At 52.1% G+C, this 63,357-nt stretch overlaps 3 protein-coding genes and 1 long non-coding RNA gene across 7 annotated transcripts; 2 read left to right on the top strand and 2 right to left on the bottom strand.

Annotated features, from left to right (window-relative positions):
- Positions 1-3,330: 3,330 nt before the first annotated feature.
- NPHS1 (NPHS1 adhesion molecule, nephrin) lies at positions 3,331-29,591 on the bottom strand. Its single transcript, XM_032249485.1, has 29 exons — positions 29,269-29,591; positions 28,946-29,161; positions 28,751-28,873; positions 28,452-28,580; positions 27,857-27,938; positions 26,477-26,580; positions 26,160-26,287; positions 25,900-26,071; positions 25,559-25,716; positions 25,163-25,307; positions 24,952-25,076; positions 22,904-23,108; positions 22,520-22,649; positions 22,198-22,370; positions 21,130-21,270; positions 20,914-21,054; positions 20,264-20,385; positions 19,189-19,360; positions 18,935-19,091; positions 18,514-18,665; positions 16,612-16,723; positions 16,341-16,522; positions 12,808-12,864; positions 9,559-9,678; positions 9,390-9,414; positions 9,203-9,278; positions 8,960-9,053; positions 8,751-8,863; positions 3,331-4,293 (listed from the first exon to the last, which is right to left on the bottom strand). The coding sequence occupies exons 1-29, from the start codon at positions 29,324-29,326 to the stop codon at positions 4,162-4,164; spliced, it is 3,744 nt and encodes a 1,247-aa protein (XP_032105376.1). The 5' UTR covers positions 29,327-29,591; the 3' UTR covers positions 3,331-4,161.
- Positions 29,592-33,024: 3,433 nt separating this feature from the next.
- On the top strand, positions 33,025-43,544 carry KIRREL2 (kirre like nephrin family adhesion molecule 2). Of its 3 annotated transcripts, none has more exons than XM_032249487.1 (16): positions 33,025-33,207; positions 34,182-34,428; positions 34,593-34,742; positions 35,793-35,942; positions 36,088-36,248; positions 36,850-37,000; positions 37,669-37,774; positions 37,888-38,036; positions 38,275-38,402; positions 38,488-38,620; positions 38,892-38,992; positions 39,161-39,380; positions 39,847-39,951; positions 40,283-40,392; positions 41,626-41,691; positions 43,092-43,544. In XM_032249487.1, the coding sequence occupies exons 2-16, from the start codon at positions 34,377-34,379 to the stop codon at positions 43,425-43,427; spliced, it is 2,118 nt and encodes a 705-aa protein (XP_032105378.1). In that variant the 5' UTR covers positions 33,025-33,207; positions 34,182-34,376; the 3' UTR covers positions 43,428-43,544. The 3 variants fall into 3 exon arrangements, with proteins under 3 accessions (XP_032105378.1, XP_032105380.1, XP_032105377.1); XM_032249489.1 differs by having other exon boundaries at positions 34,173-34,428; XM_032249486.1 differs by lacking the exon at positions 33,025-33,207 and having other exon boundaries at positions 33,559-34,428.
- LOC116530957 lies at positions 35,132-40,248 on the bottom strand. Its single transcript, XR_004260182.1, has 3 exons — positions 40,031-40,248; positions 35,687-35,863; positions 35,132-35,302 (listed from the first exon to the last, which is right to left on the bottom strand). It is a non-coding gene; the product is annotated as an uncharacterized LOC116530957 (long non-coding RNA).
- Positions 43,545-45,846: 2,302 nt separating the features above from the next.
- Positions 45,847-56,826, top strand: APLP1 (amyloid beta precursor like protein 1). Of its 2 annotated transcripts, none has more exons than XM_032249501.1 (17): positions 45,847-46,197; positions 47,082-47,225; positions 48,313-48,445; positions 48,667-48,779; positions 49,045-49,178; positions 49,291-49,475; positions 49,901-50,031; positions 50,730-50,804; positions 51,588-51,746; positions 51,825-51,953; positions 53,506-53,605; positions 54,759-54,866; positions 55,125-55,148; positions 55,624-55,694; positions 55,937-55,999; positions 56,119-56,262; positions 56,383-56,826. In XM_032249501.1, exons 1-17 carry the CDS (start codon positions 46,039-46,041, stop codon positions 56,479-56,481), a joined length of 1,971 nt encoding a protein of 656 aa, XP_032105392.1. In that variant the 5' UTR covers positions 45,847-46,038; the 3' UTR covers positions 56,482-56,826. The 2 variants fall into 2 exon arrangements, with proteins under 2 accessions (XP_032105392.1, XP_032105391.1); XM_032249500.1 differs by having other exon boundaries at positions 45,852-46,197; positions 55,122-55,148.
- The last annotated feature ends 6,531 nt before the right edge of the window (positions 56,827-63,357 follow it).

The following is a 63,357-nucleotide window of genomic DNA, read 5'->3' as shown; positions in this document are numbered from 1 at the left end:
TGCAGTAGTGCCAACTTGACTCACTGCAACCTCCACTTACCCGGTTCAAGTGATTTTCCTGCCTCAGCCAGCATAGTAGCTGTGATTACAGACCTGTGCCACCAAGCCCGGCTAATTTTTTTAATTTTTAGTAGAGACAGGGTTTCACCATGTTGGCCAGGCTGGTCTCAAACTCCTGACTTCAAGTGATCTTCCCGCCTTGGCCTCACAAAATGCTGGATTACAGGTGTAAGCCACCATGCCCAGCTTCTGTAAATAAAGTGAAGATTATGTACTTTTTTGTTCAGAATGTTACCAATGGTCGTACACCATATCAGAAAATCACAATTCCAACCGCAATGCCACCTATGAGATGTAATGTAAAATTCTGAATGAAGTATAACACACATAAAGAAATGCACCCATATCACATGTTCAGTATGAATTTTCAGAGGGTGAGCACAAAGTAAATATGACGGAAGTGACACTTGAATAACTAACACCCAAGTTGAGCAAACAGCTTCGTAATCCCAGCACTTTGGGAGGCCAAGGCAGGAGGATCACTTGGGCTCAGGCATTTGAGACCAGCCTGGGCAACATAGTGAAACTCTGTCTCTACAAATAAAAAAAAAATTAGGCTGGGCATGGTGGCTCACATCTGTAATCCCAGCACTTTGGGAGGCCAACACGGGTGGATCACTGAGGTCAGGAGTTCAAGACCAGCCTGGCCAAAGCGGCAAAATACCATCTCTACTAAAAATACACAAAGGTGTATTTGTGGTGTGGTGGCAAGTGCCTGTAATCCCAGCTACTCAGGATGTTGAGGCAGGAGAATTGCTTGAACCTGGGAAGCAGAGGTTCAGTGAGCTGAGATTGTGCCACAGCACTCCAGCCTGGGCAACAAGAGTGAAACTCCATCTCAAAAAGAAAAATTAGCCATGTGTGGTGGTGCACACCTGTAGTCTCAGCTACTCAGGAGACTGAGGTGGGAGGATCGCTTGAGCCCAAGAGTTGGAGGCTGCAGTGAGCCATCATCACGCCACTGCACTCCAGCCTGGGAGGCAGAGTGAGACACCATATCAAAAAATAAGAAAAGAAAACATTATGAGCATTCTCACCCCAAGCCTTCCTGGTGCCAGTTTTAATCACTATCCTCCTGTCTCCCAGGCTGGAGTGCAGTGGTGTGATGATGGCTTATTGCAGCCTTGAATTCCTGAGCTCAAGTGATCCTCCTGCCTCAACCTCCTGAGTAGTTGAGACTACAGGTGCATACCACCATGTTCAGCTAATTTTTGTATTATTTTGTAGAGACGGAGTGTCACCATTTTGCCCAGCTGGTCTCAAACTTCTGGTCTCAAGCAATCTACACATCTTGGCCTCCGAAAGTGCTAGGATTACAGGCATGAGCCGCCACACCTGGCTCAGGTTATGCACTTTATAGTCAGTAGTATTAGTACATGTGGTTGTATCCTTCTCGGTTTTTGTTGTTGTTGTTTGAGACAGAGTTTCGCTCTGTTGCCAGTGCACTGGCAAAGTCTCGGCTCACTTCAGCCTCCACCTCCCAGATTCAAACAATTCTCCCGCCTCAGCCTCTCAGGGAGCTGGGATTACAGGCACCCGGCCAATGTTTGCATTTTTAGTAGAGATGGGATTTCGCCATGTTGGTCAGGCTGGTCTCAAACTCCTGACCTCAGGTGATCCACCCACCTCGGTCTCCCAGAGTGCTAGAATTACAGGCGTGAGCCACCACACCTGGCCCTTTCTCAGTATTTTGTATCGGGGGTCTCTTGGGTCAGTTTGTCCCATGACTGGTAGCATTAACTTTGATCATCTGGTGAAAGTGACATCTGTCAGGTTTTATCCCTTAGTAACTAATGCAACAAAAGCTTTTAAGCTCTACTGAGTTTCTGCCCCTTGAAAATTATTTATTTTCTCCTCAGTTAACTAAAGGCCCCATTCAAACTGGTTTAAGAGTGAGGGACATTTATGGTTACAACTAACTGAAAATGACATTCACCTAAGTGGGAAGGGGAATTGGTCGTCTAGAAGTAGCTCTGACGTCAGGTGTGGCTGGATCTAGTGGCTTGGTACGATTAGGCACTTGTCTGGTTCATCAGTGTCTGTATAGATTAAGGGGGACTAGATCCTTGGAAGATAGAAGCAATCGATGTTTGCTACACTGGATTGGAAAAAGGAAAGAAGGAAGTAGGAAGTGCCTGAAGAGATCCAGCCATAGCCTGGGGTTACTTTGGAGAGCTTCATCCACGTGGTTCATGGTGCTGAGCAACCCAGGACCTGGCTTATCAGCATATTCCTCAGCCACATTGGTTGGTTCCAGGCTAGGCACAAGACCCAGGCTGGGCTGATAAAAGCCCCAGAATTTTCCAGAACTATTGGCAAAAAGAGGCACTTTGGCTGCTGAGCTCATGGGATACCAGGTGGTCTTCTCTGTTTCCCAAATAGAGTCTACCTAGAATGAAGCCAACACAGAGGAGAGCCGAGAGATACAGACAGCTAGACTTTGCATGGCTGTGTTTCAATACTAGAGCTGGCAGTGTCTGAAGCCAATGCTACCCCCTGCAATTCTCAGCTGCAAGAGCCAATAAATTACCTTTCCTACTTAAACCAATGTGGAACAGAATAAGTTTTGCGGGGCACAGTGACTCATGCCTGTAATCCCAGCACTTTGGGAGGCTGAGGCAGGCAGATCTCTTGAGGCCAGGAGTTTGAGACCAGCCTGGCTAACATGGTGAAACCCCATCTCTACTAAAAATACAAAAAATTAGCCGGGTGTGGTGGCAGACACTTGTAATCCCAGCTACTTGGGAGGCTGAGGCAAGAGACTCACCTGAACCTGGGAGGCGGAGGTTGCGGTGAGTTGAGATTGTGCCACTGCACTCCAGCTTGGGTGACACAGTGAGACTCAAAAAGAAGGAGAGAAACAGAGAGAGAGGAGAGAGAGAGAAAGAGCGAGGAGAGAGGGAGAGAGAGAGAAAGGAAAGGAGGAAGGAAAGAAGGAAGGAAGAGAGGAAAAAATGAATCAATCCTCTTACTGGCTGCTTTATTTTGAAGCCTGTTTTTAAAATCACTTTTATTGAGATATCATTTATGTACAATAAAAATGCGCCCATCTTAAGTGCACAGTTCAATGAGTTTTGACACATCTGTGTACCCCTGCCGCCACCACCACAGTTGTGATACAGAATATTTCCATCACCTCAGAAAGTTCTCTCATGCCTTTTTGCAGTCAACCCTCCTCTCATGGCCCCAGGAAACCTCTGCTGTGTTCTCTGCCACCATTGATTAGTTTTGCCTGTTCTAGAGTTTTTATAAAGGAAAGCACACAGTATGTATTCTTTTCCTCTAGTTTCTTTTGATTGTCTGTTTAATGCTTATAGAGCATACTTATGTTTACACATGTCATAGTTTATGCCTCCTGTGGTAGACAACCATGGGAAATAATAAAAGAATAGGTATAATACAGCATGGGTTCATAAATTCCACTTATTATTAGCTATTTCAGATGTCATGGAATGCAGAATGAACAGAGTCTTTTCCCACTTCTGAAAACTACTTCATGAAGCACTTAGGGACTCTCAGAATAGCATTTTATTATTTATTTATTTATTGAGACTGAATCTCACTCTGTTGTCCAGGCTGGATTGCAGTGGCATGATCTCTGCTCACTGCAACCTCTGCCTCCCAGGTTCAAGCGATTCTCGTGCCCCAGCCGCACAAGTAGCTTGGACTATAGGCGTGCACCACTACCTCTTGCTGATTTTTTATATTTTTAGTAGAGACGGGATTTTGCCATGTTGGCCAGGTTGGTCTCAAACTCCTGACCCCAGGTGATCTGCCCGCCTCGGCCTCCCAAAGTGCTGGGATTGTAGGAGTAAGCCACCACACCTGGCAGCATTTCATTTTTGAGAAGTCATTTACGATCTGCCCTGTCCTTTTGGAGAAGTTTATTTCCTAAAGCCAACCCCAGGATGCACCTTGTTTCTACTCTGGTACCAGCTGAACCATCTTCTGTCACTCAACCCCCTCCATGTCTTCTCCTGACAAAGCTGAGACCCTTTGGGTTTTATGGAGCTCACCTCACAAGCTCGGCCCAAGCTGCAATAAGAGGGACCAGTGGAGTATAAATTCCTGCAGGTGCGGGACACGGAGGTCGAGAGGCTCTCACACCAGGTGTCCCCTCAGCTCAAAGGGCAGAGAATCGAGTTCCAGAGTGTCCGAGTCTCCTGCCACCTGATCATAGATTCCTCTTGGATCCTGATATGTGTCTTCAGGCCAGAAGAGGTCCCAGGGGCCCTGAGGGGCAAAAAGTGGAGTTAGAACCATGGAGAGATGCCCTGTAGGTCTTCAACGAAGATCTGAGGGATACACACCCCTGCTGAACTTCCCAGGAAAAAATGTTTTAGTCTTTTTTTCTCAGTGAAAATCCCACACAATATTTTAGCTTTTACTAAAACCCCAACATATACAAAAAGGAATGTGATGATAATGAATGCTCATCACGAACCCCACGTGCTTATTACCTAACTTCAACAATATCAGGCTGGGAACCGTGGCTCATGACTTTAATTCCAGCACTTTGAGAGGCTGAAGCAGGAGGATTGCTTGAGGCCAGGGGTTCAAGCCAAGCCTGGGCAACATAGTGAGACCCTATATCTACAAAAAATATTTTTTTTTTCTTAGACAGGATCTGGCTCTGTTACCCAGGCTGGAGTGCAATGGCACAATCTCGGCTCCCTGCAACTTCCACCTCCTGGGCTCGATCTGTCCTCCTGCTTCAGCCTCCTAAGTAGCTGGGACTACAGGCACGAGCCACCACACCCAGCTAATTTTTTTTTTTTTTTAAGAGATAAGGTTTCCATTGTTGTCCAGGCTGGTCTTGAACTCCTGAGCTCAATTGATCCACCTGTCTCAGCCTCCCAAAATTCTGGGATTACAAGTGTGAACCACTGCACCCAGCGTACAAAAATATTTTTTAAAAATAGCTGGGTGGCTGAGCACAGTGGCTCATGCCTGTAATCCCAGCGTTTTGAGAGGCCAGAGCAGGTGGATCACCTGAGTTCAGAAGTTCGAGACCAGCCTGGCCAACATGGGGAAACCCTGTCTCTACTAAAAAGGCAAAAATTAACCATTGTGGTGACGCACACCTGTAATCCCAGCTACCAAGGAGGCTGAGGCAGGAGAATCACTGGAACCTCACCTGCAGTGAGCCAAGATTGCGCCACTGCACTCCAGCCTGGACGACAGAGCAAGACTCCATCTCAAAAAAAAGAAAAATTAGCTAGGTGTGGTGGTGAGTGCCTGTAGTCCTAGCTACTCAGGAAGTTGAGGTAAGAGGATTACTTGAGCCTAGGCGGTCAAGGCTGCAATAAGCCATGATCATGCCACTGCACTCCAGCCTGGGTAATAGAGTGAGACTCTGTCTCAAAAAGAGAAAAAAAAAATCAATATCAACCCTTGGTCAATTGATTATCTATATTTCTATTTTATTCTCCTCCCTCACTAACTGGATTATTTTGAAGCAAGCCCAAGATATCCAATGATTTCATGTTAGAAAAATAATGTAAATATCAGAAACATAAAACCTTTAGGCTGGGCATGGTGACTCATGCGTGTAATCCCAGCACTTTGGGAGGCTGAGGCAAGTGGATCACTTAAGGTCAGGAGTTAGAGACCTGCCTGGGCAAAAGGCTAAACCCCATCTCTACTAAAAATACAAAAATTAGCTGGACATGGGGGTACATGCCTGTAATCCCAGCTACTCGGGAGGCTGAGGCAGGAGAATCACTTGAACCTGGGAGGTGGAAGTTGCAATGAGCTGAGATCGTGCCATTGCACTCCAGCCTGGGTGACAGCTGAGACTCCATCTCAAAAATAAATAAATAAATAAAAATTTAAAAATGAAAACTTTAAAAGTCCATGTTATCAGCTATGGCAATTGTGGAATGTAAGTTATGATTCTATTGTCCTGTGAATTTCCAAAATAGTTCCCTCATCATAATAGAAGAGAGAGAAGAAAAAAAAGACCACGAAGGGTGGCCCTTACTGGGGATGTGTTTTGTTCTAGAGCTGGGAGAAAATTATTGTTTTAGTTCAGCAAGCTTTAGAGCAGATTGGCCTGTGTTCTAAATATGGCCTGCAGCCTGCATTTTTTTTACTGCCCAAGAGCTAAGAATGGTTTGTCACTTTTTAACTGTTGGGGGTAAAATGAAAAAAGATAACATTTGTGACACGGAAAAATTTTATGAAGTTCGAATTACAGTGTGCAAAAATAAAGCTTTTTGGAACATAGCCACACTCATTCATTTATGCATTGTCTGTGGCTGCTTTTACTTTACAGTGGCAGATTTTGCGTAGAGTTTTGAGGAGGCCCGTATGTCCCACACAGCCCAAAGCATTTACTATCTGGCCCTTTTCAGAAAAAGCCTGCAGCCTCCATCTGCGCTTTGGAGGGCGCATATGGTCCAGCACCATGGACAGCGCTTTGCGCCACGCTGATGCGGAGTTAGGATCTGACAACAGTGCCGGGTTTGGGAGGTTGTTCACAGAGATAGAGGGAAATCCTTCGCCCAGAGGTGCCAAGGCCACACAGGAAATGAGGAGCTCTATCCCATCTCCCTGACTGTGCAGCAATGGGTGGGGGTTGGTTGGTGGTCAAAGTGCCCGTCTTGTTTTTGCCTGCACAGCTACCATCTTCACTTCCCTCTGGGTTCTCTGTCCCCCTCCCATTCTCAGCCCAGTGAACCGAGTGGGGCTGGTTCCTACTCCCTGATCCCTTGGTTAACTGACCCAGGCCTCTCCTGTTAGCATAATCTATCCTCTGACTCAGGGATGGGTTCAGCGATGAGAATGTGACACCAGTTAGACCAATAAGTGTCAGCGTTGGGCATTTGGGGCCACTGGAAAAATTACAAATCTTTCTTTGAAGATTTCTAATCTTGTAGGATACAAATCTATATTTTCTAGGGACATTTTTTCCCTTTCTTTTTTGAAACATGGTCTTTCAGGCTGGAGTGCAGTGGCACAATCAGGGGTCACGGCACCCTCAACTTCCCTGGCTCAGGAGTTTCTACCTCAGCCTTCTGAGTAGCTGGGACCACAGGCGTGTGCCACCACGCCCAGCTAATTTTTTTAACTTTTTTTTTTTTTTTGAGATATAGTCTCGCTCTGTTGCCTGAGTGCAGTGGCGTGATCTCAGCTCACTGCAACCTCCGCCTCCCAGGTTCAAGTGATTCTCCTGCCTCAGCCTCCCAAGTAGCTAGGATTACAGGTATATGCCACCACACATGGCTAATTTTTGCATTTTTAGTAGAAACGGGGTTTCAGCATGTTGGCCAGACTGGTCTTGAACTCCTGATCTCAGGTGATCCACCCACCTCACCCTCCCAAAGTGCTGGGATTACAGGCATGAGCCACCATGCCCGGCTTAACTTTGGTTTTTGTTTTTGTTTTCTGAGATGGAGTCTCCCTCTGTCACCAGGATGGAGTGTAGTGGCATCATTTTGGCTCACTGCATCCTCCAACTCCCTAGTTCAAGTGATTCTCCTACCTTAGCCTCTCAAGTAGCTGGGATTACAGGCGTGCACCACTGTGCCCAGGCAATTTTTGTGCTTTTTAAAGTAGAGACAGAGTTTCACCATGTTGGCCAGGATGGTCCCAAACTCCCAACCTCAGGTGATCTGCCCACCTCAATCTCCCAAAGTGCTGGGATTACAGGTGTGAGCCACCACGCCTGGCCTAACTTTTATTTTTTTAAGAGATGGGGTCTTATTATGTTGCCCAGGCTGGTCTCCAACACCTGGGCTCAAGTAATCCATCTACCTCATTCAGCCTGCTGAGATTGAAGATGTGAGCTGTGACCACACCTAGCCATAGAAACATTTTTTAGGGAGAAAATTCTGGGTCCAGCTCGGCCTAAGGACAATTCTATGCCTTGCTTTTTCAGTTGAATGGGCTTCCAAATTCTCTCATTCTCTCTCTTTAACCAGTGGAGTAGATATGGCTAATTATCTTTAAAAATGCATGTCTATTGCCTTCCACAGTAGCAGAATTATAGCAAGGCATATGGCTGCCAAGCAAGACCACATTTCACAGCCTCCTTTGCAGTCAGGTGTGACCATGTGACCCTATTCTTGCCAGGGGAGTGAGGGCAGACTGGTGTGCACCATGTCTGGGCCTGGGCCACAAGGCAGGGTTGTGCCTCCTCCACATTCTTTCACCTTTTCCCATGGGTTGAACCCCTAGTGAACAGGCTCATTTTTGTAGACTCGGATGACTTGAGCAGGGCCACTCACATCTGACTGTGAAAAGGAAATAGACTGCCTTCTTTTTTTTCAGAGACAGGGTCCTGCCCTATTGTCCAGGCTGGAGTGCAGTGGCTCCATCATGGTCCGCTGCAGCCTCCAACTCCTGAGCTCAAGGGATCCTCCTGACTCAGCCTCCTGAGTAACTGGGACTATAGGTCTGCACCTCCATGCCTGGCTTATTTTTAATTTTTTTGTAGAGACAAGTCACTATATTGTTCAGGCTCATCTCAAACTCATGGGCTCAAGCAGTCCTCTTGCCTTGGCCTCCAAAAGTGTTGGGATTACAGATGTGAGCCATCATGCCCAGCCAACTGTCTTCTTTAAGCCACTGGATCACAGTCAGGCCTCTTTGTCACAGCAGCTAGCTGAGCCTAACTAATACAAGCAGTAGGAGGTGGGATCCCAGCACTAGCCAGGAAGGATGGCTGCTGATACAAAGCTCCTCACCATCTGCACTTCATCATAGAGAGGTCTGCAGGCTCCAGATGGGGGGTATGTTCTTTCTACCTCATCATACAAGTGCCCAGGAAAGGCCATATCCTCATCTTCACCTGTGAAACCTGGAGTTGGAGTGGAAGGGAGATGTGAGCAAGGCACCTAGTCCAGGTGTCAGGGGTACCTCCGAGTGGGGGAGTCCTTATGTGATCCTAACTCACCTCGGGAATAAGACACCTCCTCTTGCGTTGGGGGCAGCTGGGGGCTGAAGTCCCTCAGGGAGCGGTAATACGGCTCTGCCTCCATAGTGCTGATCTGTTCCCCACATGCAAAACAGACAAAGCCCTTTCCATCCTCTGGCCCCATGGTCCCGGGAAGGGCCATGATCAACCTGATGCTAACAGCAGGGTTTCAGTCCCTGTTGGTGCCCTGACTGTGGGGTCACCCAGGCCTCCTGCACTCACTGTAGAGCTCTGAGTGTCCCGCTCTCCCGTCCACTGGCTCTCCTCATATTCGTTCTTGACTCGGTCCTCCTCCGACCTTCCAGGATGCAGGTGTCGGGGGGGGCAGTTGAGTGCTGGCCCTCCCCCACCCATCACCCCCAAACCTCCTCCCTCAGAGCCTTCTTTACAGAAAAATATCCCCACTTACCCTGCCTCTGTCTTCTCTGAGATGCCTGAAGGAAACAGGAATAAGGGGCTCAGGGACCCCCATACAACCCCCCCAACCCCGGCCCCGGGAAGACCTTCAATATGCAGCAACCCTAGGGTTCCCCATCACCTTCAGGTCTCCACCCTGGCAGGGAAGGGTCTCTTCTTACCCTCAGCAAGACGCCTGAGTCTCCGCTGCCAGAGAAGCCCCCCGACACAGGAGGCATTGGAGAGCAGCAGAAGCCCCACAGCAGCCAACAGCACAGGCAGCAGGGGCAGCTCCGAGGGTCCTAGGGATGGAAGATACCCCTCAGTGAGCTCCAGACAACAGGCTCTAGGCCAGGAGTGGGGCTCCTCAAGAAAGCCTGGCTCTGACCAAGTCCCTTCCCCAGGGTCGGAGAAAGAGATGGGCAGGAGTCTCTGTGCCCGCCCCTTCTGCCGCCCAAGTGCAGGTGGCGTCTTTCTCAAGTCAAGCCATTAGTAAAACATCCTCCCTTTACCTGAACGCTGCCCAGGGACTCAGGAGGGAGCTTTAGCTCCTTAGCTGGGCACTGAAGACTTTCTGTGATCCGGTCGCTTCCCACGCCTCCAGCCATGACCACCAAACTTTTTTTTTTTTTTTTTTTTTTTTTTAGACAGAGTCTGGATCTGCCTCCCAGGTTGGAGTGCAGTGGCATGATCTCAGCTCACTGCAACCTCTGCCTCTTGGGTTCAAGTGATTCTCCCGCCTCAGCCTCCCTAGTAGCTGGGATTAGAGGCACCTGCTACCACGCCCAGATAATTTTTGTATTTTTAGTAGAGACAGGGTTTCGCCATGTTGGCCAGGCTGGTTTCAAACTCTTGACCTCAGGCGATCTGCCCACCTCAGCCTCCCAAAGTGCCGGGATTATAGGTGTGAGCCACTGCACCTGGCCCCTCTTTTTTTTCTTTAATTAAGATGGAGTCTCACTCTGTGTCCCAGGCTGGAGTGCAGTGGGACAATCTCGGCTCACTGCAACCTCCACCTCCCGGGTTCTAGTGATTCTTCCTCAGCCTCCAAGTAGCTGGGACTACAGGCACATGCCACTGTGTCCAAATATATATATATAGTATTTTTAGTAGATACAGGGTTTTGCCATTTGGCCAGGCAGGTCTCAATCTCCTAGCCTCAAGTGATCCACCCACCTCAGCCTCCCAAAGTGCTGGGACTACAGGCAGGAAACCAGGGTGCCCGGCCTCAAATGACTTCTTTTAACCAACTTCCATTCCAGCCAATATCAGGCTAACCTGGCTGCTGTGTCCCTGAGGACAAGGCTGAAACCCTCTGTGCAGGCATCTGCTGGGTGGCCATTTCCCCGGTCTTCTACTATCGACACTTTATTTTCCCAGGGAAACAGCTACTCCCCACTCCCAGTCTTGGGCTCAGGCAGGACTCCATGGTGGGCACATGACCCAGCCTGGCCAATAAGAGTCTCCATTTTCCTCTCCGCAGTGATTATTTAGACACAGCATTTGACCAAACGTGTCTTTTAAACAAAACATTTAGGACAATTGTACTAGCTGTGAAGAAGATGGAGGTGGGGGAGGGCTTCTCTGCCCCCTGATTGAAGAAACTCAGAAAGAAGCCACCACAGATGAAGGAAAGTAAAGTTGAGAGAGGGTGAGAAACAGATCGCTGGTGAGATTCTTGAGCACCTGAAACCGGTCACACTTGGAGTTTTTGATTTCATGTACCAAGCTTTTTTTTCTGAGACAGGGTCTCACTCTGTTGCCCAGGCTGGAGTGCAGTGGCACAAGCTCAGCTCATTGAAGTCTCAACCTCCTGCTCTCAAGTAATCCTCCCACATCAGCCTCCTGAGTAGCTGGGACTACAGGCATGCACCACAATGCCTGGCTAATTTTTTGTTGTTTTTATAGAAATGGGGTTTCACCATGTTGTTCAGGCTGGTCTCCAACTCCTGGGCTCAAGTGATCTACCTGCCTCAGCCTCCCAAAGTGCCGGGATTATAGGCATGAGCCACCGTGCCCAGCCACGCTATTCTTTTCAGTGTTGACAAAACAGCTGCATTTCTGTCACTTGCAACCTTTTTCTCAGGCTCTGGAGGGGACTGTTTGCCAAATGGTTGTAATCCTCTCCTGGTATTCACATCCTTGAGTGCAGGGCCTTTCCACACTGACGCTGAGTTGAGCCATGTGACTTGCTTTGGCCAATGAAACAATAGCAACTGTGACAAAATCAGCTAGTAAATGAGCATGTACTTCCTCTTGCTGCTTTCGACCACTGTGACCACCTCCATGGAAGAAGCCAAGGAGGGACATGTGCCCAGTCATCCCCATTGTTCTAACCAAGAGCAGGACAACTGTCAAGACGTGTGGGAAGGGGGCCATCCTAGACCACCCAGTCGGGTGGAGCTGCCAGCTGACTGCAGAGATGATTCAAGCCAGCCCAGACCAGCACTGTTCCGCCAGCCTCTTAGTATCAGGAGAAAGAATGTTGCTATAAGCACCCGTGTTTGGGGTGGTTCGTTATACAGTAAAAGCTAACTGATGCAGGTTTCTTACAGGACAAGGAGTCAGTTAGCTCTTTTGGAATTCAACTAAATTTGGAAGACAGGAAGATTTATCACTCCAGGCAAAAGGAAGATCTAAGAAAAAAAATTACTGGACGCGGTGGCTCTTTGGGAATCCCAGCACTTTGTGAAGCTGAGGTGGGTGGATCGCTTGAGGTCAGGAGCTCGAGACCAACCTGGGCAACATGGTGAAACCCTGTCTCTACTAAAAAAGTATAAAAATTAGCCAGGTGTGGTGGTGGGTGGCTGTAATTCCAGCAACTCGGGAGGCTGAGGCAAAAGAATCACTTGAACTCAGGAGGTGGAGGTTTCAGTGAGCCAAGATTTTGCCACTGCACCCCAGCCTGGGCAACAGAGCGAGACTCCACCTCAATTAAAAAAAAAAAAGAAATAAAGAAAAAAAAAGAAAGGAAGGAAGATCTAAGGAGTCTGCAAGTCTGCAGGGACAAAACTAAGTCTTTTTTTTAATTTGCTTTTTTTTTTTTTTTTGAGATAGGGTCTCTCTCTGTTGCCCAGGCTGGAGGGCAGTGGCTCAATCACAGCTCACTGCAACCTCCAACTCCCGGGCTTAACGAAATCTTCCCACCTCAGCCTTCTGAGTAGTTGGGACTACTGGCACATGCCACCACACCCAGCTATTTTTTATTTTTAATTTTCTAAAGATGGAGGCTTGCTAGATTTCCCAGGCTGGTCTCAAACTCCAGGGCTCAGATGATCGCATGCCTTGGCCTCCCAAAGTGTTGGGATTACAGGCGTGAGCCACTGAACTCGGCTGGAACTAAGCCATGAAGGGGCAGAGGAGGTAGGGTCAGAGACCAGGAGGTTCCATTCTCAGGGGAAATAGGAGGGATCAGGGGACAGAGGACTTGCCTGCAGTCGGCTCTGTGGGTAGCTGGTCTTCAGGTTCTCCAGAAGGCTGGTCCAGGCCTGGTGGGTAGATATAGAGACTGTGACTTAACATTAAGAATCTGAGATAAACTTTACATGTTTCTCAGCCTCTTCTTAAGCTTATTAGACTCATGGGAACTGGTATATGGCTGCTTATGAATACTTCAAAGAGAGCCAGAAATTACGGATAATGACAAAATATTAATAGCAATTCTAACAGTGGTGCTAATGCTAATAATGATTTTTTTCTTTTTTTCTTTTTTTAGACTGAGTCTCACTCTATTGCCCAGGCTGGAGTGCAGTGGTGCAATGTCAGCTCACAGCAACCTCTGCCTGGCTTCAAGCATTTCTCGGGCTTCAGCCTCCCCAGTAGCTGAGATTACAAGCACACACCACCACACCCAGCTAATTTTTGTATTTTCAGTAGAGACAGGGTTTCACCATGTTGGCCAGGCTGGTCTCAAACTCCTGACCTCAAGTGGTCTGCCTACCTCAGCCTCCCAAAGTGCTGGGATTATAGGTGTGAACCACTGCACCTGGACAATTTTTCTTTTTAAGAGACAGGGTCTCGCTCTGTCACCCAAGCTGGAGTACAGTAGCATGATCACAGCTCACTGCAGACTCGAACTCCTGGGTTCAAGCTATCCTCCCGCCTCAGACTCCTGAGTAGCTGGGACTACAGGTATGCACCACAATACCTGGCCAAAAAATTAATTGTTGATGAGCACCTTAGCTGTGCAAGGTCCTTTTCACCTGAATGATTAATTTGTTGAGTTAACTAAAAAAGACTCTGGGCTCTCAATCCCTTAATAGAGGTATAAGTTCTAGAGCAAAAGAGGTAAGTATCATACTTCACGTTTTAGTGTTCAAAGGGAAGACTGGAATGGGGTCGGGGGAAGAGCAGAGAAGATTGTAGGAATGAGAAAGCGTCCTTACTTCCACAGAGAAAAAACTGCTCTGTCAGGAAGAGGAAAACAGAAAGAAGAAGCTTGCATGGGGTAAAATAAACAGAAGGTAGGGAGTATTTCTTTAAACTAGCATTTAGATAGCTCTTACTTTGCACTGGGCCCTATTTAAGCACTTTAGATATATTAACTCATTTAATCCTCACAGCTTCCTACGATAGACCTTATTTTCAGAAACTGAGCTAGCCAGGCATAATGGCTCACGCTTGTAATTCCAGCACCACTTTGCAAGACTGAGGCAGGTGGATCACTTGAGGTCAGAGTTCCAGACTAGCCTGGCTAACACGGTGAAACCCCATCTCTACTAAAAATACAAAAATTAGCCAGGCATGGTGGCATGCACCTGTAATCCAAGCTACTTGGAAGACTAAGGCAGGAGAATTGCCTGAACCAAGGAGGCAGAGGTTGCAGTGAGCTGAAAGCGTGCCACTATACTCCAGCCTGGGTGACAGAGCAAGACTTCATCACAAAAAAAAAAGAAGAAGAAGAAGAAGAAGGAAGAAAGGAAAAGAAAAAAGAAACAGAGCCACAAAGACCTGTGCTATACCTTATTTTTTATTTATTTTATTTTATCTTATTTTGAGATGGAGTCTACTCTGTTGCCCAGGCTGGAGTTCAGTGGCACAATCTCGGCTCACTTCAACCTCTGCCTCCCAGTTCAAGCAATTCTCCTTCCTCAGCCTCCCGAGTAGCTTGGACTCCACGTGTGTGCCACTACGCCCAGCTAATTTTTGTATTTTTTAGTAGAAACAGAGTTTCACCATATTCAACAGGCTGGTCTCGAACTCCTGACCTGTGATCGGCCTGCCCTGGCTTCCCAAAGTGCTGGGATTACAAGTGTGAACCGCCGCACCTGGCCAAACCTTATTTTTAGAAACTAAGACACTTGCCTAAGGTCACACATCTCAGAGACAGCAAAGAGGGGATTTGAACCCAGACTTCTCTGAACCAGGCTCCGTGGGATTAACCACTACAATACTGTGCCTATCAGAATCATAACATATTCATCATATTGAAAGAATCTGTTCTCCTCATCCAAGTTGCTGAATTTATTGGAATAAAGTTATTCATAATATTCTCTAATTATCCTCTTAATGTCTGTGGGATCTGTGGTAACATCCCTTCTTTCATTCCTGTCATTGGTAACTTGTGTCTTCTCTCTTTTTTTTTGTCATAATCAGCTTTATAAATGTTACTGATTTTTTTCAAAGCACCAGTTTCTGGTTTCATTGACTTTTCTCGATTGCTTTTCTGTTTTCTAATTCATTTACTTATGTTCTTACCTTTATTATTTTCTTCGTTCTGTTTTCTTTTTTTTTTTTTTGAGACGGAGTTTCACTCTTGTTACCCAGGCTGGAGTGCAATGGCGCGATCTTGGCTCACCGCAACCTCCGCCTCCTGGGTTCAGGCAATTCTCCTGCCTCAGCCTCCTGAGTAGCTGGGATTACAGGCACGCACCACCATGCCCAGCTAATTTTTTGTATTTTTAGTAGAGACAGGGTTTCACCATGTTGACCAGGATGGTCTCGATCTCTTGACCTCGTGATCCACCTGCCTCGGCCTCCCAAAGTGCTGGGATTACAGGCTTGAACCACCACGCCCGGCCCTTCGTTCTGTTTTCTTTGGAAACTTAGCATATGCCTTTGAGGTCATTCTCTCTCTTTTTTTTTTTTTTTTTTTTTTTTTTTTTGAGATGGAGTCTCGCTCTGTTGCCCAGGCTGGAGTGCAGTAACATAATCTCGACCCACTGCAACCTCCACCTCCCAGGTTCAAGCAATCCTCCTGCCTCAGCCCCCTAGTAGCTGGGATTACAGGCAAGTGCCACGACGCCCAGCTAATTTTTGTATTTTTAGTAAAGACAGGGTTTCGCCATATTGGCCAGGCTGGTCTCAAACTCTGACCTCAAGGGATCCACCCACCTTGGCCTCCCAAAGTGCTGGGATTATAGGCATGAGCCACCACACTTGGCCGGTCATTCTCTCTTTTAAAAAAAATCTAGGCCAGGCACAGATTTTTGTAATCTGTGCTCACACCTGTAATCCCAGCACTTTAGGAGGATGAGGCCAGTGGATCACCTGAGGTTAGGAGTTTGAGACCAGCCTGGCCAACATGGTGAAACTCCATCTCTATTAAAAATACAAAAAAATTTGCCAGGTGTGGTGGCACACAAGAACAAAACTCCATCTCAAAAAAAAAAAAAAAATCGAATATAAGCACTTAATGCTATAAATTTTCCTCTAAGTACTACTTTAACTGCAGCCTGAAATTGTTATATGTTTTCATTTTCATTTAATTCAAACTATTTTCTAATTTCCCTTTGTCATTAAACATAGTCAGACAGTATGGGTTGTGGTTAACGCTAGTCTCAAGTTCATCTGCCTGAGTTTCAATTTCATCTCTATCTGTTACTAGCTGTGTGATCTTGGACAATTTGCTTAACAGCTCTGGGCCTCTGTATCTCATCATAAAAGGGGAATAGTATCGACTTCACTACACTACACTACGCATCCTCTGAGGAACACTCCAATCTGCCCAAGGCTCCCTTCCCACCTGGGGTAGTAATGGGAAGCTGGGTCCCCTTGTCAGCCAGTCCACTGTCCCCCAGGGCATTGCTGGCCAGCAGCCAGACCCTGTATCGTGTAGAAGGCTGCAGACCAGTCAGTGTGAAGGTGGTGGCCTGGGGTGGTAGGACATCCACATAGTGGAACCCTGGAGTTTCCAGGGCCTCATACCTGCAGGACAGGGAGGACAGTAAGTTTAGGGAAGTGCCCCAGCCCATATTGGCTGCCACCCCTTCCTTCCTGCCTCGACAAAGACTCACCTGATGCGGAACCTCTGTGGCAGGCCCCCATCAAAACCAGGCTTCCACTCCAGCCCCACGGAGTGCGGTGTCAGACTCACAACCTTTAATCCTGATGGAGGGTCAGGGCGGCCTATGAAGGGAAAGATGGGGAAGTAGTGAGAGGACACAAAAGAATTCCAGAAGATTCCATCCAGGTTTTCCCTGGGAATGATTTTAAATATAGAATCGCTTCTGATTCTTCACAGTGTTGTCATGTTCTATAAGGTCACTGTGGACACTGCTCTGACAAACACCAAACTGTTCCTGTGATCCCAGCACTTTGTGAGACCAAGGTTGGAGGATCACTTGAGCCCAGGAGTTCAAGACCAGCCTGGACAACACAGCGAGACCCTGTCTCAAATTAAACATTAAAAATTAAAATTAGCCAGGCGCAGTGGCTCACGCCTGTAATCCCAGCACTTTGGGAGGCCGAGGCAGGTGGATCACGAGGTCAAGAGATCGAGACCATCCTGGTCAACATGGTGAAACCCCGTCTCTACTGAAAATACAAAAAATTAGCTGGGCATGGTGGCGCGTGCCTGTAATCCCAGCTACTGAGGAGGCTGAGGCAGGAGAATTGCCTGAACCCAGGAGACGGAGGTTGCGGTGAGCCGAGATCGCGCCATTGCACTCCAGCCTGGGTAACATGAGTGAAACTCCGTCTCAAAAAAAAAAAAAAAAAGAAGTAAGTGAAAACAAAACCAAAAGAAACAGAAAAAAAAAAAAAAAAAAAACAAACATCCAAAACCAAACGGTTGCTTCTTTGGGAAATGCAGGGTTAGGTTTCTTTAAAGGTCTCATCATAGCATTTGCATCAAGCAACTGATACATGATGTTGTTTTTTTGTTTTTCTGAGACGGAGTCTTGCTTTGCCACCCAGGCTGGAGTGCAGTGGTGTGATCTCAGATCATTGCAACCTCCACTTCCCAGGTTCAAGCAATTCTCCTGCCTCAGCCTCCCAAGTAGCTGGAATATTACAGACATGCGCCACCATGCCTAGCTATTTATTTATTTGTTTGTTTGTTTAGTAGAGATGAGTTTCACCATATTGATTGATTGCCCAGTTTAGTCTGAGATGCCTGACCTCATGGTCTGTCAGCCTCAGCCTCCCAAAGTGCTGGGATTACAGGCAAGAACCACTGTGTCCGGCTAATCCTAGTATTTTTGTATCACTGTTAGGAAGAGAAAGGATTCTGTTTCCTCCGGAAATTCTAACAGATTCACTATGAGGGGCATTAGAATAAAGTCAATACAAAGAAATGCAGATTTAAGAATAAAGAGGGCTAGGTGTGATGACTCACACCTGTAATCCCACCACTTTGGGAGGCCAAAGTGGGCGGATCACCTGAGGTCAGGAGTTCGAGACCAGTTTGGCCAACATGGTGAAACCCCGTCTCTACTAAAAATACAAAAATTTGCCAGGTGTAGTGGTGGGTGCCTGTAATCCCAGCTACTCTGGAGGCTGAGGTGAGAGAATTGCTTGAATCCAGGAGGCAGAGGTTGCAGTGAGTGAGCCAAGATTCCGCCATCACATTCCAGCCTGGGTGACAGTGAAACTCTTTCAAAAAAAAAAAAAAAAAGAAATGGAAAGTTGATGACAGCTGAACCTAGATCCAGCAACCCCTGAAAATCTACTTTTCAGTTACTTGAGCCAATAAGTACCCCCTCTCCATCTTTTTTCTTTTCTTTTTCCTTTGTCTTTTTGCCAGTTTCCCTGAAGATTCAGTCTCCATTAGGATTTTCAGGGCAAGCAAAAACTCCATCCTCACACATACACAGGTTTTCCAGTTTCAGGAATATGGGCAGACCAGGGCCAACAAGGGACATGGGAATCGATCCAGGGAGCATCCCCTCCCCAACACCCTCACAGCCTCTCCATACTGATGCTGACGAGTTGAATGTTAGTGTGGTCCGAGCCGAGGGGGTTGGTGGCTGTGCATGTGAAGAGGGCGTAATCCTGGGCTGCAGACACGTTGGCAATGGTCAGGAGGCTGCTGTGGACACCACCCTGGTGGTAAGTGTGCTCCGTGTACCTAGAGAGAAGGTAGGGCACCACTCACCCATCCATTCACCCAACCACTTAGGCTTGGAACCATCTATCCATCCATCTATGCATTTAGCCATCTGCCCATCAATCCATTCATCCATTTATCTTTCCACCCACTCCTCCATTCACTCACTCATTCCTCCACCCATTTGTTTTCCTTCTCTGCACCCTTCTCTGCAGGGACTCAGGGAAGGGAAGTGGTGCTGGAGGTCCAGACCTGGGGCTGGAGTGCTGCCTGGCTGGGCCTGGGCTCACCTGGGATCCTGGAGATCCAGAGCGTCCCCGTTTTTGGTCCAAGTGAAGACGATATTGGGGACACCTCGGGCACGGCAGTGGAGGGTGGCAGAACTGGTGCTATCTCCAGCTGCAGCCACTTTAGTTAGGGGGGTGGGGTGCTCCACCTGGGGGGCAACTGGAAGGGGATGGGGAGTCAACATGGGCTATGTGGAAGACATGAGGCTGTGGGACCAGTGGCAGGTCTTGAAGTCAGGTGTTTTGGTGTTACCCACATCTGACAACAAGACGGACCAGCCCTCGTGCTGGAGGCAGCACCCCGTTGTCCACGATGCACTGGTAAGCGCCAGCCTGGGCCAGTTTGGCATGGTGAATCCGCAGGCGCCCCGTGGGTCCCTTGGATATCTTCTCCATGTCATCCAGGCTCTGGTCCTCCTCATCTTCTCCCTGGAGGCCCAAGACTCAAGAGTTGGCCTCCCATTCTAGCCCCAGATCCGTCACCACCCAAATTGCCCCTTCTGTAGCCTCATTCTCCCAGCCACAATCACCCTCCACAGAGGTATTGAAGCAAAAAGGTGGATTTACCCAATCCATCTTTTCATCCACCAATCCAGGCAACCACTCACCCAACCACTTATGCTTGGAACCATCTATCCATCCATCCATTCATTTATCCATCTGCCTATCTATCCATTTATCCATTAATCCTTCCATCCACTCATCCGTTCACTCACTCATTCCCCCACCCATTTGTCTTCCTTCTCTGCACCCATGTATCCACCCTTGTAGCTCTCCACCCATTCACACAAATATTCCTTCATGCTTGCACACCCATAAATACATACATCTGTTCAGCCATTTACCCATCTACCTATTTATCCATCTCTCCATTGATCTATCCACCCATCAATTTATCCATCATCTTTCCATAGATATCTTTCCTCTGACGGATGGTAGATCCACCCATCTACCCTTTATCCACTAATTTTTCTCATTCAATCATCTTGCCACCCAACCACTCACCCATTTATCCATCCGTTCACTTGTCCATATGTTCTTCCATCCACTCACTCATTCATCCACCTGTTCATCCACTTACCTATCTATTGACCCATCTATCCAAAATGAATGGATGGATGAGTGGCTAGACACTCACTCACCTGGCTGTCTAGCCATCCATCCATCCATTCATTTTGCCATTAACAGTTATTCGGTCTGGGAGCATGCCCTGATGAGCATATAGTTACACAGGGTCACACACATGTGGTCCCCACTCCCAAGGAGCTCACAGTCAAGACGCCACAACCTCTTGACCCAATGACCTCCATTCACCAAAGGCTGAATCCTCACCAGTCTCTCCCAGCTGAACATGTCCGGGATGATGGGATTGGCATCAACGGTGCAGACTATGTCCACAGAACCCCCGACGTTCACCTCAGTGGGGTCCTGGAGGACACGGATGGTGGGAGCATCTGGTGGGAGACAGAAGTTTGGGGAAGGCGATTGGGCCCCAGGTGGGAGGGATGTCTTAGGGGTTCCAGGAAAGTAATGGGTGTGGACACAATCTGCCCTTGATACCAAGGAGTTGGAGGAGAGTTCTCAGGGTTAGTGAGGTTGTCTCCACCCTCCACCATGCCTCTGTGATAGAGTGGGTTGGGTGGGCTTCCAGAATTGTGTGTGTGGGATGCTTCTACAGTGGGTTCCCATCCCTTATGGGAGCAGCTTCCATGTGTAGGTGGGCCCCGCTCTCTGGGCAGAGATTCCACACTGGGTCTCTCTAGTGGGAGAGGTTCCGGGGTGAGCATGGTTACACCTCGGCTGGGACTATTTCCAGAGGGGAGGGTTCCAGGATGGATGGCTATCCCTGGGTGGGCGGAGCTCCCACAATGAGGAGATTCCACGTTGGGGAAGGTTCCTTGGGTGGGTGTAGTTTCCGTGGTGGGCGGGGCTCCCAGGGCTACCCCGGTTCCCAGAGTGATGCAGAGGGAGGTGGGGCTCACAGTGTACATCCAGCCGCACCAGCGCTTCCGCGGTTCCCTCGGAGTTCTGGCAGTGCAGCTGATAGAGGCCGTCGTCCGCGCGGGTCACATTCCACAGCTGCAGAGCCCCGCTGGACAGGATGCGATGCCGGGGGCCGCCCGCTGGGGAAGGTCAGAATAAGGGAGCTGGCAGGCCCTCCCATCCCCGGGACTCCTCCCCATGCCCACTTCCCGCACCTGGACTGAGGCGATAGCCGCGGAAGGTCCAGTTGAAGGCCTCGGGGGCGGGGTTAGCAGACACGGACACGGGCAGCAGCGCCTCGCCTTGCTCCACCGCGGTCACCACCAGCACCTGCTCCCCTAGGAACTCTGGACGGTCTTCAGAGGGGGTAACACAGGGAGTCAAGATTGTTGTTAAGGTCAGGGTCAAGGACAGATTGGAGATCAGGCACAGGTTCAAGGGTTAAAGTTGGGGTCACGACCGGGTTTAAGGTTGTGGACAAGGTAACAAGTTCAGAGCTGAGCTCAGGGGTAAAGTTTGGGATAGATTAGAATACAGTTTAGGAAAAGAGTAGAAGTCAGAGTCAGGTTGAAGGAATTGTAAGAGGGGTCATGATACGGATCGTGGTTAGGAAAGAGAACAAAGGCAAGATGGCAGTGGGCAGGATAGGACTTGGCCAGCACCACGGGTCAGGATGAAGGTCGGGAGTTTCAAGTTTCAGGATGGGGTTAATGATAGAATGATAGTGTCAAAGTGAAGACCTGGGCCAGGCGCAGTGGCTCATGCCTGTAATCCTAGCACTTTGGGAGGCCGAGGCAGGAAAATCACTTGAGCCAAGGTATTCAAGACCAGCCTGGGCAACATAGAGTCAGCCATCTCTATTTAAAATTAGAACTACAAAAAAAATTAGCCTAGTGGTATGTGCCTGTAATCCCAGCACTTTGGGAGGCCAGGGCAGGAGGACTGCTTGAGCCCAGGAGTTCAAGAGCAGCCTGGGCAACATAGCGACCCCCCTGCCCCCCCCCCACATTGCTACAGATTGCTACAAAATATAGAAATAAACTAGCCAGATGTGGTGGCACACAGCTGTAGTCTCAGCGACTCAGGAGGCTGAGGCGTGAGGATCACTTGAGCCCAGGAGTTGGAGGCTGAGGTGAGCTGTGATTGTGCCACTGCACTGCAGCCTGGGCACAGAGGGAGACTCCGTCGAAAAAAAAAGGAAAAAATAGAAAAAAAGTGAAGACCCAAGGAGTAGTTTAGGGTCAGGAAGGCATCAAGAGGGACTTTCTGGCCGGGGCACATACACAGCACGTTGAGGCGATAGAAGGAGCTCACGGTTTCGCGGAGCTCGGCGCTGTGGGCGCGGCAGGTCACGCGATGGCCATGGTCGCGGGATGACACTAGCAGAAGGACGCTCCTGGCTGCGGCAGAGCCTCTGAACGGCGCGCTCCGGGGCGAGGCGGCCACACCCTCCAGCCTGTGGACCCGTCCGTGGGTGGTGGAATCAGGCCAGGGCTGGGAGCAGAGCCAGAGGCTGGAGAGAGGCTGGAGAGGGGCTGGAGGGGGGCAGGACACGCGTGGAGGGGGCGAGGCCAGACCAGAGAAGGGGATCCCTCGAACTCCCACCTCTCCCCTTCTTTGTCCCAGGACAAATTGACTGGCGGGTTGCTGCTGATGCTGATACAAGTCAAGTTTAAGGCGTCCCCCGGGCGCAGGGCAGATGCGTTGGCCAGGATCGTCACGTTCGTTGGGGGAACTGGGAGAGGGTGTTGGAGGAGCGAGACTCAGAGGTTCGGGGCGGCCTGGTCTGCATCCACCCCGCCTGCACCTCCAGGCTCCGCCCAGTCTCGGGTCCCCCACAAGGCCCAGGCCCGCACCCCTCGGGTCCAGGCTTCTTCGCTGGGTCCCTACCCCACCTGGCTCTGGTTCTGTTCCCCTCCCCCACCCGTAACGCCGAGCCCGCCCCTGTCGAGTCCGCCCCGGGCCTCAGCTGTGCGCGCCCTCCCTCACACTGCACCGCCAGCTTCGTGGACGCGCTGAGCTGTCCCGCCTTGCACGTGAACTTGGCCTGGTTGTCCGACGGCCCTGTGACCAGCACCAGCTCGCGGGAGAAGGTGCTCCCAGATTTCTCCACGCTGCTGAGCTGCACGCGCCGTGGCTCCTGAGGCAGCTGCGACTCCTGTGGCTGCCGCGACTCCGTCACGGTGCGCGAATCCTGCGGGCCGGGAGTGACTGGGGGCCGCGGGTAGCCCTGCCGCTTCCACCGACCCCCGACCCCCACCACCCCGCCCACTGGGTTGGTGCCGCCAGCCCAGACAAAGCCTTTCTGTGATAAGGAAAAGCACCCCCATCAGTGCCACCCGCCTAGGTCAAAGCGGTGGGGAGTGGAACTGAGCGACCCCCGCCCTGGAATCTCTCCTGCCTCCCCGGGCCCCCGTGCATGGCAGTTTTGGAGATCTGAATCCGCCTTCCGTCCCACGCCCCGCTCCGGCTCCGCCTCCGCAGCCACCTGCAGGCCCTCAGCGCACTCCTCAAAATCTACTTCTGCTGTGTTTACCCAACACCACGTGCTGGAAACTCCCTTGAAATTCCCAAGCCTTTCCCAGAATTCCTCAGTTCCTATTTATTTGTATATTTAGAAATGGAGTCTTACTCTGTCACCCAGGCTGGAGTGCAGTGGCACAATCTGAGCTCACTGCAAACTCTGCCTCCCAAATTCAAGCGATTCTTCTGCTTCAGCCTCCTGAGTAGCTGGGACTACAGGCGTGTGCCACCACGCCTGGCTAATTTTTTGTATTTTTAGTAGAGACGGGTTTCACCGTGTTAGCCAGGATGGTCTCAATCTCCTGACCTCGTGATCCGCCTGCTTCGGCCTCCCAAAATGCTGGGATTACAGGCGTGAGCCACGGCACCCTGCCAGTCCCTTTTCTTAAAATTCCCCCTGTCCTCAAAGATTTCCTTTAAAATTTTCCTTAATTCAGTGTATTTCCGTAGATTTCTTTCTTTTTTTATTATTGCTGCTGCACAAATTAAACTTTCTATAGATTTCTGAATCTTTCCCGATATTATATGTATGATCTCAGTCTCTTAGGTTCCTTTGTATTGCCAGATTCTCAGCACTTCCCCAGAATTCCATCCAATGAAAATGAAATTCCATTGTCATTTCTATAATTCCTAGTCTTCCCCCCAAATTTGCACCTAGCTCCCTACCTTCTCATGATTTTCCCAGAATTCTGTCAGTCTTCTCTTTCATTTTAATGAAATTTAATTTTCTTGCCTCCAAATTCCAAGAATTCAATTTAGTATTAATGAATTTTCAATGGTCGGTGGAATTACCAGTTTTTCTCCAAATTTTCTAGAATTGTCTTTTTTACTGGGATTCCAAATCTTTTCCTAAAATAACTGACATTTCACCTGAATTCTGAGATTTTTCACCTGAATTTTCTTTAATTTTAATGGAATTCACTACCTTTTCTCTAGAATGCTTAATCTCTTTTTTTTTTTTTTTTTTTTTTTTTTTTTGAGACGGAGTTTCACTCTTGTTACCCAGGCTGGAGTGCAATGGCACGATCTCGGCGCACCGCAACCTCCGCCTCCTGGGTTCAGGCAATTCTCCTGCCTCAGCCTCCTCAGTAGCTGGGATTACAGGCATGCACCACCATGCCCAGCTAATTTTTTGTATTTTTAGTAGAGACGGGGTTTCACCATGTTGACCAGGATGGTCTCGATCTCTTGACCTCGTGATCCACCTGCCTCGGCCTCCCAAAGTGCTGGGATTACAGGCGTGAGCCACCGCGCCCGGCAGAATGCTTAATCTCAATTCAGAATTTCAATGTTTATCCTAGAATTCTCACTGTTTCCCCAGAATTTTCTTAGGATTCCATTTAATTCTCATGGTGTTTGTGTCTTTCCTGATTCCCTGCCAAACCTCAGAATCTCTAGTATTTTTCAAGAAATTTAATCTTTTTCCAAGGTTGCCCAAGACTCTGAAGGAGAGAAGGGGCCTGGTTCTTCCCCCACATTCCTGGCCACCCCCATAGCCCTGGCATGGCACCAACCTTGTACCAGATGAGGGAGGGTTCTGGGTTGCCCCCGATGGCCAAACACACCAGCCTCACCCGGGACCCAGCCCGGAGCTTCTGCCCCTCTGGGGGACCCTCAATCCACAGTTTCTGGGCGGGATCTGTGGGGAGAGGCAGGAAGAGTGACTTTTTCTCTGGGCTGAGTCCTGAGGCCTGGGGGCATTCCTGGGCCGGGGCAGCAGCTCACATTTTACGTTCAGGGTGAGCGACTTCTTAAAGGTGTCCTTGGTGAAGGCCTCACTGAAGGCCTCACATGTGAGGGTTAGACCATTGTCCTCCCGCCGCGCCAGGAATGTCAGGTTGGACATGGAGATGTGACCGCCATGCAGTCCCTGGCAGGGAGTGAGCTTCAGACATGGGGACCGCAGCACCCCCCATCCATCGTGCCAGAGGCCTGAGTCCATCCCAGTTGCAGGCAGGGACACATGAGACATCTCTACCTCCCCCTCTGTTGGACTCATGGTCCTCAAGGAGAAAGCCCTCCAGGCAGCAGGACCCACACCCTTCGCAATCCACAAGTCATGCCCTCAACCCCCCTCAGCCCCCTCCATGCTCAGACCCAGGAGCCTGGCCCCCGCCTCACATCCATGACCGTCTCCTCTGTGGGCAGCAGCTGCCGCCAGCCCAGCCACCATCGTAGCAGGACCCGCGGGCGACTGGACTTGCTGACACAGGAGAGCGTCACATTCTTGTTCTCAGCCTGGGAGGCAGATCCCAGGATAATAACGGCACTAGGAGGAACTGCAGGGACAGAGGGCAGACACTAAGCTGAACTGGATTTCTCATGGACCAGCCTCAACAGACCAACAGGGGACTGGAGACAGATGCTGAGATCTTTGGTGTCCAATAGGCATAATTTGGGGGCACACACATGGTTCTCTGGGGGCACGGACTGACAGGTGGGCAGCTGGCTCTAGGACTCACAGGTGACCTGCAGCGTGATGCCGCGCTCCTGGGTCCCTGCAGACACACTGTTGTGGGCCTCACAGCTGAGTCGCGCTCCATGGTGTTCTGGCCTCACGGTCATCACCAGCACACTGCGGGCCACTGCCTGGGTGTGCTCTGTGCCCCACGCTGTGGACACCGGCTGGCCATTCTGGAGACAGGGATGGGCCTGGGCCAGCTCAGGACCAGCTCCCAGACCCTGCTGTCCCCCCCGTCCCCATACCCGCGTCTGCCCTCACCTTCAGCCACTGCAGTGTGGCTAAGGGATTCCCCCCTCGGGCCACACACGGCAGCTCCAAGCTCTGTCCTGCCCGCACATGCCCCTCATCCTGGCCTGGCCACTCGATGACAGGGGGTCCTGGAGGGACTGGAGGATATCAGTCACTCAGTGGGCCTGGAGTAGCCCATCCACTCTTTCCAGGCTCCACAACCTACCTTTGAACCCCCATGTTTCTCTGAGTACCTGAATTTCCATAATCCCTGTGATCCCCACAGACCCCCACAATGCCCACCCCCCCATCCTCAGCACTTCTGGTTGTCTCAGTTCTCCACTTACACAGAACATTCATGGTGAATGAGGCCTTGATGGGGGTATCCAGTGCTGGGCTAGATGCCTCACAGACCAGCAACTGCCCATTATCTGAGCTCTGGGGTGTCACCCTGGGATGAGAAGTTGGGGTTGTGGAGTCAGTCATCATCTGAAATTTGGGGAGTCAGGGAGAAGAGGTAGGGATGCCACTTCTGGGTCCCACACCTGGACTAAGTCCCTGTGCTGATCTCCTCTGGGATCTGGCATTCCATGGGAGAGATTTTGGGGGTGAGCAGTGAGAATTGGAGACGAGAGAGACCCACATCTGACCAAAACTTTAGTGCTTGGGCCTCTGGAACTGAGGTTCCCATGAAGTTTTTTTTTTCTTTGAGACAGAGTCTTGCTCTTTCACTGGAGTGCAGTGGCATGATATCGGCTCACTGCTACATCCATCTCCCAGATTCAAGCAATTCCCCTGCCTCAGCCTCCTGAGTAGCTGGGACTACAGGCATGCGCCACCAAGCCTGGCTAATTTTTTGTATTTTAATAGAGATGGGGTTTCACCATTGCCAGGATGGTCTCGATATCCTGACCTCATGATCTGCTCATCTCGGCCTCCCAAAGTGCTGGAATTACAGGTGTGAGCCACCGCACTTGGCTTTTTTTTTTTTTTTTTTTGAGACAGAATCTCTCTCTGACGCCCAGGCTGGCGTGCAGTGGCATGATCTCAGATCATTGCAACCTCCGCTTCTCTTGTTCAAATGATTCTCCTGCCTCAGCCCCCTGAGGAGTTGGGAGTATAGCACACTCCACCACGCCCGGCTAATTTTTGTTTTTTGTTTTTGAGGCGGAGTCTCACTCTGTCACCAGGCTGGAATGCACTGGCATGATCTCAGTTCACTGCAACCTCCGCCTCCTGGGTTCAAGCAATTCTCCTGCCTCAGCCTCTCAAGTAGCTGGGACTACAGGCACACACCACCATGCCCAGCTAATTTTTGTGTGTTTAGTAGAGAAGGGGGTTTCACGATGTTGGCGAGGATGGTCTCAATATCCTGACCTCTTGATACACCCACCTCGGCCTCCCAAAGTGTTGGGATTATAGGCATGAGCCACACGCTCAGCCTTAAATTTTGTAGTTTTAATAGAAATGGGTTTCAACAAGTTGACCTGGCTGATCCCGAACTCCTGACCTCAGATGATCCACCCACCTCAGCCTCCCAAAGTGCTGGGATTACAGGTGTGAGCCACCATCCCTGGCCCCCATGAAGAAGCTTTGAGAGTCAGGGTGAAGAATTGGGTCCCAGATGTTTATATCTAGCCCAAGCTTCATGCTTGCATCTCTGTGGTCTGGGGTTCCCATGGGGAAAATTAGGGGTCAAAGTTAGGGGGGTGTTTCAGTTTCCACACCTGGCTGTGGCCTCCACGGTGAAGAGTTTCTGCTGGGATCCCTCATTCACATTTGCAGAGATGTCGAATATTGTCTGTCCACCTTGGGGCAACAAGAGGGCTAGAGGGGTTCTGGGGTCCCCATAAGATAGATTCTGGGGACCATGGCCTGGTAGTCCTCAGGATGAATGTGATGCCCCCTTCCTCCTGGTTCTGGAGGAAAAGGGCCTGGGGCATAGCTGCATCCCCTCCCGACTTTCTGGACAGCCTGAATCCCACAGTCTTCAGTGCTGGGTTCTGGGTCTCCTCTCTCTTGTCAACTCCTTGTGAGTTGTGCCATGTACCCTATCCCTCAGCTTCTCATGTCTGCACCAGCGCGTCTGCCCATATCTCTATCTGGGCCTCAGCCTTGTGCTGGATGCTGACCCCTCGATGCGCCCTCCCATCCACCGGGTCCCATGCTGGCCTCAACATCTCCCCATACCTGCTCCTGGGTCCCCATCTCAGGGATGATGTCGTTTCTGGGGCCCTCAGAAGGGCACTGGTTAGAAACGCACCCTGTCGCCATTCCAGAGGCTTCTTGCTGCCCCCTGCTGCCCCGTTCACCCGCACTCACTCAGGAGAATGGTGATGTCAGGCGCTGGCTTCGAGTCCCCAGACACACAGCTGACCACATACTCCTGCCCAGCTACCCAGGTGACCAGAGTGTCTGCCTCTGGGGTCAGCTGGAGCACCTTGGGGGGAACTAGTGAGAAGGATCTGGGGTAAGCTTCCAGCACTGAGAAGGATTTGAGGATTGGAGTTCGGTACCCAGGGGCTGGGAGAGGAGAGGCTGGGGGCTTGGACTCCTGGGTCCTGGGGTAGGATAGGGCTGGAAGCCCAGACTCGTGGGTCCTGGGGGTCTCTCACCCATACCCAAGATGGAGAGGATCACTCTGGGAGACAGGAGCTCGGGCCCTGTCTCGGAGCGGCCAACCTGGCACTCATACTGGGCATCATCACTGAGGTCACAGGCCTCGATGTGCAGGTGGAATTCGCCTGCAGGGGGAGCCTGAGGTCATGGCCACAGCCTCCGCTGGTGGTTGAGGGTCTCAGGCTCTGATCTCTTACCTTTAGCAGGGTCCCCTTCCAGGCGGTACCTCGGGAAGCCTGGGATCCTGGGGTCGGGGCCCAGGAGCAGCCCATCTTTGGCCCACTGCACCGCACTGCCAGGGGTGCTGACCCCGCACTGCAGCTCCACTGAGGCCCCCTCCACCACTGTCAGGTTTTCGGGCAGGGCCCAGAAGCCCCGGGGAACAGAGGCAGGAATTGCCAAATGCGCCAGGCCTGGGGACACAGTGGGGTGCGAGGAAAGGGCAGAGGGTCTATCTAGGGAAGGCAAGTGGGAAATGGGGGCCACTCGGCACTGGGTACAAGGCTGAGATTCCACTCACCTGCAGTCAGCAGCTCCAGGAGCAGCAGAGGAGCCCTGAGCAGCGTCCCTGGGGCCATTGCCAGTCCCCCTACGGTGGCCCCAAAGGTGCCCTCTGCCAGCCACCTGAGTCTGTCTCCAGCTTCCTCTGGGCCCTTCTCTCTGTGTCTCTGCCTCCTGCCTTTCTTATCTCTCTTTCTGTCACCCTCCTCCCTGTCTCTCTGTTTTCCTCTCCCCCGTGAGTGTCTCTATCTCTGCCTCGCTGTCAGTCTCAATCTCTAGGTCTCTTTCTCTGTCTCTTTAAAAACCGTTTTTTCTTTTTTTAGAGACAGAGTCTAGCTACGTTGGGCAAGCCATCCTCCTGCCTTGGCCTCCCCAAGTGCTGGGATTACAGGCATGAGCCACCTCACCCAGCCTATCTCTTTATCTTTCCACCTTTCTCTCCCCGTCTAAGGCGTTTTCTCCCCCTTCGTCTCTGTCTTTTCCTGTCTCTGTCTCTCTCTGAGTCTCTATCTTCTCTCCTGCCACCCCTCACCCCTGCTTCTTGTCTCACTACTCACAGCCCCTCAAGAAGGACCCATGGCCCAGAGTCCAACAGGCCTCGGGAGCCCAGGAAAGTGATGAGGCTGATGCAGGCACTGGCAGAGTCGGCCCTGCTCTCTGACCCAGTGTGAGCTCATCCTCAGAGCACAGCCTCCCCCACGTGCCCTCCAGAGCTCCCAGATCCAGCATCTGTCCAGCAGGCTCCTCCCATCCGGGCTGGAGCGGGAAATCCCCTGTCAGCACATGCCAGGCGCATTCCTCGGTGCCTCCCCAGCCTCCATGACCCAAGTCCTGGCTTAGGCTGGGAAAACGGGAGAGGTCAGATTTGGGTGGTCTCCCAGCTCAGAGGGGAGCAGCTAGCTGGGCTCTCAGCTCTTCCCTGCCTTGATACATGACCTTGGCAAGTCCCTTTCTTCCTTTCTTTCTATTTTTTATTTTTTATTTTTTTCTTGAGATAGTCTTGCTCTGTTGCTCAGGCTGGAGTTCAGTGGTATGATCTTGGCTCACTGCAACCTCCACCTCCCAGGTTCAAGCAATTCTCCTGCCTCAGCCTCCCGAGTAGCTGGGATTATAGGCACATGCCACCATGCCCAGCTAATTTTTGTATTTTTAGTAGAGATGGGATTTTGCCACGTTGTCCAGGCTGGTCTGGAACTCCTGACCTCAGGTGATCTGCCCACCTCGGCCTCTCAAAGTGCTGGGATTACAGGCGTGAGCCACCGTGCCCAGCCTTCCTTCCCTTCTTGAGTAGACATCAGCGCTTCAATGACGTCAGGGATCTCTGCTGGGGAGTATGCAAGAGTGAGCATGAGAGGCTGGGAGCGTGTGGGAGAGGGAAAGTAACTGCGTGTGCACAGGGGTGTGAGAGTGGGGAAGGTGAGAGTGAATCGTGATCTGTAATAAGCACGTGGAGATTGTGCACGTGACAGTGTCTCAAGTGGGAGTGCACGGGGTGTGGGCAGGAGTAAGAGGCAGAGTCCAAGTCTGCCAGCCCGCAGTGTGGGTGCAGCGTGAGCCCAGAGTGGGTGCCCTTTGGCAAGGACTGTGTGAGCTTTCTTCTGTCTCTTTTTCTTGCCCTCTCCCCCATCTCTTCTTTTCTTCTTTATACACACATATATATGTGTGTGTGTGTGTGTGTGTGTGTGTATGTATATACATATATATATCCCTCCCTCTGTCCATCTTGATTTATCTTTCTTTTTTTTTTTTTTTTTTTTTTTTTTTTTTTTTTGTAGAGACAGGGTTTCATCCTGTTGGCCAGTCTGGTCTTGAGCTCCTGACCTCGTGATCCGCCCGCCTCGGTCTCTCAAAGTGCTGGAATTACAGGCGTGAGCCGCCGCGCCTGGCCTATCTTTCTTTCTTTTGAGATGGGATCTTGGTCTGTTGCCCAGGCTGGAGGGCAGTGGCATGATCATGGCTCACTGCAGCCCCAACTTAATGGGCTCAAGTGATCCTCCTGCCTCAGCTTCCTGAGTAGCTGGTTAAAAAAAAAATTATTTTGTAGAGACAGGGTCTTGCTCTGTTGCCCAGGCTGGAGTGCAGTGGTGTGATCATGGCTCACTGCAGCCTCAACCTCCTGGGCTCAAGTGTTGTTTCCTCCTTAGCCTCCTGAGTATCTGGGACTACATGTCCCAATCACCACTCTGGCTAATTTTTAAAATGCTTTTGTAGAGACAGGGTCTTGCTGTGTTGCCAGGGTAGCCTGGAACTCCCGGGCTCAAGCAATCCTCCCATCTCTGCCTCTCCAAGTACTGGGATTACAGGCATAAGCCACTGCACCCAGCCCTTGGCTTGTCTTTCTTTTATTTTTATTTATTTATTTATTTTTAGGCGGAGTTTTGCTCTTGTTGCCCAGGCTGGAGTGCAATGGTGCAATTTCAGCTGACTGCAACCTCTGCCTCCAGGGTTCAAGCAATTCTACTGCCTCAGCCTCTTGAGTAGCTAGGATTACAAGCATTCGCCACTATGCCCGGCTAATTTTTTTGTGTTTTTAGTAGAGACGGGGTTTCACCATGTTGGTCAGGCTGGTCTTGAACTCCTGACTGCAGGTGATCTGCCTGCCTCGGCCTCCCAAAGTGCTGGGATTGTAGGTGTGAGCCATCGCGCCCGGCCAATTTATCTTTCTTTCTCCGTCTGTTTGAAACTCTCTGTATTAAGCGGTTAAATCTCAGTCACTCTTTATTCCACTGTGTCTCTCTGTCTCTACATGTCTCTGTTCTTCTGTTTCTCTGTCTGTTCTCACCTCTGTCACTCCCCTCACCCCAAACTCTGTCTCACACACACCAGGAGCTCCATAAATATTTGTTCTCAGCCACACTGACCGCTCCTCTTTCTCTTACATGTCTCTCCATCTCCAAGTGGCTCTGCTCATCACATCCCTGAATTGTATAACCATATGCTGGCGGGCTTGCCCTCCCTGCACGCACATACACTCGCCTCGGATAAGCTTCTTCTGCCTGCTTATCTCCTGCAGGAATTGGAAATGCTAGTTTTCTCCCCGCCTCCCTGAGATCTCCTGCCCCATCTCATTCCCCAGAAACCAGGTGAAGCATCTGGCTTGAGCCCCCAGCTTCATCCTTGATGCTGCCCTTCCCTCTTCCCTCACATGCTCAACTCCTTGCCCTCCTCCCACCTCCGCTCTCCCAACTGCCCCTTACACCCCCTGGGAAATGGGCTGGGTGCCCAGCTGAGCTGCGGGGGCGGCTCTGTCCTGGGGGCCCTCGCCAGATGGTGTCCCTAGGGGCCAGAGTGTGGAGCTGTCCCTTGCTGGAACCTTTAATTAGCACAAAGCTTCCACCCTCCACCTTGGCTGTTTTCCTTCTTCGAATGCTCCTGGGACTTTGGGTTCTCCATTTTTCCATGCCCAGAGCCCTAGAGAGACAGGAAGGGGAAGCAGTGTCAAGTGTCTGGAAAAACAGCCCGACTACTTGGGTTCCTCCCCAGGACTCAGGAGTTCTGGCCCCATGTTCATCCTATTTCAAAATCCAGGCACTAGACATTCCACATAGAAGCCAGGAGTGTAGGCCTCCAGATCCCTCCCTTCTCAGACCCTGGGATCTCAGTCCCTTCTCTCCAAGGACTCAGGAATTTGGGCCTCTGATCCTTCTGCCCACCCTACCAGCCCCTACACCTCCTCCTACACACACACACACACACACAGAGGACTTAGGACAGATGTTCACCGTCTGATTTCCAAATCCTCCTGGGCCTGTGTGGGGGTGGGGAGAGATTGGTGGTTAAATCCACTGACTCTAAGACTTAAGACCAGATATTCTGACCCCTGTCACCCTCTTCCAAGTGCACCATGCTGCAGGCAGGAGAACTAGGAACTGAGTCTCCAGCCTCTCAAGGAACCAGGGGATCAGGCCATCAGTGTCTCAGCCAGCAAAGGCCTAAACCACCAGTCCCTTACAATCCTGTAAGTCCAACCCCACCCCCAACCCCACCCCGCCATTTAGGGACGCAAGAGTTTGAGCCCAAGAACAGCCAAGAATCTGAATGTGGACCCCCCAGTTCCTACGGGTCCAGGAATGTCAGAGCAGGGTCCCAGCCCCCCAGCCCTCCTTCAGGCTGCTCGGGGTCCCTCCCACCTGCTCTGCCAGCTGCGCAGCGTGGGAACGCCCCAGCTGGGCTGCATGGAGCCGTCAGGACAAGCTGCGCGGTTCCCAGCCTCCCTGCCTGCCCCGGCCCTGCACGGCCGCCTCCCAGCCGTCGCCCGGCAACCAGGCCGAGGGGCCCGGCAGGCCCAGTGGGGAGAGGGGCTGGGTCGGGACTGCAGTGTCCTGGGAAAGGAGGGGCTGGGGGCCTGGATTCCTGGGTCTTAGGACATACTGCAGTTTGCAGCAGTTACAAGGGAACAGAGGGATATTTTGAGGAGGGATTTTGAGGCTGGGGGAGTCGAAACAGGGGTCCCAGCTGTCCCCCAGGCACTGGCATGCCCTCTTCCCGACCCGCAGGCCCGGGGGAGCCCCGGACCCCGCCTCCCCCAGGACGCGGATACTGGCGAGGCCCCAGGGGCTCCCATTTATAGCTCGGTTTCCACTGAGCGCAGTCCCTCCAGGACCTGGGCTGAGCAAGTTTCTTCCACTCTCTCCCTTTCCTCCTCCTCACCCCCATGCCTGCCCCCAAACCCCGGCAGGGCGCAGGTGTCCAACCCAGCCGGGACCCCCTCCTCGAATCCAGGTGTTCCGGCTCCCAGACCCCAATTGAGCTGGGGTCGCCCTCCTGCCGGGGACCCCGCCCTGCGTCCTCCATTCATTCAGTCCCGGCCTCGAGGGTTTCTCAATGGGAAGAGGGCGGAGCTCCGGGGGGCGGATCGGGGCGGGGCGAGCGGGATCTGGCCCTCTTGGGGTCTCCCAGAGACCCAGGGCGCGGAACTGGCAGGCGTTACAGAGCGTCAGAGGCTGCAGATGAGCAGCCTTGGAGGAGTCCAAGGCTAGAGACAGGGGCTCTCTAGGCTGGGGCGAAGAGTCGAGCGCGAAGGGGGCTCCAGACCAGGGTGACAGGAGGCGTGCTTCCGAAAAAGAACTTGGCAGGGAGGCCCGTACGACGGCAAACCTCGTGAACCTTGGGAGACACACGCTCAGGATGCGGGGCCCCGCCCTCCTCATCCTCCTCATCTGCTTCAGAGGGCGCGCAGGTACCTCGCGAGGGGAGCGGAGGAATATGGGGTGTGGGGAGGGGTTGCTTGCGGACTGCCGCTTCACTAGGGAGAAGGGGGCTGGGGCTGGGACTCCTGGATCCTGAATGAGGGGGCTCTAGAAGGTGCTAGGCTCAGCCCTGCTGCCCCCTCCATTCTCCTAGGCCCGTCGCCCCATTTCCTGCAACAGCCGGAGGACCTGGTGGTGCTGCTGGGGGAGGAAGCCCGGCTGCCGTGCGCTCTGGGCGCCTACTGGGGGCTGGTCCAGTGGACTAAGAGTGGGCTGGCCCTAGGGGGCCAACGGGACCTGCCAGGTAAGGCTGTTCTCTCCACGCTGGGACGGGCCGGCTAGGAGTGGAGGTCCTAGGCTCGGCTGTATCTGAAGTTTCTATTTTAACATTTTCAAGTTTGGGAAATGGATGGGCTCGGGTAAACATTTAGAACTCCAGATTTTTGAGCTGTTTCTTTGGGGGTGACCCATAGAGTTTGAGAATTATCCTGTTATTGTGAAATAGTACATAGGCCACGTGCGGTGGCTCACACCTGTAATCCCAGCGCTTTGGGAGGCTGAGGCCAGAGGGTCACTTGAAGCCAGGAGTTTGAGACCAGTCTGGGCAACATAGCAAGACCTTATCTCTACTCTGTGTGTGTGTGTGTGTGCGCGCGTGTGTGTATTTTTTTTTTTTTAAACAAATTAGCCGGGTGCGGTGGTGTGCATCTGTAGTCCTAGTCGGGAGGCTGAGGTGGGAGGCTTCCTTGAGCCCAGGAGTTCAAGGCTACATGGTCAAGCCACTGCAGGGTCTCACCATTGCTCATCAAATGGCTCATTACTGTGGCCATGCTAAAGCCACTGCACTCCAGGCAATGGTGAGATCTGTGGAAAGAAAGAGAGAAAGAGAGAGAGAAGGGGAGAAGGGGAGAGAGAGGGAGAGAGAGAGAGAGAGAGAGAGAGAGAGAGAGAGAGAGAGAGAGAGAAAAAACATAAATGCCAAAAAGTACAGTAAACAAATAAAAGACACGCACACAGCCAATACTCAAGTCCACTGCTAGCTCCCCAGAAGCTCCCCAGAAATATTCCTTTCCCCTGTCATAGCACACCTCTCCCTCACTCCAGAAGTAGTATCTAACCTAACTTTTATGGCAATTATTTTCTTGCTTTCCTTTCTGACTTTATTACCCCCAAGTTTGCAGTGACTCTAGGTTAGGAGGAAGTGAGAGCTTCTCTGGGCCCAGTACACAGTTTCTAATAGTGTCTCACCACCAAGGGTGTGGGCCAGTTTTCCAGTGGGGGATGCTAGGGGTTGGAGGCCTGAGGCCAGGATCACAGAACCATGGCATGCTGACCGCATCCTCCCTGACTCCAGGGTGGTCCCGGTACTGGATATCAGGGAACGCAGCCAAAGGCCAGCATGACCTCCATATTAGGCCTGTGGAGCTAGAGGATGAAGCATCATATGAATGTCAGGCTACCCAAGCAGGCCTCCGCTCAAGACCAGCCCAACTGCACGTGCTGGGTAAGGACCTCGAGCACTTGTCCCCTGGGAGCCCAAGGGGGCAGCCAGTACTAGCTGGGAGTATCAGACCCAGGGAGCCCATGGGAGTGGTCAATTGGAGCTGAGAAGATCAGGATCCATCTCTGACCCCAAATCCACCTTGCAGTTCCCCCAGAAGCCCCGCAGGTGCTGGGCGGCCCCTCTGTGTCTCTGGTTGCTGGAATTCCTGTGAACCTGACATGTCGGAGCCATGGGAATGCCCGTCCTACCCCTGAATTGCTGTGGTTCCGAGATGGGGTCCGGTTAGATGGAATCACCTTCCATCAGGTCAGGTCCAAATTCCTGTGCTAGCCTTTGCCCATTCAGGGAAACTTGGGGTCCACTCTGACCACAGGCTCATCCAGAGGAGAAGAAGACATGGGAGGGCAGGGGTTCAAGGGTTTGGACTTTTGGAATATGATACAGGGGAAAGATTCTAGGGCCAGACCACCTGGGTTCAAATCATGGCTCAGCCACTTGCTAGATCATTGATCTATTAAGTTAGTTAACCTCTCTGTGCCTCAGTTGCCTTATCTATACAATCGGGATAATAACAGCATGCATGTCATAGGGTATTGTGAGAATTAAATAAATTCCCATAAATGCCCAGAAGAGTGCCCAACACATAGTGAGCACTATATAAGTAAGGCAAGTTTGTCCAACCTGTGGCCCATGGGTCTGGACTCCCACATGTGGCCCAACACAAATTGGTAAGCTTTCTTAAAACGTTATGAGACTTTTTGTAATTTTTTAGCTCATCAGATATCATTAGTGTTAGTATGTGTGGCCCAAGACAATTCTTCTTCCAATGTGGTTCAGGGAAGCCAAGAGATTGGACACCCCTGATATAAGGGGTAGATGGTATCACTATTGTTCTCCGTCCCTCCAGACGCTGCTGAAGGAAGGGACCCCTGAGGCAGTGGAGAGCACCTTAACCCTGACTCCTTCCAGCCATGATGATGGAGCCACCTTGGTCTGCCGGGCCTGGAGCCAGGCCCTGCCCGCGGGGAGGGACACAGCTATCACACTGAGCCTGCAGTGTGAGTGCAGCCGGCCCTGGGAAAGACGGGTGTGGGGCCCTGACTCCTGGGTATGAGGAAGGAGGGGACTGTGGTCCCTGGGGAACCAGGAAACTGGAGCCAGGACTCCTGGATCTAAAAGAGCAGGAGAGGACCAAGTATGGTGGCTCATGCCTGTATTCCCAGCACTTTGAAAGGCCACAGTGGGCGGATCACCTGAGGTCGGGAGTTTGAGACCAGTCTGGCTAATATGTTGAAATCCCATCTCTACTAAAAATACAAAAATTAGCTGGGCGAGGTAGCACATGCCTGTAATCCTAGCTACGTGGGAGGCTGAGGCAGGAGAATCACTTGTACCTGGGAAGCAGAGGTTGCAGTGAGCCAAGATAGTGCCACTGCACTTCAGCCTTGGTGACAGAGTGAGACTCTGAGCAGGAGAGGACAGATGGCTGGGGTCCCTGGAGAAAGAGGAAGCTGGGCCTGGACTCCCACATCTGGGAGAGTAGGAGAGGACAGAAGGCTGGCACATTGGGGTACCTGGAGGAACTTGGAACTGAAAGCCTAGACTCCTGGCTCAAAGGGAGAAGAGGACTAGGGGCCCAGACTCCTGGGGTGGAGGAACTAGGGACTGGACCCCTAGGCCAGTGACAGAGGTGTTCCTGGTCCTGACCATCGTTCCACCCTCACAGACCCCCCAGAGGTGACTCTGTCTGCTGAGCCACACACTGTACAGGAGGGAGAGAAGGTCACTTTCCTGTGCCATGCCACAGCCCAGCCTCCTGTCACAGGCTACAGGTGAGGACGAAGACCACCTCTGCCCAGCCCCAAGATGAGCTTGGGAAGGGCTGGGACCAGAGTAGGTGTGCCAGAGAGCAGGGACAACACTAACTGCACCACCACTTCCTCAGGTGGGCAAAAGGGGGCTCCCCGGTGCTCGGGGCCCGCGGGCCAAGGTTGGAGGTCGTGGCAGATGCCTCGTTCCTAACTGAGCCAGTTTCCTGCGAGGTCAGCAACGCCGTGGGTAGCGCCAACCGCACCACTGCGCTGGATGTGCTGTGTGAGCGTGGGCAGGGCTGTGGGTGTGATCAAATGTGGGCGTGACTTTCAGGGCTGTTGGGGCGGCACCTGGAGGGGCGGGGCCGGGAGAGTGGGCGTGGATTATTAGGAGGAGGAGGAGCGTGTGAACTTGGGGCTTATTCTTGCGCCCTAGAGGGTGTCGTGTTTCTGTGGGGCTGATCCTGGGTCAGGGGCTGCATTCCGCCCTGGCCATGTGACCCCTCGTCTCCCTCGTCCAGTTGGGCCGATTCTACAGGCAAAGCCGGAGCCCGTGTCCGTGGACGTGGGGGAAGACGCTTCCTTCATCTGTGCCTGGCGCGGGAACCCGCTTCCACGCGTAACCTGGACCCGCCGCGGTGGCGCGGAGGTGCAACCCTAAATCTGAGGCAGTAGCTGGCGGGGAACCGGGTTTCCTTGCAAATCCGGCTTCTGACGCACCTTCCCTGTCGCAGATGCTGGGCTCTGGACCCACGCTGCGCCTTCGGTCGGTGGGGCCCGAGGACGCAGGCGACTATGTGTGCAGGGCTGAGCCTGGGCTCTCGGGCCTGGGGGGCGGCGCCGCGGAGGCTCGCCTGACCGTCAACGGTGAGAAGGCGGGGCTTCCTAGAGCACCTGGCGGGCCCTCGGATTGGGAGTGAACAGGGGGGCACCAGGCCTAATGCAGTGGGAGTGGCCTGGAAAGAGCTTTATACCAAGCGGGGCATGGAGACTGGACCTAACGAAGGCGAGGCTTTTAGGGGAATCTGAGTTTGGAAACGGCGTGGCCTGATTGGATGAGAGTGCCTTGGCCTGGCCCGGCTTTGTTATAGTCTTTGGGGCAAGACGTCTCCTGAGTGACCCATTGTCTCCATCCCAGCTCCCCCAGTAGTGACGGCCCTACACTCTGCGCCTGCCTTCCTGAGGGGCCCCGCCCGCCTCCAGTGTCTGGTTTTCGCCTCTCCCCCGCCAGACGCTGTGGTAAGGAAAAAATGTCACTCCACTCGTGACCCATCCAGCCGTGATCCCTGACCTCCCACCTGGCCCCCTGAAACTGCTGTGACCGTCTCTGACTTCCCAGACATCATCACTCCCCCTTCTCCCCCACTCCTCAGTCTCCTCAGTGTCCTTCCTCTTTTGTGCCCCCAGGTCTGGTCTTGGGATGAGGGTTTCCTGGAGGCAGGGTCTCGGGGCCGCTTCCTGGTGGAGACATTCCCTGCCCCGGAGGGCCATGAGGGACAGGGTCCGGGCCTGATCTCTGTGCTACACATTTCGGGGACGCAGGAGTCTGACTTTAGCAGGAGCTTTAACTGCAGTGCCCGGAACCGACTGGGAGAGGGAGGTGCCAGGGCCAGCCTAGGCCGTAGAGGTGAGACTCCAGCCTGAAGACCCCAAACTTGGAGAGTCTAAACCCCACAAATACAGGAATTCCCCCAACCGAGGGCTGCCAAACCTCAGACCCTCAAATGCAGAGACCTCCAAACCTTGGAAGTCTCAAAACTGTGGACTCATGGATTTCCAGGACCCCGCAACCACAAATGCCTTCACATTTGGAATCCTAAACTGAGAGACCCCTCACACTGAGGGGCCCCAAAAAAGGAACCTCCAACGATTGCAAAGCAAATTGCAAAGTAAAGGACCCTCAAACTCTGAGACTCCCTAAAGCCAGAGAATTCAAACTCACATACTTGCAAAATTCAAAGACCCAGATTCAAGGGTCTTTGACTCTCCAAATGTGAGAAATTTTCAACCCAGGGATCCCAAACTCAATCCCTGAGCCCCCGTTTCCTGGTTCCCCCTCAGCCTTCTCAGGATGTCCCCTCTGCTCCCTGCAGACTTGCTACCCACTGTGCGGATAGTGGCCGGAGTAGCCGCTGCCACCACGACTCTCCTTATGGTCATCACTGGGGTGGCCCTCTGCTGCTGGCGCCACGGCAAGGGTCAGTGCCTGAGCTCCGCCCCTGCTCCTCAGTCCCCAACCCCACACACACCCTAACCCCACACACCCAGTGACCTGACCTGGCCTTGGGCGCTGGCTGCAGTCCTGTAGGTCACCTTCAGGTTTCCACCCCGGAACCGGGCTTAGCTCTCCTCAAGCCCTAACTCGACCTTCCCAGGGTCACGCTCCTCGGCCTGGGAAGGATTCTCATTGGTTCCCAACAGCCCCACCCGATCCGCCTCGTTGGTTCCCAGTCCTCTCTCTTCCCGCTTATTGGTCTGCACACACCGTCACCCCGCCCATCACTAACTCCGCCCCTCGCTGTTCGTCAGCCTCCGCCTCTTTCCCGGAGCAAAAGAACCTGATGCGAATCCCAGGCAGCAGCGACGGCTCCAGTTCGCGAGGACCCGAGGAAGAGGAGACGGGCAGCGGCGAGGACCGGGTAGGATGCCAGGGTCCCCAGACACTACTGTGCCTCCAGACCCAAGTAATAGCCCAGTCCCAAAAGGGTCCCCAAACTCAAATGGGGCTCTAAGGCTGGGCGTGGTGGCTGACGCCTGTAATACCATTTTGGGAGGCGGAGACACTAGGATCACTTAAGGCCAGGAATTAGAAGCCGGCCTGGGCAGCATAGTGGGACTCCATCTCTACAAAAATACAAAATAAAATAAAAAATGAACCGGGTATGGTGGCACACGCCTATAGTCCCAGCTACTCAGGACACCGAAGTGGGCCTGGAGAGGCAGCAAGGAGCTATGATTGCACCATACACTCCAGCCTGGGCGACAGAGCAAGACCCCGTCTCTATGAATTTTTGTTGTTTTATTTTTTGGTTTTTTGACAGAGTCTCACTCTATCACCCAGGCTGGAGTGCAGTGGCACAATCTCGGCTCACTGCAACCTCCACCTCCCTGGTTCAAGCGATTCTCCTGCCTCAGCCTTCCAAGTAGCTGGGATTACAGGCACCTGCCACCACACCCAGCTGATTTTGTATTTTTAGTAGAGATGGAGTTTCCCCATGTTAGCCAGGCTGGTCTCGAACTTCTGACCTCAGGTGATCCACCCACCTCGACCTCCCAAAGAGCTGGTATTACAGGCATGAGCCACCATGCCCAGCCTGAGGGCTCTAGTCTTAACAATGACCTGAAACCCAAATGTCACCCAAGTCCATTCCCCTGACCCAGTTGTTCCCTAGGCCTAGTATATCCCCACAACCCCCTTTTTTTTTTTTGAGACAGAGTCTTGCTCTGTCATCCAAGCTGGAATGCAGTTGTACGATCCTGACTCACTGCAACCTCCACCTCCCAGTTCAAGTGAGTCTTGTTCCTCAGCTTCCTGAGTAGCTGGAATTACAAGCACCCACCACCTGTAACAATGCCTGGCTAATTGTTGCATTTTTAGTAGAGACGGGGTTTTGCCATGTTGACCAAGCTGGTTTCGAACTTCTGGCCTCAACTGATCCTCCCACCTCGGCCTCCCAAAGTGCTGGGATTACAGGCATGAGCCACTGCACTAGCCTCCCACGACCCTTTTATTGTTCTGAGTGCAGTCCCCAGCTCTGGTGCTCTTACTGTCTCCTGCCTGGCCTCCACTGGCTGGCCGAAGGTCCTTGGAGTCTGGCATTGGGGTGGGGGGATCCTCTGATTATTTCCTCTCACTAAGTTCCCTACCTCAGGGCCCCATTGTGCACACTGACCACAGTGATCTGGTTCTGGAGGAGGAAGGGGCTCTGCAGACCAAGGTGAGTGTTGGGAGGGGTGGGGCTCCCTCCTCTGTATCTCCATCTCTCTCCCACGCCTGTCCCCTCTGTTTTCCTTCTGTTACCCCCAGAACTGGGACCCAGCTCCTCATCCCCCTCCTCCTACCCCCTGGGCCATCTTACCCAGCTCCCAGCTTCAGTTTGCCTATCTGTGGACTCTGCTCACCCATCTGTCCCAGCCCCAGCCTCTGCCCGGAGCCCAGACTGGGGCTCGCTCTGCCTGTGCTCTCCTCATCACTGTCAAGCCCCTTTCAGCCACCAGGTCCTACACTGGCCCCACATCTTCCCAAACCTGTCCTTCCTCTGGGGTCCTATCAGGACAGCCACATTGACCTTAGCCCATCTCCAGGCCACAGCACTCCTCTCTCTCCTCTGCACATGCCATGTAACTAGCACATGCCATCATTTTTCTCTTTTTTTCTGAGATGGAGTCTTGCTCTGTTGCCCAGGCTAGAGTGCAGTGGCACAGTCTCAGCTCACTGCAACCTCCACCTCCTGGGTTCAAACCATTTTCCTGCCTCAGCCTCCCAAGTAACTGGCTAATTTTTTTTTTTTTTTTTGGTATTTTTGGTAGAGATGGGGTTTTACCATGTTGGCCAGGCTGGTCTCGAACTTCTGAGGTCAGATGATCCGCCTGCCTCAGCCTCCCAAATTGCTGTGATCACAGGCATGAGCCACCACGCCCGACCAACATGCCATTCTCTTAGCCCGAAACACTCCTACCTTCCTTTCCGTGTCTACCTAATTCCCTCCTTTATTCCTCCAGTCTCAGCTCAAACATTTCTTGCCCTAGAAAGCCCATGCTTCTGTCATGACAGCCCGATCATTCTGCCTGTGTTCTGCCCATCACAGCCATGACCAGTCTGACCTGGGCTTCCCTATCCCACCCACTATGCTAAGGGCACCCCGATCACAGCCCCCGTCACTGCCTATGCCTTTCCCAGGCACAACCCTGACCCCTCTGGGTGCTGTCTCATGGTTTGTCATTTTTCCCTTGGTGTGGGATCTCTGTGAGGACAGGGTCCACTTCTATCCTAGTGACATGTCTTGTAGCAGCAACACAGGGTGTGACACTGAATCAAAGCCTAGGGGCTGCTGGGCAGGCAAGTGCCTCTGTCCTGTTCCCTCTGCACCTTCCACACCGACACCCCCTCAGGCAGGCCTGTATCCCTCCGTCTCTGCCTTTCTCTGCCTATATCCTCTCCCTTTGCCTCTTGTCACTGTTCCTCCATCTCACTTTCTGTCTCTCCCAGTCCTTGTGTGTCTCTTTTTGTCTCTCTCAAGTTCTGGTCTATTTCAGTGTGTCTCTCCATCAGTGACCCTTCCCCCCGCCACCACCCTGAACCCTCACACACCTAACTGAGTCCCATTTGTCCCCTCAGGACCCAACTAACGGTTACTACAAGGTCCGAGGAGTCAGTGTGAGCCTGAGTCTTGGCGAAGCCCCTGGAAGAGGCCTCTTCCTGCCACCCACTTCCCCCCTTCGGCCCCCAGGGACCCCTACCTTCTATGACTTCAACCCACACCTGGGCATAGTTCCCCCCTGCAGACTGTACAGAGCCCAGGCAGGCTACCTCACCACACCCCACCCTCGGGCTTTCACCAGCTACATCAAACCCACAACCTTTGGACCCCCAGATCTGGCCCCCGGGACTCCCCACTTCCCATATGCTGCCTTCCCCACACCTAGCCACCCGCGCCTCCAGACTCATGTGTGACATCTCTGCAATGGAAGAGTCCTGGGATCTCCAACTTGCCATAACGAAGTGTCCTGATTTCTGAGGAGCCAGGACAAGTTGGCAATCTTACTCCTCTAAAACTGAACACTGCGGGGAGGGAAGGATCATGACAATTGCCAGGAGCATTGGGGATAGTCAGCTCAGCCAAAGGGGATGCCCCAAGTGGGAGCAACATGGCCGCCCAACATGCCCACCTATTCCCTGGTGTAAAAGAGATTCCAGATAGCAGGTAGGCCCTTTGACTAGAGATAGGGACAGGGCAGCAGGTGTTGGGAGTTTGGGGCAGGGATGGGAGTTGTTTCTGGCCACTGAAAGAAGATCTTTCAAGATGACCACCTGCATTGAGAAGAAAGGTAGCATAGGATAGATGAAGATGAAGAGCATACCAGGCCCCACCCTGGCTCTCCCTGATGGGAAGTTTGCTCGGCCAATGGAAGTGCAGCCAAGATGGCCATATACTCCCTAGGAACCAAAGATGGCTACCATCTTGATTCCACTTTCCTTAAAGACTTAGAAAAGAGTGCGTGCCTGTAATCCCAGCTACTCAGGAGGCTGAGGCAGGAGAATCCTTGAACCTAGGAGGTGGAGGTTGCAGTGAGCCAAGATTGTGCCATTGCACTCCAGCCTGGGCAATAAGATTGAAACTCCATCTCAAAAAAAAAAAGACTTAGAAAGACTTGGACCCAAGGAGTGGGGATATGGTGAGAATTATCACTGTGGGGGCAAAGGGGAATCTCTAGATAAAAATATTTATGTTTAATAATAAAGAAAAATCAAAAAGGCAAATGTGTCTTAGGGAGTCTACTGGCATTATTACCCTCCATCAAGGAAGGGTCCATTAGACCTGTCCCAAGGTCCCTCCTCTACCCTAGCCTATGAGGTGGCTGTAGGAGTAAAACTGTGAGCCACCTGTCAGTCTCTTGCTACCTGCAAACTGCTCTAGGCTTTTTTTTTCTTCTTGAGACAAGGTCTGGCTCTATGACCTAGGCTGGAGTACACTGGCATAATCTCAGCTCACTGCTACCTCTGCATCCTGGGCTCAAGCCATCCTTCCACCTCAGCCTCCCAAGTAGCTGGGACTACAGGTGCATGCCACCACATCCGGCTATTTTTTGTATTTGTTTGTAGAGACAGGGTTTCACCATATTGGCCAGGCTAGTCTTGAACTTGTGAGCTCAAGTGATCAGCCTGTCTCAGCTTCCCAAAGTGCTGGATTACAGGCACCACGCCTGGTCTAGGCTCTTTTATTTTATTATTATTATTTTTTGAGACGGAGTCTCAGTCTGTCACCCAGGCTAGAGTGCAGTGGTGTGATCTTGCCTCAAAACAACTTCCACCTCCCATGCTTCAAGTGATTCTTCTGTCTCAGCCTCCCAATAGCTGGGATTACAGGCACCCGCCACCCCGCCTGGCTAATTTTTGTATTTTTAGTAGAGATGGAGTTTCACCATGTTGGCCAGGCTGATCTCAAACTCCTGACCTCAAGTGGATAGGCCCAGTTAGGCCTCCCAAAGTGCTGAAATTACAGGCCAGAGCCAGTGTGCCTGGCCATGGGCTCTTTTAATATACATCTTCACACACACACACACACACACACACACGTTGCAAACAGAAACAGACATACACATGGGCATGTATGCACAGACACACAAACAGATGTCCACACAGTTGTACACATGTGACAGGGCTGACCCAGGGGTCCTGGAGAAGACAGAATACTACACTCTCATTAGAGGAGGCAAACAAGTGAGTCCTGAAGCGGGGCAGGGAAGGGGAGACTATGGATAGGAAAATGACAATCCCCTGGTCCTTACAGCAAGGGCGGAGGTCCAGACCCTAATCCTGAGGCGCTGCATCCACAGTGGGCATGATGCTGGTGCCTGCTTAGGTGATCCTTAAAGAAGGGTCCTGGGGGCTGTGGTTCATGGATCCTTGAGCTAGGAGTTAAAGGTACACGCCCCTGGGACCCTTGGGAAGCAGAGCAGGAAGACTGAACTCCTGGGTCTGAGGGAGAATGTCCTGGGGGCTTGGTCTCTGGTCCTGAGAGAGAAGAAACCTAGCGCCCTGACTCCTGGATCTGAAAGAGGAGGGGACTGGGTCTCACCCTCCCCTGCTGCTTTCTTGATTGGGGACATTTTGGAGACCTATATTCCTGAGCCCTCAACAGAGGAATTTACTAGGGTACGAGGGTCGCCGATGCTTGCATCCTTGGAGAAGGACAAAACTAATTCTGTGTATCTGGGTCTATGAGGGTGAGTCCTGCGAGATGGCTCAAAATTCACAACGGGCGGAGCCCGTAGCCGGACTCCTGGCTGAGCCCTTCAAGGGGCGGGACGCCTGGAATCTCGAGGGGCGGGGGCCTGGCGCAGGCTCCCGCCTGGGGTTCCCGAGCGGTTCCACTCTGCGCGGAGCCGCCACGCTATTGTCCTGGCCAGGAAGGCGGGGCCGGCGCGGGGCGGGGCTGGCGGCGCCGGCGCAGCCCGGGGGCGGCGGGAGGAGGAGGTGGCGGCGGTGGCTCCGGGAGCTCCTGTCACCGCTGGGGCCGGGCCGGGCGGGAGTGCAGGGGACGTGAGGGCGCAAGGGCCGGGACATGGGGCCCGCCAGCCCCGCTGCTCGCTGTCTGGGTCGCCGCCGGGGCCAGCCGCCGCTACCGCTGCCGCTGCCGCTGCTGCTGCCACTATTGCTGCTGCTTCTGCGCGCGCAGCCCGCCGTCGGGAGCCTGGCCGGTGGGAGCCCCGGCGCGGCCGAGGTGAGGCCGGGCCGGGTCCTGGGGGATGGGGGAAGGGGCGGGACCGGGCCTCTGGACGCCGGGGCGGACATGTCCAGGGCCGAAAGCGCGGTCTTTCCAGCCAGGTGGTCAGCCCCCAGGCACCCCCAAACACATTTGTGAACCCAGGGCTCCAGGCCCCAGCTCCCCCATCATTTGACGTCCCAGCCCCCTCCCACCCCGAGCATAGGAGCTGCTCTATTTAGAGCCCTTGGTCCCAGAAGTCCAGCCCCCTCTCCAGACCCAGGTGACTCGGCCCCGGCCCCCTCCTGCCTGGACATAGGACCCGCCAAGCAGTAAGGCACTTAGATCCAAAAATCCAGACCGCTTGTATCCTCTGGACCCATATGGGGGCCCTCGCAGCCTCCCAGGACCCAGGAGTCCAGTCCTCCAGTCACCGCCCACCCCAACCAGATGTAGCTCCTCAGTCCTCAAGGACCTGGTGTCCAGGACTGCAGGCCCCTGAAGCCAGGCCTTGTCAGCTTTGCACCCTGCAACCGGAGCCTGAGCAGGGGATGGAGGGAGGAGGGGCCAGAACGCCTGGGTTCTGGCCTCCTCCTCCGCGACTCAGGTTTAACCCCTTCGGGCTCCAGCGCGACCGCGCTGGGGTGGGGGCGGAGTCTGTCTCCGCGGCAACAAGGCCGAGAGAATCCCGGAGGACCCGGGTAGCCATAGCAACGGGAGAGCTGGGGCGCCCCCGCCCTACGGGAGCTGTTTCCCAGGGAACGGTGCCTCCATGGAGGCGGGTGTGCGGTGCTTGGGGGAGGTGGCTGGTGCTGGAGGTCTCGGTTCTAGGGAGCAAAGAACCAGAGGACTCTCGTGCCAACGTCCCCCGGGCCCTCACTGTCCCCTCCACTTCCATTCAGGCCCCGGGGTCGGCCCAGGTTGCCGGACTATGCGGGCGCCCAACCCTTCACCGGGACCTGCGCACCGGCCGCTGGGAACCAGACCCACAGCGCTCTCGACGCTGTCTCCGGGACCCGCAGCGCGTGCTGGAGTACTGCAGACAGGTGGGCGGGGCCGAGCGGGAGGGGCTGGGCTATCGGAAAGCGGGCCGCCCACGGAAAGCTAGACTTGCAAAAGGCGTGGTCCAAGGTGCGGCACGATCTAAGGCGTGGAAGCTGGGGGGCGTGGCCAACAAAGAGGCTCAGCTACGCCAGGGCAGGGAACCTGTTTTGAGATACTAAGTCAGGAAAGTCGGGAGAACCGCGAGATGGCTAGAGAAGTGGGGTTTAGTAATCTGGTGGTCTTCGTAAAGAGTAGAGGTGTAGGAGGGAGTGGTGAAAGGAGAGGCGGGGCTAAGAGAAAGATCTTAAAGACCAGCAAGATGGGGAAAGAGGTGGAGCCCAATGAAAGCGCGGAGAGCTGGGAGGCGTGGCCACGAAAAGCCTCTACTCTGTAAAGGGAAGAGTTTTGGAGACGCGGAACAGATAAAAAGGCGGGGCCCCAAAGGAGGGTGAGACCTGTGGGGAGAAGAACCTGACAGCGGGGAGGAGTGACCAGAGAGGTGGGCTTAGACCGACCTTCGAAAAGAAATAGCACAGGAAAAGGGATAGGGCTTAAAGATGACCGGACTTTTAAGGGAAAACTGCTAGTGGGCGTGGCCAATGGGCACGAGGGGCTTGGATATCTAAGGCTGGCGCTATGGAGAGGCAGGGCCTAGGGAGGCGATGTCCTCATGAATATTAGAGCTTTGAAAAGGGACCTGGCCAGGCGCGTTGGCTCACTCCTGTAATCGCAGCACTTTGGGAGGCTGAGGCGGGCGGATCACCTGAGGTCAGGAGTTCGAGACCAGCCTGGCCAACATGGAGAAAATTCATCTCTACTAAAAATGCAAAAATTGGCAAGGGCATGATGGTGCATGCCTGTAATCCCAGCTACGCAGGAGGCTGAGGCAGGAAAATCTCTTGAACCTGGGAGGTGGAGGTTTTAGTGAGCCGAGATTACACCATTGCACTCCAGCCTGGGTGACAAAAGCAAAAAGTCCCTCTCCAAAAAAAAAAAAAAAAAAAAAAAAAAGGACCTGGCCAGTGGAGAGGGGTGCCCCCTGGCAGGGGCAGGGCAGTGGGCTGATTGTTCCCACCTGATCCCCCCCAGATGTACCCGGAGCTGCAGATTGCACGTGTAGAGCAGGCTACTCAGGCCATCCCCATGGAGCACTGGTGCGGGGGTGCCCGGAGCGGCCACTGCGCCCATCCCCACCACCAAGTTGTGCCCTTCCGCTGCCTGCGTGAGTCCATGTGGCTAGGGGTTGGGGTGGGCCGGGGGACACTGAGTTGGGAGTTTCTGAGAGGCGAGGTTCTGTGCCCCTATCTCAGGCCCACATTAAGGGGCTGGGTGCTTGTGTCCTAAGTGGGGCAGAGAAGCCTCTGAAGATAAAATATCTGGATTCTGAGGAGGGTGGGGTTGGTGGCTGTGGGAGGGTCTCACCCTGGTGTCCCATACTCCCAGCTGGTGAATTTGTGAGTGAGGCCTTGCTGGTGCCCGAAGGCTGCCGGTTCTTGCACCAGGAGCGCATGGACGAATGTGAGAGTTCAACCCGGAGGCATCAGGAGGCGCAGGAGGTCAGGACCTTGGCCCACCCATCCCCTCCCCCCTAGAACCCAGGAGCCCAGGCCCCTAACACCCTCCTCCACCAGAACCAAGGAGTCTGGGCCACCAGCATCCTCTTCCCACTGGGATCTAGGAATTTCATCCCCCCAATCCCTTCCTCCAGAACCAGGAATCCAGGCTCCCAGCCTCATCAGCCCCCTAGATCCAGGCAGACTGGCTCCCCCTCTACCAACCCATACCCCACAATCCTGGCATCTGGGCCCACTCTTCCCACAGGCCTGCAGCTCCCAGGGCCTCATCCTGCACGGCTCGGGCATGCTTTTGCCCTGTGGCTCGGATCGGTTCCGTGGTGTGGAGTATGTGTGCTGTCCCCCTCCAGGGACCCCTGACCCATCTGGGACAGCAGTTGGGTGAGTGGAAGGGAACCCTCTGTGCCCTTCCCAACGTTCCTGAGGAAGGGGATGGCAGTCTGGGAGCCTGGGCCTGGGTTCTTACTGTCTGGGTCCTCTCCTGCTCCCTCAGTGACCCCTCCACCCGGTCCTGGCCCCTGGGGAGCAAAGCAGAGGGGGCTGAGGATGAGGAAGAGGAGGAATCCTTCCCACAGCCAGTAGATGATTACTTTGTGGAGCCTCCGCAGGCTGAAGAGGAAGAGAAGGAGGAAAGGGTGCCACCCCCAAGCTCCCATACCCTTGCAGTGGTCAGCAAAGGTGAGACAGTCTCTGAACCCCCAGGCCTCTCTGCCATGGAGGGAGAAGGATCTGGCAGAAACACGCTGGGGGGTGTCTTTGGGAGGGACCTATGGGGGAAAGACCCAACTGAGGGGAAAAGATGGGAGTAACTTTGGATAAAACAGAGGAAGAAGGGCTAACCTGGGGGTACTTGGGAGTAGAGGGGCCATTGGGTAGGTCCTGAGGATCATTTCAGGAAAGCTTACAAGATGGTGTAAAAGATTCCTAAGCTTTGCAAGAACAGGCCCAGTCCAGAACTACATCTCCCAAAATGCCAGGCAGCAGTGGTGGCCAAACTGGACACATGATGGTCTTTGGTACACTCCAGGAAACATGGTTCTCTAGGTAGAAAAGGGGACCTGGAGGTGGGCAGCAGACTGACCTCCTGATCCCTGGTCTCGTAGTCACTCCCACCCCGAGGCCCACAGATGGTGTGGATATTTACTTCGGCATGCCGGGGGAAATCAGTGAGCACGAGGGGTTCCTGAGGGCCAAGATGGACCTGGAGGAGCGTAGGATGCGCCAGATTAATGAGGTGATGATACCGGGGGCCCCAGGACCCACTACAGTACAGAGCTCCCTAAATACCAGGAAACTTCCAGAACACATTGATAGTACTTGCAAAGGCTCCCTAAGCCCCTTCGACTGTGAGCCCTCCATATCACCCCCTAACATGACCAGAGACCCATGGTCCATCTAGAATCCAACTGAGACGCCACCAGATTATATGGAGACTCTGGTCTATGGCACTCTTTCACTTTTTTGTTTTGTTTTGTTTTTGTTTTTTGAGTTGGAGTTTCACTCTTGTTGCCCAGGCTGGAGTGCAATGGCATGATCTGGGCTCATTGCAACCTCTGCCTCCTGGGTTCAAGTGATTCTCCTGCCTCAGCCTCCCAAGTAGCTGGGACTACGGGCGCCCACCACCATGCCCAGCTAGTTTTTGTATTTTTTAGTAGAGACAGAGTTTCACCATGTTGGCCAGGCTGGTTTTGAACTCCTGAACTAGGAGATCCATGTGTCTTGGCCTCCCAAAGTGCTGGGATTACAGGCGTGAGCCACCATGCCTAGCCTCTCTTTCACTTTAAACTCTTTCTAGATCTTCCCTCTTGGGAGCCCAAGAACCAGCAAGACTTAAGGGATCTGGGGCCTCTAAAAATCTTCAAGAGGGGTTGGGGGACTCACCAGGTGGCTCAGGGTGGATTCTGGGATCCTGAAGCTCCGCTCCCCATGCAGGTGATGCGTGAATGGGCCATGGCTGACAACCAGTCCAAGAACCTTCCTAAAGCTGACAGACAGGCCCTGAATGAGGTAGGACAGCCCCAGAGGGCCCTACTCATGACTGTCCCCCACCTGGAGCACGCTCAGCTTCACGTGGTTCTGGCCGTGCCCTGCTCATCCAGCTCCACCCCTTCCCACTTATCTCTGCCCTTCCTGGCCACAAGCCTACATGCGGCTCTGCCCCTCTTAAGCCACCATCTGTCCTGACACTGCTCTCCTCCTCCGATTGGCAATGTTTGGCCCATCTGCACTTGACTTGCCTCTCAGGGCCGGTTCTGGAGTCCTGTCCCAAGCCCGGGCCCCTGCAGATACAGCCAGGGCCTTCTTGGTCTCTCTTTGATGTATTCCTGTCTCTATCAGGCCCCTCCCCCTGATTCTGGCTCTGCCTACTTGTCTCGCCTCTCTCAACCTGACCTACCCCATGGAGACCCCACTCATGTTAGCCCCCATTAGCTGTTGGTTCCACCCCTATCGTGTCATTTAGGTACAGCCTGTCTCCAGTTTGACCCTGACCCAGCCCGGAGCCCTGCAAGGCTTTGTCCCTTTCACCCTAACATTGGCCAGTTCTGCTCCCAGACTGTTCCCACTTGATCTTACAGTTTACACCCTCAGATTGGCTCCCACTGGGCCTAGTCCCACCTCCACTCTACCTGGCCCTGGAGCCTACCCCTTCCAATCCATACCCTTTGGTTCTGCCCAGGCCTGGACCTTGGAACGGCCCCCAACCCCAGGTAACGCTGCCTTTCCAGGCTGTCTGACCAGCCTTTGATCTATCTTCTCCTCTCCTGCCCCTGTGCCCTACCCGCTCCCCAGCACTTCCAGTCCATTCTGCAGACCCTGGAGGAGCAGGTGTCTGGTGAGCGACAGCGCCTGGTGGAGACTCATGCCACCCGTGTCATCGCCCTTATCAACGACCAGCGGCGGGCCGCCTTGGAGGGCTTCCTGGCAGCCCTGCAGGGAGATCCGCCTCAGGTGTGGGGACCGTGGGGGCAGAAAGCAGAGGACGAGAAGGGTGAGGGCAGACCTGGGCAGCCTGTGTCCCTTCCTCAGGCGGAGCGTGTCTTGATGGCCCTGCGACGCTACCTGCGTGCGGAGCAGAAGGAGCAGAGGCACACGCTGCGCCACTACCAGCACGTGGCGGCCGTGGATCCAGAGAAGGCACAGCAGATGCGCTTCCAGGTGCTCAGATCCTTCCAGCTCCTGCACGCACCACTATCCTCAGACCCCAGCACCTCAGGCTCTCTGCTCTGGTCCCTCAGACCCTCTTTCTGTCTCTTGGATCCCTTCCTATCCCCTGAATATCACTTCTCTGCCTCTTCCCAGTCCCTCAGCTTGACTTCCTGACCCTGAAACATGGCCCCCAACACGCTGTGCCTTTGACGCCTATTTCTTGTCGGCTGGATTCCTACTTACCGTCCCCTTGATCCTACATTCCGTTCCTTGGATTTTCACTGCCTTTCCCAGAATCCCTTTATTTTTATTTTTATTTTTTTTGTTTGAGGCAAGGTCTCACTCTGTTGCCCAGGCTGGAGTGCAGTTCTCGATCTCTGTTCACTGCAACCTTTGCCTCCTGGGTTCAAGCGATTCTCCTGCCTCAGCCTCCCGAGTAGCTGGGATTGCAGGTGCTCACCACCACACCCAGCTAACTTTTGTATTGGGTTGGTACAAAAGTTATTGCGGTTTTTGCTATTACTTTCAATAGCAAAAACCCCAATACTTTTTTTTTTTGAGACAGTCTCGCTCTGTCGCCTAGGCTGGAGTGCAATGGCTCGATCTCTGCTCACCGCAGCCTCTGCCTCACGGGTTCAAGCAATTCTCCTGCCTCAGCCTCTCCAGTAGCTGGGATTACAAGAGCCCACCACCACACCCAGCTAATTTTTTTTTTTGTTTTGAGACAGAGTCTCGCTCTGTTGCCCAGGCTGGAGTGCAGTGGTGTGATCTCGGCTCACTGCAACCTCCACCTCCTGGGTTCAAGTGAGTCTCCTGCCTCAGCCTGCTGAGTAGCTGAGATTACAGGTGCATGCCACCACATCTGGCTGAGTTTTGTATTTTTAGTAGAACGGGGATTCACCATGTTGGCCAGGTTGGTCTCGAACTCGACCTCAGGTGATCCACCCTCGGCCTCCCAAAGTGCTAGGATTACAGGCATGAGCCACCACACCCGGCCAGAAACCGCAATAATTTCCAATCCAATATTCTTAGTAGAGACAAGGTTTTGCCATGTTGCTCAGGCTGGTCTTGAACTCCTGACTTCAGGTGATCCCGCTGCCTCTGCCTCCCAAAGCTGGGATTATAGGCGTGAGCTACCGTGCCCAGCTGAGAATCCCCTTCTAGTTCCTTGAAGGAACTGTTCCTCGGCCTCCTTTCTCCATAACCCCACTTGTTTTCCCTGGAACCCCTGTTCTGTGCGCTCAGATTCAAATTCCCCTTTTCTGGATGTTTTCTTGCTCTTGAACTGCAAATCTTGCCTTGAACCACATAATTTCTATATGACCCTCCAGTCCTCAATCCCTGTCTCTAGAATCCCCTCAAACCCCACTTTCTGTTCCTTGGACTTCATTCTTCAATTTCCTTCTCCTATGGCCCAGTTCCTGACCCTTGTACCATACTTCCTGTCCCTTACATGTGCTGCTTTTCCTCGGCTGCTATTGAATTCCTCCTTCATACTGCCTCAGTTTCCTCGTCTCCAGCCTGCATCCCCAGCTCTTCCTTCATGTGCACTCACCCACAGGTGCAGACCCACCTTCAAGTAATTGAGGAGAGGGTGAATCAGAGCCTGGGCCTGCTTGATCAGCACCCCCACCTGGCTCAGGAGCTGCGGCCCCAGATCCGTGAGTGCCTATTATCCCAGCCCCCATTACCAATTTCTGAGGGCAGATCTTGATTCCTAAGTGTTGATCCCCCAGTTTCAGTTATTCCTCTGTAACAAACTAGCCCAGAACTTAGCAGTGAAAATTAACAACTATTTTTCTTTGTTCATGATTCTGCCATCTGGTCTGGGTTCAGCAGAGTGGTTCTTCTGGTGGTCTTGCCAGTGGTCAAGCATGTGGCTGTATTTAGCTAGCAGATCATCTAGGGGCTGGGAGTCTAGCACAAATGGGCCTCTCTCCCTCTCCAAGGAGGCACGGGGCCTCTCTTCTCCATGGAGCCTCTTCATATGGTCTCACCAGCAGGGTAGCTGGATTTTCTACATGGTGGTTCATGCTCTCTAAGACATCAAAGTGAAAGTTGCCAGGTCTTAAGGCTTGGGCCCACATTCTGTTGGTTAAAGCAAGCTACAAACCCAGTCCAGATTCAAGGGAAGGAACTTATATTCATATCAGAAAGTGTGATCTACCACAGCTCCCAGATCTGTTGTGGTTTCCTCCTGGATATCTGACACATAACCCTGATTCTCCTAGTATTTAAAAAAGCTATAATCTTTTCAGGAGCGCTTAAATATTTGGGTTTAAAAAAAAGCTATAATCTTGAGCTGGGCATGGTGCTCATGCCTATAATCCCAACACTTTAGGAGGCCGAGGCGGGTGGATTACTTGAGGTTCGGAGTTCGAGACCAGCCTGGCCAACACGGTGAAACCCCCATCTCTACTAAAAATACAAAAATTAGCCAGGCCCACGTGGTGGCAGGCACCTGCAGTCCCAGCTACTCAGGAGGCTGAGGCAGGAGAATCGCTGGAACCCGGGAGGCAGAGGTTGCAGTGAGCTGAGATCACGCCATTGCACACCAGCATGGGCAACAAGAGCAAAACTCTGTCTCAAAAAAAAAAAAAAAAAAAGCGAGCCATAATCTTGAAACTTCAGCCTCTAACCTTCCTGCCCACTGTGCCTCCATCCAGCTCCCCACTTTCTCTCACACTTCTGGCTACCCCACACTTGGGGCGGACTCTGCTGTCTGCAAAATCTCCCAATTGCTCTATTGTTAGGGTGCCCTTCACTCACCCCAGTGCTCACAACCTCTGCCACCTTTCTGCATCTCCCCCTCAGAGGAACTCCTCAACTCTGAACACCTGGGTCCCAGTGAATTGGAAGCCCCTGCCCCTGGGGGCAGCAGTGAGGACAAGGGTGGGCTGCAGCCTCCAGATTCCAAGGACGGTGAGTTAGCCTTCATATAGATGACCCCAGACATTGGGGAACAGGCCCCCAGCCTAATTTCTAATCCCCTACAGTCTGAGGGTGTCTTCACCACCACAGTGACTGGGAGAGGTTGGGGAGGAACGTCTAAGGTTGCAGGGCCCCTGCAGGATTCCCAATCCTTCTTTTTGGTCCCGGGAGGATATTTCTCCACCTTTCTTTGCTGATACCCTTGTCTCTTCACTGTTCCACTGCCTTGCTTCCTCTGGCTGCCAGCAGACACCCCCATGACCCTTCCAAAAGGTGAGTGTCTCAGTTGACCCCAGCCTCCAAATCCCACTGAATCCCTGAACCCAGAATGGAACAGGATCCATCCACTGAGAATCCCACACCCCCTGGGGTGGAGTCCAGTGTACTTTCCAACCCCCACCCCTGGACCCTAAAGAATGAGATAGGGCCAGGCACCGGTGGCTCATACCTGTAATCCCAGCACATTGGGAGGCTGAGGCAGGAGGATCCCTTGAGGCCAGGAGTTCGAGACCAGCCTGGGCAACATAATGAGATCCTGTATCTACAAATAATTTAAAAGTTACCTGGGTGTGGTGGGGCGTGTCTGTAGTCCCAGCTGCTCAGGAGGCTGACTTAGAAGGATCACTGGAGCCCAGGCAGTTGAGGCTCCAGTGAGCTGAGATTGCACCACTGCACTCAAGCCTGAGTGGCAGAGTGAGACTCTGTCTCAAAAAAGAAAAAAAAGAATGAGATCAGACTGGGGGGGTAGGGTCCACAGAACAAGATGCTGCATCCCCTGGGAAAGAGAATATGTCCCCGCTGGAACAGTATGAGCGAAAGGTAAGTTAATCAGAACTGTGGGCTCCCAAAGGGGAAGAAGATTGGGGTGTATGTGGCTGGGTCTGAGGGAGGAGATGCTGGGAGCTTGGATTCCTTGTCCTGAGGGAAGAGGGAGCTGAGGACATGGACATGCACTTTGAGATGCTAGAAAATGAGAGGGATAGGGGATGCCCTCTTGGGCCCCTGGGAAAGAGGAGGCAGGGACCAGACTTCTGGGTCCTTGACACCTCCTGCTCCCCCAGGTGAATGCGTCTGTTCCAAGGGGTTTCCCTTTCCACTCATCGGAGATTCAGAGGGATGAGCTGGTAAGAGGAGGGATAGCCGGGTACCTAGGGGAAGAGGGCAGAGATCAGTGGCCAGGCTGACTCCCAAAGCCACGCAGGACCCTCAAAGATGCCCTCTGCCCCATCTCCCCTCCCTGCAGGCACCAGCTGGGACAGGCGTGTCCCGTGAGGCTGTATCGGGTCTGCTGATCATGGGAGCCGGCGGAGGCTCCCTCATTGTCCTCTCCATGCTGCTCCTGCGAAGGAAGAAGCCCTACGGGACTATCAGCCATGGCGTGGTGGAGGTGAGAACCACAAGGACCGCGTGTGGGAAGAGTTCCTGAGCCTGAGCGTGGGCGAGCTGAGAGACCTGCAGGCAGTCCCGCACCACACTGTCCTGTCCCTCCCCTCTCTGCCTGCTGCAGGTGGACCCCATGCTGACTCTGGAGGAGCAGCAGCTCCGCGAACTGCAGCGACACGGCTATGAGAACCCTACCTACCGCTTCCTGGAGGAACGACCCTGACCCAAACCCCTTCACCCCTTCAGCCAAGCCCAGACCTCCTCTATTCCTGGAGCCCCAGAACCCCAACTCCCAGCCTAGGGCAGCAGGGAGTCTTGAAGCGATCATTTCGCACCGTTTTGTGAGAGGGCTGGAAATTCTTATTTCCGCTTTTCAATTCCAAATTCCATCCCTAAGAAATTCCCCAATAGTCCCAGCAGCCTCCCCACATGGCATCTCCTCATCTTAATATTTTTTAATTTATGGCTCCTTAAGGTGACCGCCACGTTGGTCCTAGTGTCTGTTCCCTGGAATTCACCCTCTCATGTTTCCCTACTAACATCCCAATAAAGTCCTCTTCCCTACCAGGCCAGCCTGAGTCTCTGTGGGAGAATTAGTGTGTAATTGCAGGTGGACGGGGTATCATCGCCCTCCAGGCTGCCTTGGCCTCTTTAAACGGGATGACAGAGCTTTAAATCTGGGCGGGGCCTGCAGGAAGGGCTGGGGCGCCGGGGGCGGGGGGCGGGGCCCAGAGATCCGGGATAGGCCCCAGTCCGGGAGCTCTCCGCGGTGCTGAACTTGCCGCTCCTTTTAATTCTCTGTCTCTGCGGGGCACCAGAATGGACCCTAAGGAGGCTGGGTTCCAGTGAGTTTCCCCTGCCATCTGCTCAGCCTCACACAATCACACGCAGCACCCACCCCAATCTTCGAGAACCCTGTGAGAGACTATGAATCGTGAATCACCCTTCCCATTCCCCAAAGTCTTCATTTCTTCTTGGGGAGTCTATAGGAACCCTCCTGGAGTGTGGAGATTCCAATCACATGTCCCAGAAAGGGATATATGATGTCTGCACGTGCCTACTGAAATTCGTTTTATTTTCTCCCCCTACTGCTCATATAAATAATGCAGAAGAGAATTTCTTTTTCTTTCTTTTCTTTCCTCGCCTCCCTTTTTTTTTTTTTTTTTTTTTTTTTTTTTTTTTTTTTGACAAAGTCTCACTTTGTTGCCCAAGCTGGAGTGCAGTGGTGCAGTCTCGGCTTACCGCAACCTCCACCTCCCGGATTCAAGCGATTCTCGTGCCTTAGCCTCCCGAGTAGCTAGGATTACAGGCACCCACCACCACGCCTGGCTAATTTTGTATTTTTGGTAGAAACCCCGTCTCTACCAAAAATACAAAATTAGCCGGTATGGTGGCACATGCCTGTAATCCCAGCTACTTGGGAGGCTGAAGCAGGAGAACCGCTTGAACCTGGGAGGCAGAGGTTGCAGTGAGGCAAGATTGTGCCGTTGCACTCCAGCCTGGGCAATAAGAGCAAAACTCCATCTCAAAAAAAAAAAAAATTTTTTTAGAGGTGGGGTCTTGCTATGTTACCCAGACTGGTCTCCAAGTCCTGGCCTCAAGTGATTCTCTCACCTCAACCTCCAGAGTAGCTGGAATTACAGGTATGCACCACGGTGCCCGGTATTGGAATTCATACCTTCACAGGTTCCATTATGCTGGCTGGAGTTGGCCCTCTACATCTGCTGTTATCTGTCTCAAGAGGGTTGTTAGGAGGATTAAAAGGGTTCATATTCGTGGGGATGTTATGACTGCACCTGCCACTTAGCAAGTATTTGTTAAATACGTTTTAAAGCATTAAGGTAGCAAACACTCATATGGTGTTCACCCTGTGCCAGGCACTACTCTGATGGCTTTACATGCATTGGCACACTTAACCATTACTCAGGAGGCTGAGGCAAGAGGATTACTTGAGCCCAGCGGCTCAGGACTGTAGTACACTATACCAATTGTGTGTCCACACTAACTTTGGCATCAATATGATGACCTCTTGGGAATGGAAACCGGCCCAGGAAATGGATCAGGTCAAGACTCCCATGCTGATCAATAGCGGGATGGCGCCTGTGAATAGCCATTGCACTTCATCCTGGGCAACATAGAGATACCCTATTAAAAAAAAAAAATCCAAATGATATCATTCACCTCTCAGACATTGTAGATTTGCTTTTTTTTTTTTTTTTTTTTTGCCACAGCTTCCCAGCAGATGGCAGTAACATATCATGTTTTAATGTCAGTATCTCGCACAATTTTCTGACAGATGGCTTGAAGAGGGAGCATCTATTTCTAATTCTCCCAAAGGGCCTATGAGCTGGCTGTGGTTCCTCATAATATGTAACTATAAATATAGGTCGTGTATATTAAATACACACCTGGTAGATGTTAGAAGATGCTTCATGGTACAGGTTGGATGCAATGCCAATTTCTGTAGAGAACTCAGTTTGCACCATCATTCTGATATTTGTTATATCTTTGGTTATATTCAGATGAGCCCAGCAGGAATACGTCAATAACACCACAGGCACCCACAGGGATTGAAAGCTGCTTTTGTGTTTTCACAACCAAGAGTGATCAACATAGTAACAATAGGTAAGGAGCTCCAAGCAGGTGAAACAAGAAAAGTAAGGCTGTTTTGCTCAATAGGGTCAGTGTGTAAAATAAAGGTTTTTGTTCATTTGTTTGGTTGTCGTTTTGTTTTGTTTTTGTTTGTTTGTTTTGAGACAGAATTTCACTCGTTGCCCAGGCTTGAGTGCAATGGCGTGATGTCAGCTCACTGCAACCTCTGCCTCCTGGGTTCAAGCAATTCTTTTGCCTCAGCCTCCTGAGTAGCTGGGATTACAGGCATATGCCACCATGCCCTGCTAATTTTGTATTTTTAGTAGAGACAGGGTTTCTCCATGTTGATCAGGCTGGTCTCGAACTCCCGACCTCAGATTATCTGCCGACCTTGGCCTCCCGAAGTGCTGGGATTACAGGCATGAACCACAGCGCTTTGCCATAAAGTTTATATTTTAATGGCAATACTTGAGTATTTAATTTTAAAACATTGTTGTTATTCAAATTCCAGCAGGAAAAATGCTTTTGCTGTTACTTATCTGATATTCTTGCACTCTGAAACCTTCTTTTCCCACTGAAGATGATCTTATTCTTTTTTTATTTTTTATTTTATTTATTTTTCTTTTTTTTCATTTTGAAACAGAGTCCTGCTCTGTCACTCAGGCTGGAATGCAGTGGTGCAATCTTGACTCACAGCAATCTCCACCTCCTACTTTCAAAGGATTCTCCTGCCTCAGCCTCCCAAATAATTGGGAGGGATTACAGGCTGCCACCACCGCACCCAGCTATTTTTGTATTTTTAGTAGAGACAGGGTTTCACCATTTTGGCCAGGCTGGTCTTGAACTCCTGACCTCAGGTGATCCACCTGTGTTGGCCTCCCAAAGTGTTTGGATTACAGGTGTGAGCCACTGTGCCTGGCCAATTTTTCTTACAGTAATTCAGTTTCTGCCATGTGCAGTGGCTCATGCCTGTAATCCCAGCAATTTGGGAGACCGAGATGGGAGGATTGCTTGAGTCCAGGAGTTCAAGACCAGCCTGGGCAACATAGTGAGACACAGTCTCTACAAAAATAAAAACAAAATTAGCCAGACATGGTGGTGAGTGTCTGTAGTTCCAGTTACTCACAAGGCTGAAGTGGGAGAATTGCCTGAGGCTCAGAGGTCGAGGCTGCAGAGAGCCGAGGGTGACAGAGTGAGACTCTGCCTCAAAATAATAATAATAAGAAGAAGAATATATGGCCAGGTGCGGTGGTACATGCCTGTAATCCCAGCACTTTGGGAGGCCAAGATGGGAGGATCCCTTGAGCCCAGGAGTTAGAGACCAGCCTGGGCAACATAGTGAGACCTCATATCTACAAAAAAAAAAAAAAGAAAGAAAATATTAGCCAGGTGTAGTGGCACACACCTGTGGTCCCAGGTTCTCAGGAGGCTGAAGTGGGAGGATCACTTGAGTCCAGGCAGGAGGTCAAGGCTGCAGTGAGCTGAGACTGCACCACTGTACTCCAGCCTGGGTGATAGAGTGAGACCCTATTCTTATTTAAAACAACAACAACAAAGTTTCTAAGGGACATTTTATCGTGTTAGTGGGGTGAATGTGTGCATGCGTGTGTGGATACATGTCTTAGTTTGGGCTACTATAACAGAATGCCATGGACTGGGTGGCTTAAACAACACACATTTATTTCTCACACATGCTAGAGGCTGAGAAGTCCAAGATCAAGATGCCCGCAGCTCCAAAGTCTGAAGAGAGCTCTCTTCCTGGTTTGCAGATGGTCTTTGTTGTTGTTGTTGTTTGCTTTGTTTTGTTTTCTTTTGTTTTGTTTGAGACAAGGTTTTGTTCTGTCACCTGGCTGGAGTGCAGTGGTGCAATCATAGCTCACTGCAGCCTTGATCTCCCAGGCTCAGGCAATTCTCCTGCCTTAGTAGCTGGGTCCAGAGATGTGCACAATTACACCTGGCTATTTTGGGTTTTTTTGTTTTGTTTTTGTTTTTGAGTAGAGACAGGGTTTCACTATGCTGCCCACACTGGTCTCAAACTCCTGAGCTCAAGCTATCCTCCTACCCCGGCCTCCCAAAGTGCTGGGATTACAGGCATGAGCCGGTGTGCCCAGCCCACAGTGGCCATCCTCTTTCTGCATCTTCATATGGCAGAGAGTAGAGAGCAGGAAAGCAAGCTCTCTCCCACCTCTTCTAACAACGACATTAGTCCCATTCATGAGGGCTCCACCTTCATGACCTAACTACCCCCCAAATGCCCCATCTCCAAATACTACCCCACTGGGGCTTATGGTTTCAACAAATAAATTTTAGAGGGACACAAACATGCACTTCCTAACAATACAAATTGAGATAGACAGCATATACGTCAACAAAACCTCAGATGTCCAGCCGGGTACAGTAGTTCAGGCCTGTAATTCCAGCACTTTGGGAGGCTGAGACGGGTGGATCACGAGGTCGGGAGTTCAAGACCAGCCAGCCTGGCCAAGATGGTGAAACCCCGTCTCTATTAAAAATACAAAAAAATTAGCCGGACATGGTGGCAGATGCCTCTAATCCCAGCTACTCGGGAGGCTGAGGCAGGGGAATTGCTTGAACCCAGGAGGCAGAGATTGCAGTGAGCCAAGATTGCATCATTGCACTCTAGTCTGGCGACAGAGCAAGATACCACCTAAAAAAAAAAAAAAAAGAAAGAAAGAAAAGAAAAACAAAACAAAACAAAAACCTCAGATGCCATCAGTGATAAGAAATAGCATTACTTAGGTTCCACAATAGGAAAAAAAAAGGCAAAGTATACACTAGGTCACACAATTGACTGTAAGATGATTTCAATTAAGTTCTTCTGTATTTTTAATTTTATTATTATTATTTATTTATTTACTTAAAGACAGGGTCTTGCTCTGTCTCCCAGACTGAAGTGCAATGCTGCAATCATGGTTCACTGCAGCCTCAAACGCCTGGGCTCAAGTGATCCTCTTGCCTCAGCCTCCAAAGCAGCTGGGACTGCAGGTATACACCATCACAGACAGCTAATTTTTTTTTTTTTTTTTTTTTTTTTTTTTTGGTAGAGTAAGCGTCTTACTAGGTTACTGGTGTCAAATTCCCAGGCTCAAGCAATCCTCTCACCTCCGCCTTCAAAAGTACTGAAATACAGCCATAGGCATGAGCCACCACATCCATCTCAATTAAGTTCTACTTAGAATCGATAAAATACTGTGCATTTGTAGGAAATTTTTCTGGACCTGCTGTCTGTGTGTGAATACACACGACAACACATACATGCTGGTACAAGACAGCTGATATGAACGACTTAACACCAGGAGCCCCTGATAAAACCTTCTTTATTTTTCTTTCTTTCATTCTTTTCTTTTTCTTTCTTTCTCTTTCTTTCTTTCCCTCCCTTCCTCCCTCCCTTCTTTTTTTTTTTTTTTTTTTTTTTTTTGGGAGGGGGTGTTTCTCTTTTTTTCCCCATGCTGGAGTGCAATGGCGCGATCTCGGCTCACCGCAACCTCCGCCTCCTGGGTTCAGGCAATTCTCCTGCCTCAGCCTCCTGAGTAGCTGGGATTACAGGCACGCGCCACCATGCCCAGCTAATTTTTTGTATTTTTAGTAGAGACGGGGTTTCACCGTGTTGACCAGGATGGTCTCGATCTCTTGACCTCGTGATCCACCCGCCTCGGCCTCCCAAAGTGCTGGGATTACAGGCTTGAGCCACCGCGCCCGGCTCTTCTTTCTTTTTTTGAGACAGAGTTTTGCTCCTGTTGCGCAGGCTGGAGTGCAATGGCGCTCAACCTTGGTTCACTGCAATCTCTGCCTCCCAGGTTCAAGCGATTTCCCTAAGTAGCTGGAATTAGAGGCCCGTGCCACCACGCCTGGTTAATTTTTCGTAATTTTTTTTTTTTTTTTTTGAGGCGGAGTCTTGCCCAGGCTGGAGTGCAGGGGCGTGATCTCAGCTCCCTGCAACCTCTGCCCCCGGGTTCAAGTGATTCTCCTTCCTCAGGCTCCAGAGTAGCTGGGATTACAGGCACCTGCCACTACACCCTGCTAATTTTTGTTTTAGTAGAGATGGGGTTTCACCATGGACCTGGTTAAGCTGGTCTCAAACTCCCTATAGACCTCACTCAGCCTATTTATTACAGGTGTGAGACGGTCATTTGTTAAATAAATAGGCTGATCTCACTCAGCTTATTTATTGCAGGTGTGAGCCAGTAATTTATTAAATAAATAGGCTGACCTCGCTCAGGGAGGGAGGGAACTAGAAAGAGAGAAGAATGCCGTAAATAGAGGGAGATGCAGAGAGAGGGGCACATGAGTGATGGAGGGAGTTTAGATGGGACTGTATTTCTACCACTAGGTATCTTTTGGAACTCACAGTTTTCAGAATAAAGCCCTCATTTTATGTTTAGCTAGTTCTGGAGACTTCAGGGAAGTCTCAGAGGGCAAGAGAAAAGGGAGTTGTGATGGCCCGTAGATAACCAGTCCACAGAGTCTAACAAAACATGTATGATCT

The sequence above is a fragment of the Sapajus apella genome, unplaced genomic scaffold, assembly GCF_009761245.1.
Source record: "Sapajus apella isolate SASKATOON/1434 unplaced genomic scaffold, GSC_monkey_1.0 scaffold68, whole genome shotgun sequence".
Classification (NCBI taxonomy): Eukaryota; Metazoa; Chordata; class Mammalia; order Primates; family Cebidae; genus Sapajus; species Sapajus apella.
The sequence above is the reverse complement of the archived record's forward strand: the minus strand, read 5'-3'. Positions and strand labels throughout refer to the sequence as shown.

Bases quoted from the DNA above. Each gene is read 5' to 3' on its own strand.
- KIRREL2 (XM_032249487.1), top strand. From the start codon at position 34,377: ATGCGGGGCCCCGCCCTCCTCATCCTCCTCATCTGCTTCAGAGGGCGC. The intron at 34,743-35,792 runs GTAAGGCTGTTC...CCCTGACTCCAG, and splicing joins GGGCCAACGGGACCTGCCAG to GGTGGTCCCGGTACTGGATA. The intron at 39,381-39,846 runs GTGAGACTCCAG...TGCTCCCTGCAG, and splicing joins GGCCAGCCTAGGCCGTAGAG to ACTTGCTACCCACTGTGCGG.
- NPHS1 (XM_032249485.1), bottom strand. From the start codon at position 29,326: ATGGCCCCAGGGACGCTGCTCAGGGCTCCTCTGCTGCTCCTGGAGCTG. The intron at 22,371-22,519 runs GTGGGAGTTCGA...ACGGGTCCACAG, and splicing joins TGGGACAAAGAAGGGGAGAG to GCTGGAGGGTGTGGCCGCCT. The intron at 21,271-22,197 runs GTATGTGCCCCG...CCCCCTCTGAAG, and splicing joins CTATCGCCTCAACGTGCTGT to ACCGTCCAGAGTTCCTAGGG.
- APLP1 (XM_032249500.1), top strand. From the start codon at position 46,039: ATGGGGCCCGCCAGCCCCGCTGCTCGCTGTCTGGGTCGCCGCCGGGGC. The intron at 49,179-49,290 runs GTGAGTGGAAGG...CTGCTCCCTCAG, and splicing joins CCATCTGGGACAGCAGTTGG to TGACCCCTCCACCCGGTCCT. The intron at 51,747-51,824 runs GTGTGGGGACCG...TCCCTTCCTCAG, and splicing joins TGCAGGGAGATCCGCCTCAG to GCGGAGCGTGTCTTGATGGC.